The following is a 72,089-nucleotide window of genomic DNA, read 5'->3' as shown; positions in this document are numbered from 1 at the left end:
TATTAATCAAGAAATATGGTAGCAAAAGCAACACGTATAAAAGTCAAGACAAGCTCCAAAATTAATCAAGGTGGCTCCAAACACTTGGCAAGCAAATGACAAATTCTATTATGTCAAGGAAGCTTAGGCAATTATTGGTGTAGCAAAATATCTAGCAAACAAGTCGGTTTATGTATACTATAAATATAACTTATGAGATTAGCAATGTAATATACAAGTGAGGAAAAAGTAACGAGTGTGAGTAGAGAGAAAAAGAGTGAGTAACGAGTGAGAAAAAAATTAGAGAGAATTGTAAGAAAAGCTTAGCAAAGCTATAAGTATTTTGTGAACTAGCAGAAGCTAGTATTATAATATTGAGGTAGTGTCATTGTAAAATATTTTGTTTCGTATAAATAAAAAAGTTCGAGTTATAAATTATCGTGAGTCCATCCACGCTTCCAACATTTATTACTTTAGAATGATTTCTCAGGTCCATAGTCCGAGTGGCCCCACTTTTTATGACAATTTTCATGACAACTAGTACGTCTTCTCTAAATGTAGTATTTTTTTGTTTGTTTCACCTCAACATTTTGTAACTTACAGCTGGGATGTGAAAAAAGGATGTGGCTTGGCAGTGGAGGATCAATAATTACAGTCATTGTGATGGGGTACCATCTGTTACTAGAGTCTAGAGGTACAACTTCGATTTAACTTTTCCCTTTCTTCACCGGTAATTCAGTAAAGCTCACTTCGCTTTGAGTTTCAATGGGAGTGCTAAATTGCAGAATTTCCATACACAACCTTCTTTCTGTTCATGAATATATAAAAAGCCTTGCCTTAACAGTGATTCTGCAGTTTACCTTGATTTAGAGCTAGAATGACTCTTGTCTCATAATTTTCTTACACTGAATGGGAGAATCAAGTTGGATTTTTTCACTCAAAAGGAAACATAATGCAGGAAGAACAGCTAAGTGAGACCTGATTATCTTTGTCTAGAGGCTCTAAATTCAAACCATTAGGAAATAAAAGTTTTGTCTCGGTTGCAAGTGGTTAACTTGGCAGTTTGTAATTCGTATAGCATTCCTGTTATTTTTGTGTCAAAATCATGTTTTCATGACACAAAAATTCGTGTCATAGATTTCGGTACATTCATGTATGTCTTGTTTTATTTATGTTCTTTCTGTTTTCCTTCTAGCCAAATTAGCATCTCGGATTGCTTGTCGACCAAGAAAGTGATGATTGCAATATTAACCTTCAATTGAAAGATCCAACTTTCTGTTACGACTCTTTTCTTGTGAGCTTCTGTTTGTCTGCAGAAATTTTGGTGAAACACCAAGTTTTGATCCTTTCATTTTGATTTTTTCCTTTATTTTCATAGTATGTAAAAAAAAATGAACTTTTTGCTAGTTTTGCAATTTGCATGTACTGTTTTAGGATTGAATGTGGGGATCTATGCCATGGCATTGAGTGGAGATGAAAAGGAAAGAATTGAGTAAAAAAAATTAACAGAATTGCGACGTGATATTTTTTTTTAAATTTCCATAGTAACATGTCACTACCTTATGATAATATGTTAGCATCACCGTTAATCTATGTTTTGAAACAAAAAATAGTTGGGTGATTAAAATGAAATAAAAGTGATATATGGGTATTAAACATGTAGTTTACCCTAATTTTTAAAGGATGAATGCCCCGTTGATGGGATTGGTGGGTGAGAGTATGTCAATTCTGAAACAAAAACAAATAGAAAGGAGACGATACGGTAAGCAGGGTTTGTATTAGGAAAGACGGACTAATATATGATTAAGAAATATTGTGACCGAAAATTTAATAAGATACCTAATAAAGTCGGTTAAGCGCTACAGAAAATATTGACTAATAATAATGTTATAGGTGGAAAACATGTTAAAAATTTGGCAACCAACAAACTTTGTTTATCGGTAGGTATTGATACCTTGCACAGAAGTATCGATATATAGTAATATATAAGAAAGTGAAGAAAATCTGTTAAAAATAGACATGTATCGATACATTTATAAGTATATGTATAAAAATATCGACACTTTAGTAATTTAAAATAAGAGAAAATAACCTCAGTGACTAAAAATCCCATATAATATACAATTTTAACCAACTTTTTCCGGATTTGCCAAAATGACCAATAAAATCGCAATGTGATCTCCATTATCGCAAATCAGTTTCCAGATTCGCAACGCGATTATGACTATCGCAATGCGATTTTCCAATTTCGCGTTGCGATTTTCCCAATTCGCAATGCGAATAAGTAAATCGCAATGTGAATTTGGAAAATCGCAATGCGATACTGACGATCGCAATGCAATTTTCCTAATTCGCATTGCGATTTACGTATTTGCGTTGCGATTTTCATAATTCGCAATGCGAATACATAAATCGCAATGCGAATTAGGAAAATCGCAATGCGAATACGTAAATCGCAATGCGAATCTTACTATCGCAATGCGATTTACATAGCGCCATTCGTATTAACGCGTATTTTTTTTTCAAATTCCAAACACGAATTTTTTCTTAATATATCGAAAACTGAACCGTCCACAGTAATCACAGATCATAACCTCAAACCTAAAATCACAACACTCAGTCTCATCTCCATCTCTCACTCTCTACGGCGAAATCCGTCCCCATCGCCGGCGAAATCCCTCACAACCATTCACGGTCAGAAATCCCTCACAATCATTCAGAAATGGAAAATCAACCTCCGAGGGTTAGTTTTTTTAATTATTTTTATTTTGAAATTTTTGCATTATTTTAGGTTTTTCATATTGAAATTGATGATAAGTTTACTGGTAATTTCAATAATAGATTAATCATTTCACTTAGATTTCTTATTAAATTCATTCGATTGCTGCCAATACTGCTAAACTGTTTAGCCTGTGAAGTTAGTATTTGTCTTTGTTTTGTCTTTTGGTTGAAGTAATGCAGAAGAAAAATAGTTTCGAGAATGAAAATCGCAACGCGGAAATAACTATCGCAAAGAGAGAATCGCAACGCGAAATGAAAATCGCAACGAGATAATCGCATCGCGAAACCAAAATCGCATTGTGATTTTCATTTCGCGTTGCGATTCTCTCGTTGCGATTTTCATTTCGCGTTGCGATTCTCTCGTTGCGATAGTCATTTCGAGTTGCGATTCCTCGTTGCGATAGTCATTTCCCCGTTGCGATTTTCATTATCTCGTTGCGATTTTCATTTCAACCAAAAGACAAAACAGTGTTGCAAATTTTAGTTTCAAGAATAAACTACTATTTATGTTTATTGTTTTTGGTATATCTTCACAGTGTAGTTTGTGTAGTTTTTGGTATATCTAACTTGGTATGTTTATTGTTTTTGTAGAATTTTTTTTTCGGCTTCATTGACATTAAGGAATAAAGTTAGCCTAGCCACTACAATTGCTTCGAAGCTTTCACCTGCACAAAGAAAATTGTTTGAGGAAACCTGCTTTGGGCCATGGCTGAGAGTACAGCATCCGGGTGGAGATGCTAATTTGATCCATTTGTGGCTTCAGACCATGACAGTATACAACGTGGTGAGGAAGAGATATGATTTCATTTTTCACCGGCGTATACTTGTTTTGGGCGGAAGAAGTTCTGCTTAATCACTGGTCTACGATTCGGACACGATGATATAGGCCGGTACACTCGTCATATCACCTGCCCATCATGGTTATCCAGGGTTTTTCCTGATGAGTCAATAGAGAAGCCGAACTTACACGTCGACGACATGAAGAAATTGTTTAATAAGAAAGATGGTTTTACTCGGATGAATGACGTCGATGTTGTCTGAGTATGTCTTCTACTACTTTTGTATGCCAGCTTTTTAGGCAGAGAGGCCAGACAACCTATTCCTCAGGAGCTAATATTATTGGTAGATGACCTAAATGCATGGAATCTATTTCCGTGGGGTTCGTATATATGGAAAGCTACCTGGACTAAGTTGTCGTCTGCCTTTGATGACCGCAAAAGTTTGCGGGGCGATGGGTCGAAATACACTTTGTCAGGCTTTGTTTGGGCCTTTAAGGTAAGAATTTCTATATAATGTTTTCAAAATTATAATTAATTATTTAACAATTACTAATGTTTGTTATTATATTGTTTGTAGATTTGGATATTCGAGGCTTTCCCCAGCATACGGACATATGCATTAAAAACCTCAAATGATATTCCTAGGGCTATTTTCTGGAAGAGGAAACGTCTGTTGGATTGGGAATACTTAATACCATATGCGACAATAAATAATGTAAGTTAACACAAATACTATCATATATAAACAAGTTATTAATAGTAGACGTTTAACTTTGTTTGAGTTTTTATATTTTTAGGGGGCCAACATTCCATTAATGAGACTGACACCCACGGAGGCTGAGCTTGCCACTGATTGGTGGTAAGCTAGTCAGCGTTTTCTTGATGGCACGAATGATGAGCAGCCTCCACTTCCTCCACTTCGAGAGCCATCACCTCACCCAGAGCCATCACCTGATCGACCCGACTATACACCTCTACAACGAGAGCCATCACCTATCCCGTCACATCATCGAGCCTCTTCTCCACCATCACCTCATGATAGGCGACCGGCAAAGATGCCACGACTTCTATCTCCCTGTTCTCCACCTCCACGGGATGAGTCAAGGGAGTTACGTGATGAGGTCAATGCCTTACGTGAGGAGATCGGTACTCTACGCGATAACGATGGTGCATGGCGTGTGGAGGTGTCTACTTTACGTGGTGAGGTTGCTGCTCTACGTGAGATGGTAGTATCGTTGCAGAATGAGGTTCATACTCTACGCAACGAGGTAAGTTTAAGATTTTCCATATTTAACTTGATGATAAATTTACTCGCAATTTCACTTAAATTAACCATTTCACTTAGATTGCTTAGTAAATTTATTCGGTTGCTGCCAATACTGCTAAACTGTTTATTAACACTGTGAAGTTAGTATTTGTCTTTTGGTTGAAGTAAATTTATTCGGTTGCTGCCAATTCTGCTAAACTGTGTATTCTTTAACATTGTGAAGTTAGTATTTGTCTTTGTTTTGTCTTTTGGTTGAAAGTTTGAAATATATTTGTCTTTGTTTTCACTGTTTAAATATCATGTCTGTTTATTTACTGATATTTGTATTTAATTATTTAGCAGACCGATAAGGTGGATGCTTTACGTCGGGTTTTTCTTGCACGACAGAGTTCACGCATCAGACGGCGTGCACGTGCTATTAAGTCTCTGTACACCCCAATAGTGCGAAGACACCGCAAGAAGAAGCCCGACTCGCCTGTCATCCCTCAAGAGTCCACTCCTATTGTTGAAGAGGCCCCTATCATTCCTCGAGAGTCCCCTCCCACCGTTCAAGAGGCCACTGTCATCGTTGAAGAGGTCCCTCCCACCATTCAAGAGCCCGATTCACATGGCGTCATATGTACGATTCTTGAGAAACCCTCTGACGTGCCGGACATGATGGATTCAAGTTGGCTCTCGTATGAGTTATCGGCCAGTACCATACCGATATCTGAAGTGGAGAGGAAAACAACTACCGGACACAATTCTGGATAACACCCTTTGGGCTAAGACCGCAGTTTATTTTTATCTACATGAGCGGATCCAGGGGGTGTTTCACTGACATATGCAAGCTCAATGATGATATCTATTTGTTGCTTGATAGGTCTTGGTGGGGCGTATTATTAGGGGTCGAAGACAATGGCTATTTCGATGGAGGGGTAAGTCTTATATTTTTCTTATATTTTAATTTGATTATTTTTTTTTAAATTTATGTAAGTTACTAATATATGTCTTTTTTTGTAAAATAGCATATCGATGCGTGGGTGTCACGTCTTCTAATAATTAGGAAACTTAAGGAAAATAAAAGAAATACACGATATACAATTATGCCGACGTCTTTTAACGCCGTTCACTTGAAGAATCAACGAGATGAATCATTTGCGTTGGGCAATGGACAAGCTAAACTTTATCCTGCATGGTGGGAGGTCGATAAGGTTATTGTTTATTTTAGATTGAGTTTAAAGGTATTCATAAATAAGTGCGCAAATGAATGAATTATTACTTATGATTGCAGGTGTTTATCCCTGTTTTGGAACGTAAACATTGGCTTCTCGTCGAGCTTCAGATCCCATCCCTTAAGGCAATAGTATATGACAGCATGATAAATTACATATCATTGGCTGATTTAAGAGATATTATTAAGGGATGGAGCTCTCATTTGGCTAAATTCTTGGATGCGATAAATTATTGGACTCGTTCTGGAAACAAGAAGCCAAAGAAGCTCAATATTACAGTTAGCAGAGATGAGACCGCACCACAATAAACGAAAGGACCCAGAGGGGATTGTGGTCCTCTCGTATGCTTGGCGTTGGACAGTTTGATCACAGGAAGTATAAAGTATCTACCTCCCACCGATAGAGATAGAGCTGCAGTAGGCTTGTGGTTTCGGTATTATATGGCTAGATCGATATATACGAGACGCTGCCTACCTGCATCTGCGTTATAAAAATGTCCATAAATAATTGGTATGTTTATAGGCTTGTGGTTTGAAAATGTTTGGTTAAGTACCTAGAATTCAATAATTTGCTGTTTGTAGGTTTTAGATGTGTAGAAAGTGTTGTTTGAGCAAATGTTTGGTTTATGCAGGTTAATCTCAGAAGTGAGCTGCGTGAAAATGATGTATGGCTGCAAAAGTTGATTCAATAGTAGATGAGGAAATAAGAATTATTGCTTATTTTTTGATTGTTTAATTGATTTGTAAAATGTGATTTGTAAAAGTTGATTTGTTTAATTGATGTTAACATAATTCTTATTTGTGCTTGTTTAATTGATTGAAATGTAATGGTTGATTTTGTTGATTTCAATCTGCATTATGTTGAAGGCAAAAATTACTATCGCAATGCGAAATGAAAATCGCAACGAGATAATCGCAATGCGAAATGAAAATCGTAACTAGAGAATCACAATGCGAAATAAAAATCGCAACGACAAAATCGCAACGCGAAACTAAAATCGCAACGTGAAACTAAATTCGCGTTGCGATTTTCATTTCGCTTTGCGATTCCCTCGTTGCGATTTTCATTTCGCATTGCGATTCTCTCGTTGCGATTTTCATTTTGCATTGCGATTATCTCGTTGCGATTTTCATTTCGCATTGCGATAGTAATTTTCGTGTTGCGATAGACATTAAGATGATTGCGAATGTCATTTCCGTGTTGCGATAGTCAAATGATTGCCTAATAAGTGATAACAACTGAACAGATCATAGCAATTTTCAAACTCAAGTTACTAATACATGCCTAACTGAAAATGTTAAAAGTTCACACATAAAATCTACATAATACAACGTTTGCATTTAAAAATCACCTAAGTTAACAGTCCCAAAAGGTGAAGCCAGTTGTGATTGGGATTTTAAAGATGATTGCGATTTTGATTGCCTTTTTCTTGACATCATATGAGCTTTGGATTTTGATGATGATCCATATTTTGGTAGAGGAAAAGATGATTGTGATGGCACTGGTGATCCACATGTCAACCTTGTATGACCACTTTCCTTGCACCGACTACATGTCGATCTCTTCTTCTCTTCACCCTTAGACGGTATACGATCGTGACTTTTTGGTCGGCCAGGTAGCCTTCTGTCCATGGCTGGTGGCAAAACTGTTTGTAAGTCATCTGGTATGTCCCACTCAGAAGGATGTGGAATAGGGTAGACAATCTCGGCATAAGTCTGTCGATATACTTCTGTAGTGTAGCAATCCATAGCGTATGTGCTTGAATCATCTTGGTTTAGATGAAGAGCAACTTTTATAACATGGCCACACGGATAACCAGATGTTTGCCATTTCATACAACTACACGTCCTTGCATTTAGATCGACAAGCCCATTTAAGTTATCCAGTACTTCAAACAAAGTGTTTGAACATGGTTCAACTCTCCATGACGTTGACTTCACAACACGTTTCGTTATCTTTTTTTCAGTCCATGGTGTAACACGATGTTCCAATGTTCCTGTAAATTTAAATAAATAATACTTAGTAAAATATATGATAAGTTACGAATTCAAAGAAATAATACCTGCATGGTTTCTTTTCTTGTAGTACCACTGTTGAATAGAGGCTCGGAAAAACTCCATTAACATAGTAATGGGTAATTTCTGGGAATGACGACTTAGAGCGTTGATTGATTCTGCACTATTAGACGTCATGAAACCATATCTTGCTCCAAGTTGATGTACTCTTGACCATCTTTCAAACCCGACATCTTCTAGTGTTTGAGCACACTGAGGCAAAACACGTCTTAAACAGTTTATATGCATATTGAAATCCACTTCCCAATAAGCTTTTACAGCCTTCCAGTATGTCCATTTGTGCTTTTTTATACCAGCAGACCTTGATTTTAGATTTCTATACAAATGAACACCACAAAATCCATGAAAAGCATCTGGGAAACACCTTCTAACAGCGTTTTCAATTGAGTTTGCCCTATCGGATATGATTGTCAGATTGCTAATAGGACCTATGCAATCCCTAAGATGCCCCATAAACCATGTCCATGAATCAGAGGTTTCAGATTTGCCAACCCCGTAAGCTATTGGCAATATCCCATTGTTAGCATCCATGGCTACTGCTAATAAGTTTACTCCAAGGTATCGACCTTTCAAATGTGCTCCATCAACTATAATAACTGGGCGCATGCAAGTAATAAACGAACGAATCTACAAAATAATATACACAAGAAATATAATCATTTAAATGTGAAATGCATATAACTAACAAAAATGAGTCAACAGAATTATATTGATTTACTAACCGCAGCACCAATGGCGATAAACATCAACTCAAAGCGTACATCTCTATCTGTTTTGATATGAGTTACCGACCCAGGATTTTTCAGCTTTAAATTGTGACAATAAGCCGGCAGTTGGGCAAACGATGCTTCTGGCGACCCCCTCAACAATTCCAAGGCATAACATTTGGCTCTCCAAGCTTGAGAATATGATATACTAATCTTGAACCGAGCATTCATGTCAGTCATAATTTCATGTCCCCGATATACCCTGCCATTCAAAAACATTAACTCAGCCAGAAAACCACCCAACACCTTTTTGTTTGCCTGTCTATGGTGAGGAAAAACTTGGGTTCTTGAACATGTATGTTTATCAATAAAAGTCCTAACTTGAAATATTTTGCAATCTTTTATCCTCTTTGCAATCATACGCCACGTACAGTTTTTGTCAATCATACACCTTGTTTCGAAACGATCTTTGCTTGATTTGTTAACTTTTAGTTGATAGCCATCTTCCACACATTTCATATACAAAGCTATCTTCAAGTCTTCCTTTGTATCAAAACAATCATCTTTCTTGATACAAATAACTTTTGTGTAACAATCAACTGCTTTCTTTACCAACTCTTCTTCCGGTATCTGAAGTAATTCTGGCATATTCCAGTTATACTCCCGTGGCATTTTCTTTTCTTCGGGGACTTTTTCTTCTTCTTTTTCTTCTTCAGGATTATATGAATTACAGAATGGATGTTCAACATGTTCATTCACAGTCGTAACTTCCTCCTCATTATCATTAACAACATCTTCCTCGGCAACGGTTGTTTCATCATCAAAATTCGGGTATTGACCAATATCAAAATCATTACACGCAGGGTCTGTTTCTTCTTCTGAAACATCATCAAAATCCAAGTATTGACCAATATCAAAGTCCAGGTATTGACCAATATCAAATTTCAAATACTGACTAGTACTCACAATTTTTTCTGTTGGCTCATCATCATCTAATTGGTCAATACGAAAATCGGAATTTGGTGCTGAAAGTTGATTGGGATTTGGATTAGAGAAAGGTTGTGGGTTTTGAGAAAAACTTAGTTGATTACTACCCGCTACTGACCCAACAATACTACTTCTTGGTTCAACAACATACAATGTAACATCATCACTTGAAACACTAATGTAAGCAATGAATCGTTCAACATCTTCATTGTCGGTTAACAAATAAACTTTACCATTTCTCTGATAAGATAGCCTAAATCCACTTAGGGGCTCTAAATTCAATTTCTTTGAAACACGTAACATTAGAGTTTCATAAGTTAACTTTTTTAATGACATTTTAGTTGAAGATTCATGGGTAAAGGCATATATTGTAAAACACCATGAACATTCTCCCATGACCCTCCAAAACACAAATCTATCCAAACATGATCAACATTAGATGATTTCATGGTTGTAAATTAATTTACTAAACAAACGAGCTGCGAAACTAAGACCTGTTACCGGATGGGGAAGGATGTAGGAACGGATATAGGAACGGATGTCGCCGGAGAGAGTGATAGATGGAGATGGAATGAGTTGCGATTTAGGGATTTAGGTTATGAGTTGTTGCTGCTGCGTAGATATATACACAAAAAATTTGTGTTGCGAAACTAAAACCTATTGCGAACTTTGAAAATCGCATTGCGATTCTGTATTATCGCGTTGCGAAAGTAAGTATCGCGTTGCGATTTTCCCAATTCGCAATGCGAATAAGTAAATCGCAATGCGAATTTGGAAAATCGCAATGTGATACTGACTATCGCAACGAGATAATACAAAATCGCAACGCGATACTGACTTTCGCAATGCGATACTGACTTTCGCAACGCGATTCTGACTTTCGCAACGCGATTCTGACTTTCGCAACGAGATTCTGACTTTCGTAACGAGATTCTGAAAATCACAATCATCTTCAAAATCTCAATCACAACCGGCTTCACCTTTTGGGACTGTTAACTTAGGTGATTTTTAAATGCAAACGTTGTATTATGTGTATTTTATGTGTGCACTTTTAACATTTTCAGTTAGGCATGTATTAGTAACTTGAGTTTGAACATTGCTATGATTTGTTCAGTTGTTATCACTTATTAGACATTCATTTGACTATCGCAACGGGGAAATCGCAACGCGAAAATGGCTATCGCAATGCGAAATGAAAATCGAATTGCGATTTTCTCGTAACGATTTTCATTTCGCATTGTGATTTTCTCGTTGCGATAGTCAGTTTCGTGTTGCGATAGTCTGTTTTGCCTTCAACATAATGCAAATTGAAAATCAACAAATCACTATACATTTCAATCATTAAACAAGCATAAATAAGGATTATGTACACATCAATTAACAATCAACATTTACAAATCATTTTTTACAAATTTATCAATAATTCTTATTTCTCATTAATTATTGATCAATGAATCAACTTTTGCCCCGTACATCCATTTCACGCAGCTCACTTAAGGATTAACCTGCAGAACCAAACATTTGCTCAAACAAGACTTCCTACACTCTAAAACCTATATGTTAACAAAACTTGCATTTGACTTACCAATTAACAATGGATACTTTCATAACGCGGATGCAGGTAGGCAGCGTCTAGAATATATCGCTCTAGCCATATAATACCGAAACCACAAGCCTACTGCAGCTCTATCTCTATCGGTGGGAGGTAGAAACTCTGTGCTTCATGTCGTCAAACGCGCCAAGCACATGCATACGAGAGGACCACAATCCCCTCTGGCTCCCGGCGATTGTTGTGGCACAGTCTCGTCTCTGACAACTGTGACATTGAACTTCTTTGGCTTCTTGTGTCCAGAATGAGTCCAATAATTAATCCCATCCAAGAATTTAGCCAAATGAGAGCTCCATCCCTTGATAATATCTCTCAAATCAGACAGTGATATGTAATTTATCATGTTGTCATATACTATTATCTTCAGGGATAGGAGCTGAAGTTGGACGAGAAGTGAACTGCGTGAAAAGCCACCGGTATATGTATCGCAATTTTTTTTTATTTTTCCTAAGCTTCCTTATTATTAGAAGACGTGACACCCACGCATCGATATGATGTTTTACAAAAAAAAGACATATATTAGTGAATTACATTAATTTTAAAAAAAATTAATCAAAATAATATATAAGACAAATATAAGACTTACCTCCCCATCGAAATAGCCACTGTCTTTAACCCCTAATAATACACCCCACCAAGACCGATTAAGCAACAAATACATCTCATCGTTGAGTTTACTTATGTCAGTGTAACACCCTTGGCTCCGCTCATGTAGATAAAAATCAACTGCGGTCTTAGCCCAAAGGGTATTATCCAGAATTGTTTCCGGTAGTTGTCTCCTCTCCACTTCAGATACCGGAAGGGTACTAGCCGATAACTCATACGAGAGCCAATGTCAGTGTAACACCCTTGGCTCCGCTCATGTAGATAAAAATCAACTGCGGTCTTAGCCCAAAGGGTATTATCCAGAATTGTTTCCGGTAGTTGTCTCCTCTCCACTTCAGATACGGAAGGGTACTAGCCGATAACTCATACGAGAGCCAACTCTCATCCATCATGTCCGGCAACGGTGGGGGTTTCTCAATAATTCGATATATTACCCCATATGAATCGGGCTCTGGAATGGTGGGAGGGACCTCTTCAACGATGACAGTGGCCTCTTGAACGGTGGGGGGACTCTTGAGGGATAGGGGCCTCTGAAACGATTGGAGGGGACTCTTGAGGGATGACAGGTGAGTCGGGCTTCTCTTGCGGAGTCTTCGCACCATTGGGGTGAACGGAGACGTAATAGCACGTGCACGCCGTCTGATGCGTGAACTCCGTCGTGCAAGGAAAACCCGACGTTAAAGATCCACCTTATCGGGCCGCTAAAAAAATTAATACATAAATCAGTAAACAAACAGACATGATATTAAACAAAGACAATATGTTTCAAACTTGCATTGTATTCACCCAAGTCATTATTCTATAGTTCACAAAATGCATCAGATAACATTCCAGAAGTAAGCACTTATATAAACATTTAAAAGGACAACATATAAACATTCAAGAAGAAGAATAGTTTACTTTCGCAAAATGAAACTTACTTTCGCAACGCGAAAATGACTATCGCAACGCGGAAATGACTATCGCAACGCGGAAATGGCTATCGCAATGCGAAATGAAAATCGCAAAGACAAAATCGCAATGCGAAATGAAAATCGCAACGACAAAATCGCAACGCGAAACACAAATCGCAATTTTCATTTCACATTGTGATAGCCATTTCCGCGTTGCGATAGTCATTTTCGTGTTGCGAAAGTAAACTATTCTTCTTCTGCAAATTGAAACTTGAATGGATTGCATACTTCAACCAAAAGACAAACAAAAACCAAAAACAAATACTAACAAAATAGTTTAGCAGTATTGGCAGCAACCGAATAAATTTATTAAGCAATCTAAGTGAAATGGTTAATCTAAGTGAAATTACGAGTAAATTTATCATCAAGTTAAATATGAAAAATCTTAAACTTACCTCGTTGCGTAGAGTATGAACCTTATTCTGCAACGATGATACCATCTCACGTAGAGCGGCTACCTCACCGCGTAAAGTAGATGCCTCAACACGCAATGCACCATCGTCTTTGCGTAAAGTACCGACCTCCTCACGCAAGGCATTAACCTCATCACGTAACTCTCCTAACTCATCTCGTGGAGGTAGAGAATAGGGAGATAAACGTCGTGGCATCCTTTTCGGTCGCCTATCTTGCGGTGATGGTGGAGAAGAGGCTCGATAATGTGATAGAATAGGTGATGGCTGTCATTAAAGCTCAAACAAAGTTAAATGTGTACTAGTAATAACTTGTTTATAAACATATGGTAGTATTATGTTAACTTACATTATTATTGTCGTATACCGTAGTAAATCTTCCCATTGCAAGGTCCGTTTCCTCTTCCAGGAAATAGCCCTGGGAATATCATTTGAAGTTTTTATTGCATATGTCTTCATGGCGGGAAAGGCCTCAAGTATCCAAATCTACAAACAATATAATAACAAACATTAGTAATTGTTAAATAATTACTTATAATTTTGGAAACATTATATAAAAATTCTTACCTTAAAGGCCCAAATAAAGCCTGTCAAAGTGTATTTGGAACCATCGCCATGCAAACTTTTTCGATCATCCAAGGTAGACGATAACTTATTCCATGTAGCTTTCCATAAATACGAGCCCCACGGAAACAGGTTCCACGCATTTAGGTCTTCTACCAATTTGATTAGATCATTCGGAATAGGTTGTCTGGTCTCTCTGCCTAAAAAGCCGGCATGCAAAAGTATTAGAAGGCATACTCGGACAACATCGACGTGTCTAGTGTACCGACCTACATCATCGTGTCCGAAGCGTAGACCGGTGATTAAGCAAAACTCCCCGCCCAAAACACGTATACGCCGGTGGAAAATAAAACCATATCTCTTCATCATGACGTTGTATAGTATCTGGTAGATCCCTAGTCATGGTTTGAAGAAACAGGTGTGTCAACATCGCATCTCCACCGGGATGTTATACTTTCAGCCATGGCCCGAAGCAAGTATCCTCAAACATTTTTCTTTGTGCAGGTGAAAGCTTTAACGCAATTGTTTTGGCCAGGCTGACTTTATTTCTTAAGGTCAATTGAGCCCAAATAAAAGTTCTACAAAAACAATAAACATACTAAGTTAGATATACCAAAAACTACACTGTGAAGATATACCAAAAACAATAATAAACATAAAGAGTAGTAGTTTATTCTTTAAACTTAAATTTGCAACACTATGAATTCTTATTTGTCTTTGTTTTTGGTTGAAGTATGCAATTCATTCAAGTTTCAATTTGCAGAAGAAGAATAGTTTCTGAAAATGAAAATCGCAACACGAAAATGACAATCGCAACGCGAATTTGACTATCGCAACGAGAGAATAAAATCGCGTTGCGATTTTGTCGTTGCGATTTTCATTTCGCGTTGCGATTTTCGGTTGATTTAATAAGCAATCTAAGTGAAATTGTTAATCTATTATTGAAATTACCAGTAAACTTATCATCAATTTCAATATGAAAAACCTAATAATAATACAAAAATTTCAAAAAGAAAATAATTAAAAAAACTAACCCTCGGTGGTTGATTTGGTTGATTTTCCATTTCTGATTGTGAGGGTGGCTCTGAGAGATGGAGATAGACGGATTTCGCCGGAGATGGAGACGGATTTCGTCGGAGATGGGTGAGAGAGTGAGAGATGGAGATGGGACTGAGTTGTGATTTTAGGTTTTAGGTTATGAGTTGCGATTACGGGATATACTGTGGACGGTTCAGTGTTCTAATATATTAATATTCGTGTTTGGAATTTGAAAATAAAATACGCTTTGCGATACTAATGGCGCTTTGAAAATCGCATTGCGATTATGTATTATCTCGTTGCGAAAGTCAGTATTGCGTTGCGAAATTAAGTATCGAGTTGCGAAAGTTAGTATCGCGTTGCGATTTTCCAAATTCGCATTGCGATTTTCAAAATTCGCATTGCGATTTTCAAAATTCGCATTGCGATTTACTTATTCGCATTGCGAATTGGGAAAATTGCAACGCGAAATTGGAAAATCGCATTGCGATAGTCATAATCGCGTTACGAATCTGGAAACTAATTTGCGATAATGGAGCGCGTTGCGAATTAGCGATCGCATTGCGATTTTGTTGGTCATTTTGGCAAATCCGGAAAAAGTTGGTTAAAATCGTATATTATATGGGATTTTAGGTCACTGAGGTTATTTTCTCTTAAAAGAATTGCAATAAAAGCGCCTATAAAGTATTAGTACCTTACACACATGTATCGATACATGATAATATCCAAGTTGAAATTTGACAAATCCGGTTTCAAATTGACAAAAGAGGTAACGAATTTGACAAAATTGATTGGTAATTGGCAAAACCGGTTTAAATTTGACAAAACCAGTAAAGAGCTACTGGAATTGTTGACAGTATCGATACTTTTATAAGTATGTGTATCAAAGTATATATACTGTAGAATTTTAAAAGAATTGCAATAACAGCGGCTAAATAGTATTGATACCTTATACACATGTATCGATACATGACAATATAACATGTTGAAATTTGACAAAATCGGTTTCAATTTAACAGAATCGGTAAAGAGATACTGAAATTGTTGACAATATCGATATTTTTATAAGTATGCGTACCAAAGTATCAGTACTGTAGGAATTAAATGAACAATAGCGCCTATAAAGTATCGATATACATATATAAAGTATCGATACTGGTAATTTCGAAACCTATTACTTTAAAATAATAGTTAAATTTACAATGTAAATGGTAAAAGTCTACTGGTATAATGATAATAGGCATAAATTATAAGTATCGATACATTTTATATCGGTATCGATACTTTTATTTCAGTATGCTTCTCAAATAATTTGCACGCAAAACGTATTGATACACATATATAAAGTATTGATACTTATAATTTCGAAACTTATAATTTCGAAACATGTTAGTTTAAATTAATAGGTTAATTAACAATAAAAACAATCAAAGTCTACCGGTATAATGATAATAGGCATAAACATCAAGTATCGATACGTGAAATTTCGAAACCTATTATTTTAAAGTAATAGGTAAATTAATAATGTACACTGTAATATATTGATAATATTGAAAACAAATCAAGTAATTAACATATTTTGTTATCGTCAGATTTCTAAGGCTCCATCAACTTAAACTTTGGTAATATTTTAGACGCTACCTAATATGTTGATAATATTCATAACAAATCAAGTAATTATCATATTTTGTTATCGTCGAATTCTAAGGCTCCATCAACTTTAAACAAGCATTACTTATTACATTAAATAAGCGTTACTTGTTACGTTATTATGGTTGATAATGTTTATAGTAATTAACATATTTTGTTATCGTCTGATTTCTAAGGCTCCATCAACTTAAACTTTGGTAACATTTTAGGCGCTACCTAATATGTTGATAATATTGATAACAAATCAATTAATTAACATATTTTGTTATCATCAGATTTCTAAGGCCCATCAGCTTTAAACATGCGTTACTTATTACATTAAATAAGTGTTACTTGTTATGTTATTATGGTTGATAATATTCCAAGTAATTAACTTATTTTGTTATCGTCGGATTTTTAAGACTCCATCAGCTTAAACTTTAGTAACATTTTAGGCGCTACCTAATATGTTGATAAAATTGATAACAAATCAAATAATTAAACTATTTTGTTATCATCGTATTTCTAAGACTCCATCAGCTTTAAAAAGGAGTCACATATTACATTATATAAGCGCTCTCTATTATGTTATTATGGTTGATAATGTTTCGAGTAATTAATTGATTATATTAAAGTCAATATTTTTTTGGTACATTTTACATACGACGATAATATTATCGGTTATTATCATTATTATTACCAACACAAATAACATTTCTAATAACAATTTATTTAATCAGTCATTTATTTAACCAGACACGTCATTTATTTTAACTGTATATCAATCCGTCTCATATAATGTGATCAGCGACCAATGAAATTTAACAATTTTCCATTTGTTGTTTTCTCTGTATAAATCAGTTAAAGGATGGGAGCCGGAACATGTCCATGTACGTTGGATAATCCAACTCCCTTCAATGGGTCAATCCCACCTTTTTTACTATCTCTATGCCTTCTTAATATCGGGAAGTCTAATGTGGCAGCATAATATATGATTAAAAAAATATGTTAATGAAAATATTATTATTATTTTTTAATATTTTTGGTAAAAAATTATTTAAAAAAAATAATATTTTAAGTAATTTTTATTAAAAATATTAAAAACATAATAATATTTTTGATATCGTATTTCTTTAATCGCATATTAAGACTATCGTACTGCATAACTTCCATTAAAATCACCTCTTACCCTTTGTGTTCATCCATGATCCATGTGTGCTTAAAATATTTTTATTTAAGTAATAGTACTTCATTTTTTTTAGCAGAATAACTTTTTGACCTTTTAATTTTATTAATTGATCATTTTAATCATTGAATTTTATTGTCGTTTTTACGATGGTTATATTCTCTAAACCCCTGCCATGGCTAACTATGGGGAAAAAGAGCTTGAATTGAAGCTACAGGGGAATAGACTTCAGCACCCACCTTCACAAATCTAGATTAGGAAAGTTAGACAATAAAATTTGCTCCGTTGATGTTCTATCCACTTGAGAGAATAGAGAAAGATGAAGAGGACAATAAGATAAGGGAGGAGAAGAGAGGGATGGAAATGTTCATCTTTTCCTTGGTTTTAATTGCATATGCAAATTGAATGATATTCGGCCTTTTGAACTCTAAAGGGTAAAATTCAATATCGGTCCCTCCTCCTTTGCTCCCAATTCAAAAAAACCCTTTTAAGCTATTTGGGCTCCTTCTCATCCAATCAAGCCTGAACTTGGCCCAAGCACTCTAATGCCTCCAACGATTTGGTCCATAGATTTCTCAAGTCGACTTATACTCATCGACTCAAAATCTAGAGTATTCCATATAGTCCATTTTCGGATCAACTACTAAACTGGACAAAGAACATAAAATTGACCAATGTCATGGTTGGATGCTTGATCGCAAACTTATTGAATCATGATATGGTAATTTTGAGGGATTACATATCATGGTTTATACCTTATGAAAACACATCTATTGTAAAATGAGTAAGAGTCGGATCTATTCACTAAGAAAACGTATCTATCGATGCAACAACATCGTCCCCTAGCTATTCAGGGAAAAGCGAATCGTTTCGGCTCATCATCATCAGCAACACTCAGATCATCACAATAGACATCGTCAATGCCACCAATGTTTAGTTAATCTATGCATATGCAATATTCACCGAACATTGTCCCACCTCTCTCAAGCCCGAAACAATGTTAGTATATGTCATCAACACTATCAAATCTAATATTTTCTTTATCTCCATCATTATTAACTAGTGATGCTTTACCATTATCACCATATTCAATCTAACTAATAATGTTACATCCATCGATGGCATTCTAGATTTTTATTGTTTACCTTTAACTGTGAGATTATTAATTAAGCACATCTTCAATCGTTATTTTTCACAAGCCATCCATCATTGTGAATGAGATGAGTCAATGAATAAACTTGTTCGATCAACACATGGTAATATTGTCAATGTTAGAGATATTGTCGACAATATTGGAACAAGTGACAATGAAATTCCTATTGAAGAATGATTAGTATGGGAAAATATTGCGTGTCAACGACACTATTATGAAATTCATTCTCGTAGAGAACATCGGTGATACAATTTTTGAAATTTTATGATAATTTTTGTAAATTAAGATAATTTTTTTACCATATTGATTTTAAATTTTGATTTTAAAACTTCAAAAAGATATATTTGATTAATCACGCCTTTAATATAGATCTTTTGAAAAACATAATTAGCAACGTATACCTTTATTGTGCACAATATAAATGGATATTATTTTTGTAAATAATATTTAGAGAATCTTATTTGACTTAATATTAACATTAATTTATAACATTTATAAAAAATTTATTTTAGTATTTATTTTTTCAAAGTAATTTAACTTTTAACGTTTTATTTTACGACAAAAATATAATTCTAATGTTTGATAGGATAATTATTGGTGTCCTTTATTTTTATATTCTAAAACATTTAGACTTTTAATATTTCATTTTAAAATAAAAATATTTATTTTAAAGTGTTAAGCTTTTGTTAATTATAAATTTCCATATATAAAAGGGTATTTTTCCTAAAATAAAATATTAGATCAAAATACTCAAAAAATAACTGTTAAAATAACTATTTAATTAAATATTATAATATTTTTTAACATTATCATGCTATTTTTATAAAAATATTTAAATAATAAAGCAATGAGCGATAAATAACAAGAAATTTGAGAAAATAATAATTAAATTATTATAAAAATATATATATAAAAAATAAACTTACCAAATTATTTCAAAATAAAATAAATAGAATATATAATTTGTAAAGATTAAAATCATTTGTATACAATATTTCATCAACGTTTGGTTTTTAATTGTAACGAAATTTTAGTGAAATAATATATTTTATATGATTTATTTTACGCAAATAAATTTTATCAAGTTCGATCGGTCAAAAAATAAATAATGTGGCGTGTTAAAGCTTGGGTTAAGCTCACGAGAAAGGGGGCTTCAGCAGACCCTATCGATTTTCCCACCCAAATATTAATAATATTTTTTCTCATTTTTAAGGTCTCGAAATGTTCTAAGAAAAAATAGAAAATTACACATTTGGATTCAAAAGGCCCCATAAACGAGAATTGAACAATCCTAATATGTCCGGTAATACTTTCCTGACCAGACCATTGTGGTTGCTGATCGTCGGTGGCGTTCGTACCTCAACGTCAGCTTCTTCCGGCACTGGAAAATCTTCGGTCATTTCCACTACTTCAGCTGACTCTTCTCCAACATTCTTCTCCGTAGAAATGACGTCATCGGTGATAATCGGCGCTCCCTCGACGGAACCCTTCGAGTCAGGAACTTCTTGTTCGGACCGACCCGGAAGAGCAACGACCGGGCTATCGGGGATTCGAGTGACTGTTTCGCTGTTGGTATACCTTCTTTTGAGCCGCGCACTTTTCTTGGAAGGTTTCGGGGATTCCCCATTGGTTAAATGCTCTTCGAAAGATTCAATAGCTTGATGGATAAGCTCACGGTTGGGAGAAGAGTCCCACCGGAACCAGTAACTGGTGTAACAGTCGAAGCAATCGCAATCGAAAACCGGCGGCTTGTGGGCCGACTTGGTGGCGGCGGCGGGTGGCGGTGTTGGGTGTTTCTTGGAAGATCCTTTCTTGGAAGAAGAATCTCGAGAGATAAAAGAATGGTTGTTGTTGTTGGTGGTGGTTTTGAGGGACCTTGTAATCATGTAAGCCAGAACTTCTCGGTCGTCGAGAGAAAGAACAGAAATAAGAAGTAAACTGGCGGGGGGAAGAAGGTTTAAAATGGAAAGATGGTCTTGGCCGGAGGAGGAAGAAGGAGAAGGCGTAGGGTATACTTTACCTTTGTTTTTGAGCTTCATGGTTTGGTTTCAAGAAAGGGTTGCAGCAGAGCAGGTGATTAAAGTAGGAATTTTTATGAAACTAGGTTACATAGATGGACCATGGACCATTCCGGATCTCTTTCTTTCATGTATATCTTTACTCTGCATTTATCTGTACTATCGTTTGGTAAAATTATTAAAATATTCTCTTTTAAATAATAATTAGTATCTATAATAGGGTTAACTATAATGATAATTTATATAATGATTGATATTTTTTTATAAAAAAAAGAAAATAATTTCAACTATAATCTAAATTAAATATTATTTTTCAACATTATAACAAAGGTGTTTTTTCAAAAAATTATCGGTGATTGGTATATTTACCGATTTAACATCGGTCAGATTATATTTTTTGATCTAACACTCGTAGCAGTAAAGCGCGCCTCTGCCCCGCGTTATATGTTGATTTAGCGTCACGTGGGTATAGCGCGCCCCTGTACCGCGCTATACGTTGACATGGGTTACACGTGTGTATAGCGCGCCCCTTGATCCGTGCTATACGCCTACTGGAATTATATTTAACGCGGTCCCTGGTCCGCACTATATCTGAATAATTGCATATGCGCGGTGTAGGTACTGCGCCTTATATGGTTATAAATACCCTCTTATGTCGATTAAGTTTCTCACATCTCCTGACATCTCTTCTCTCAACTTATAAATTAATACAACAATTCTGTCAACGAGTAATAATTCAAGCAATTTTCTCATATTTAATTTAGAAGTTCGTACGATTTTTCGTTATAAGGTAATTTTGTTATAATTTTTTAATTATACTTATTGTTTATTATCATTATTTGAAAAAATATTATACTAATTATTTTCAATTAATTTTTATGTTTGTAAAATTGAAAAGCGGGAGCATACGTCGAAATAGTTTTGCGGTGCAGGTAATAATATAATATTATATTATTTAAATTATTTACATTGATGTGTAAAAAATTTATTGTGTTATATTTTCGTTCATATATAATTTATTTAATCATGTTTGTTTCAGTTATTTTTTTTGCAGATATAATATTACCGCACTTTTGAACTCAAAGAATGGCGCGACTTTCAACAATTATTTATTATGATGGTGAAATTCGAGAAGATGAAACCGGCTTTGTTTTCGTATCAAATGAGCGTGTTAAAATATCATTCAAGAGAAACATAACTCTTGAGGAGCTAATAACGAAGATTTCGAGGAAGATTCATGTTGGAAATAATAGAAGAATGTCGTCGTTGCAGTACAGATTTCCAACATCATTGTTGCCATTAACTTATACATTGTTCGAACTTTCGAACAATGATGATGTTCAAATAATGGTTGAAGCTCAAAGTAATTATTCAGAAGTCGCTATTGAGATGTATGCACATTTTGTTCAAGTGTGTGCTGTTCGGGGTCAATTATTAAGCTCCCACTATGGGCTGGCTGAACAAGTTGATCAAGTTGACAGCCCGACTACAGTAATGTGTAATGATTTTAATGCCATAATGGGGAAACATTCATCCGCAACTCCTTATGATATGTACCGAGGTGAGTCTACGAACAATCCGTATGGCAACATCGCGTCCAGTTCAAGGGGAAGACATCCATCTGCAAATTTCTTTAACCTTAATATAGAGATGTCATCGACGCAACAATCTGTGCAGTTTTCATTTGACACGATGGCTTCAAGCTCCAGGGGAGGCATTTGACTGCGAGCTTTTTCGATCTCAATGTCGATATGCCTTCTATTTCAAAGGGAAGTCATGCAAGTAGTAGGTTATTCGACCTAAATGTAGAGTGTATAGAGGAACCATCATGCAGTCCGACGAATGATCCGGCGAGACGAAAGTCGCTAAGATGTCGCAACCACATGCAGTGAACTAGGTTGCGCGATTTGTCCGGCATCAGCAACCCTCATATCAACTGCAATATGCATGCCCGTGCATACATCTTAACCTCATCCTCAAAGGCGTCTGCACTCAACTCCCGAAAATTAGCATCTAACCAATTTAACGGTATCCTACATCCGATAAAACGTTTTGGGACACGTCCTAGATTTTCCCGGCACAAAGTAATCCAAGAATCGGATGCTATCCCTGATATCACATCTCCATCCACCGGAAGCCCCAGGTGCATAGAAACATCCTCAAGCGTGATCATGCACTCTCCGCACGGAAGATGGAATGTGTGGGTCTCCGGCCTCCACCGCTCTACTAAGGCAGAAATAAGGTCTGGTTCTATTTTACAAGACCCTGATATCTACCTATGTAACCAAATCCAGCCTCTACTAAATACGACAATACACGAATAGGTATCACTAACTTAATATTCGTAATAAAAGGATCTAATACACGGTCTTTCTCCTAAAAATAAATAATTACAAAAATTAATTCTTAAATAACCATGCATTAAATAAATCAACTAATTATTACTAATAATTTAAATTAAATTAAAACGTTAAAATGTTACCGTATCAACAAAGTGTCGAGATATATGATTTCCATCAAAGCGAAGTAGACTGTCTTCCATTATATATCTGCAAAAAAATTATATTAGTAAAATATTAAATAAAGTAAAATACTTAAATAAATTAAATACATAATATTAAAAATATTATAAAATATACCTTAAACAGATAGAGTATTTGAAAGAAATTAAGAAAATTTGATAGAATTTGGTGTGATGAAAGTGATTGAGAATTGAGGTATTTATAGGGAGGATTATGGTGTAAACGGGTGGGTAATTAAAGGTATAGTGTGCCCCATGTACCGCGTTATACCCCACGTGTCAGATAACCAGGTATAGCGCGACCCCTGATCCGCATTATACCCCTACGTGGCTTATAGCGCGGATCAGGGGGCGCGCTATACACACGTGTAACCCATGTCAGTGTATAGCGCGGTACAGGGAGCACGCTATACCCAACGTGACGCCAAATCAGCATATAACACGGGACAGGAGGCACGCTTTACTGCTACGGGTGTTAGATCAAAAAATATAATCTGACCGGTGTTAGATCGATAAATATACCGATCACCGATGATTTTTCGAGAAAAATACCTATAATAAAAGCTTAGTTTGGTTTAGTGGTTAGGAATTATATCCACATGCTCTTTATTACACGTGACGGGTTATGAAATATCATATAATAATAACAAAGCCAACGAGAGAAGTAAAAATCAACGGTAACAAGCAATTCATCTTTCAACAAACTCCCATTTCCCTGCTTTACTGCTTTCATTTCCCTTCGTTTTATTTACTCCGTTCTATCGAATCCTTGCAATTGATGTTCGATCCCAAAGAGACGTCGTTTCTTTCCCTCACATGGATAGAAGTAAATAAACGAGAATTAATTCGAACTCGTTCTGTCTGTTTTTAACCCCAAATATCTACTAAGAAAATGGAAATATTACTTTGTTCTCAATACCAACTGTTTTGCAACGCATTGAACCGGCAACAGACGATAATGCGAGAGGATCAAAGGGATTCAATCCAGTTTCCTATCTATCGTCGGTCGAATCCTGTTTGCCGGTGAAGTGGCACGCTTATCCTCTGACATCTTCCTATGAAGCTCATCTGTGTCCCTGAAATAGCTCTCGAATGCACGAGGGAGGAATTGTGGGATCAAAAAGCATAACATATTGATGGAGAAATACAATAGGTTTGCAGCGGCCAGCCACCTCCCTAACCATTCCCATGCAACATCCTACACAAATTTCAACGTCACACTTTAGATTCATGCCCAAATTTATCATTTTGATCTTGTAGTATTTTCTATGCTATAAAATACAAAAAAAAAACATAGTTGCCTATACCTAGATTTTATGTAAAGAGACAAATCTACAAAGTTATATTAAAATTATTAGAAATTTAAGAGTGATATTGTATTTTTAAACATTTTAAATTTTCATATAGCTTAAACATATTTTTTTCTATTTTTCTTTTAATGATATGATTTTGTACTTTACGTAAAATTCTTCATCTATCCCTACTCTTAATCTTTTAATATAATTTTTTAAATTTAAATTCCTAACATAAAATTTTTCATCTGCTCATGTCCCTAAATTATTAATATAATTTCTTAAATCTGTATTTTTACAGAAAATTCTACCTATGTCCCTATATCTAAATTTTTAATAATATTTCTTAAGTTTACACTAAGAACATAAATTTTTTTGTCTGTTCATATCCCTAATTTTTTTAGTATAACCACTAGTTTTCGATTTATTAATTAATTAATCTAGATCAGATACTACAGAGACAAGGACGAATTTTTTATAGTATAACCACTAGTTTTCAATTTATTAATCGATTAATCCAGATCAAATACTACAGAGACAATGACGACTCTCACACCCCCATTTATTCCATTCGTAAACTTCAAGATTCGAACTCATGACCTTACTCAAGGGATCTAGTATTTCATCCCGACCAACTGTTGACCATATCCCTAAATTATTAATATAATATCCCTAAATTATTAATATAATTTATTAAGTTTACAATTCTTTTACATAAAAATCTATATTTGTCCATATCCCTAAATTTTTAATATAATTTCTGAAATTGCAGCCCTAACATAAGTTCTATCTCCATCCTGCTCAAGTCGACAAATTTGTTCCTTAGACTTATGTAGAAGTAAAGGATGAAATTTTGGTTTAAAGCGTTTACCTTGGATGGTGCATTCTTCGGCAGAGTTTTGTTGAGCCAAGCATCCTGCACCCAGTCAAGTATAACAAAGATTCTCCTACCAGTATATAGCAATGGCACCAGTGCTCTCACCGGTGGCGAAAACAACGACAGCCCACTTATTACATTTTCCGTTAGTATTTGAAATGAAAGCAAGAACAAGTGACGTGTCGCCGATCGAACGGCGTTCTCGTCGGCCCTCGCAAACCCACCCAAGACGTAGGCCAACGGCAACAGAAGCCCTATGGTGGTTCCCAGAATCACATAAAGCTTAAACATTTTGCTGCCATTGAAAATCTCTTGCGAGCCGTCGGTGGATAATCGGCCGAAGGACGGGAAGGCGAAGCGGGAAAGGGCGATGAGGTATACGGAGATGAAAGCCGGGAAGACTAAATCGAGGAGCGGCACTAGGCCGCTGACAGAGAAAACCATAATGAAAGCTACTAATTGGAGTTCGATCAAACGCAACGACCCCATTACACCACTCACCGCTAGTTGTTGCTGCTGCTGCAGGTGGTGGCGAAATTTTTGGTGGTCGGTTTTTTCGCCGCCGGGTGCCACGGTTCGATCTGGCTCGCTCCTAGGAGCCACCGCAAGAGATACACCAGACATTTGTGCTCTGTGTTTGTTGTTCAAAGTAAAACGCAGACTGACATGAAATTTACTAAATTATGAAATTTTGAGAAACGGAGAAGATTTTGCAGTTGAACTACAGAGAGAACATTATGAAATTGTTGAAGAACGGTGTATTTGGTTGTGGGTTTAATCGTAGTGATATGATGTGCTACCTTTCTTACACGTGGACTGTTGTTGCCTACGTGTTGCTTAACTGATAAAACAAAAATTTCTTTCATGACTCATCTGTATAGTGTATTTTTCAGTCAGTTCGATTTAATATAATAATAGTATATTATTTATTAAAATTTATTTCAATTTATGTTTAAGATGATTTTATTTAACTTAAAGTTCGACTCGTATTTTGATATAAAACCTATACTATACTTGATTTGACATAAATATATATATAATTTTTAATTTTATTTGATTAAATAGAGAATAAATTGAAAAAATAATATATAAAAATATATTAGTGTAATTGTCTCAAAATATATAAAAATATTATTTTTCAGGTTGAGTCAAATATTTTTCATCTTAAATTCGAATCTAAACTCGAACTTGTGTAATCTAGAAAACTCAATTTGACTATAATGATAATTTATATAATAATTGATATATTTTTATAAAAAAATGAAAATAATTTCAACTATAATCTAAATTAAATATTATTTTTTCAACATTATAACAAAAGCTTAGTTTGGTTTAGTGGTTAGGAATTATATCCACATGTTCTTTATTACACGTGACGGGTTATGAAATATCATATAATAATAACAAAGCCAACGAGAGAAGTAAAAATCAACGGTAACAAGCAATTCATCTTTCAACAAACTCCCATTTCCCTGCTTTACTACTTTCATTTCCCTTCGTTTTATTTACTCCGTTCTGTCGAATCGTTGCAATTGATGTTCGATCTCGAAGAGACGGCGTTTCTTTCCCCCCACGTGGATAGAAGTAGATAAACGGGAATTAATTCGAACTCGTTCTGTCTGCTTTTAACCCCAAATATCTACTAAGAAAATGGAAATATTACTTTGTTCTCAATATCAACTGTTTTTCAACACATTGAACCGGCAACAGACGATAATGCGAGAGGATCAAAGGGAGTCAATCCAGTTTCCTATCTATCGTCGGTCGAATCCTGTTTGCCGGTGCAGTGGCACGCTTATCCTCTGACGTCTTCCGATGAAGCTCATCAGTGTCCCTGAAATAGCTCTGGAATGCACGAGGGAGGAATTGTGGGATCAAAAAGCATAACATATTGATGGAGAAATACAATAGGTTTGCAGCGGCCAGCCACCTCCCGAACCATTCCCATGCAACATCCTGCACAACTTTCAACGCCACACTTTAGATTCATGCCCAAATTTATCATTTTGATCTTGTAGTATTTTATATGCTATAAAAAAAAACATAGTTGCCTATACCTAGATTTTATGTAAAGAGACAACTCTACAAAGTTATATTAAAATTATTAGAAATTTAAGAGTGATATTGCATTTTTAAACATTTTAAATTTTTATATAGCTTAAACATATTTTTTTCTATTTTTCTATTAATGATCTGATTTTGTATTTTACGTAAAATTCTTTATCTATCCCTACTCATAGGGTGCGTTTGGTTCACGGAATGTAAGATTACCAGTGAGAATAAAAGATTACCAGAGAATAGGATTACTGGAAATATTGTATTTTGTGTTTGGTTGGTTTAACAGGAATGTAAGATTACCGTGTTTGGTTAAAGGAATAAAAGATTATTGGAATGTATATTTGACCAAATTGTCCTTATTATATATTTGTATAATATTACAAATTGTAAAATATTTATATATTTTCTTTAAAAAATTAAATTCATAATATTTATATAATTTTTTTTACAAAATTAAAAATATAAAAAATGTTTAATGAAAGGGTAAATTTTTTTTAACCCCTGAACTTCATATAAAATTTTAATTATAAACTTTTTTTTTGTAAATCTCAAATAATTTAAGGATAAATTTGTAATTTAACATTCGTAGAATTTTTATTATTCAATGACAAAAAAATTATATTTTTGAAAAAAAATAAAAAATTAAGGGCATTTTAGTCCAAAACGCCGGTAATGTTACAATACCTAAGGGAATGAATGTAATGACATTCCAGGTAATATACCCCAAAAAATCTACTATTGGTAATAAAACATTACCGGGAATGAGATTCCTGACTAACTAAACATGAGATTCGCCTGGAGTTAGCGCTCCCCAGAAATATAGCCATCTCTACCCTCTCACGTCAATCCCACGAGCCTCTTATCCATTCTTATTCGATCACGGCGGGGGAGCAAGGCAAAATAGAAAAACTCACATTGGGTTTAGGGATAATCAGGTTCAAACTGATGACTTTCACCACGTGAAGGTGACACTCTACCGCTTAGTTATATCCCTTGAAAATCCCACAATCCTTGAACCAAACACACGTAGAAGTCGTACCAATTATGGAGAAGGAAAGAGTGAGCCTTCCATGGGAAATTTCCATCCACCCACCGCCACTTCATCTTCCTGCCCCCATAACACCTAACTGAAAGAGATCTTTTTTTATTCTGTTTCTATTAAATTCTAGAAGACAATAATACTCCACAGAAACTAAAAAAGAAAACATTTTTATTTTTGTTCCGGCGAAGCTGGGATAGGAAATTAAATATACTCCCCTATGTCTCAGGTATACTGGATTCTGATTTTGAACCTTTGGATCTTAAAAGCATCGTCGTTGCAACCGGGATCGTGGGCCCTACTTCGTGCGATTGGTGATAACGACAGCGGCGCTACTGATCTGAAGGACTACGCAGTTGAATTGAACGCCACGAATTTCGATGCAGTTCTCAGGGACACTCCTGCCACTTATGCTATTGTCGAATTCTTCGCTCATTGGTTAGTACTCTTTTTAAATTTTTCTTACGCAGCCTTTTTTCTTTAAAAAAAATTGAGCAACAAACATTAGTCTTTTATTTTGATTTAGTTATCGTTACGAGAATCGGAGTTTTTATTTGAGTTGATAAACAAAGATAATAGCTTCTTGAAGTGTACTAGTGGAAATATTGAACCTTTATCTGTTTCATTTCCATATAATTGTATGTGTTAGTGTTATTGCTTGCAATTTAAAAATTAGCGTGATGGCCCGAACCCTAGCCTCGGTGATAAAGTAATTGTTGATATTCTTTGAGCTTCCTAGTTCGAGCACCAGGAATGCCAGGGTACAAGAAGTCAATGTCAATTGGTTGGGAGTTATCTTTGAACATATACTACCTTGTATTTACCTCATGTTAACAACATAACGCACACACTTTTAGTGAACTTGTTTTGGTAAGAAATTAGATACCTTAGATGAGAATGAATAGAAGGGTATGACCATTCGAATTTTTGAAAAAATTGAGGAAGATTGAACACTCCCTTGATGGCATTTATCAGCTTCTGAAACTATACCTAATGAAAAGATATTAATGATATATCCAAAAAATAGTCTTTGGAGCTAGGGCGATTTTTCCTAGCTTAGCATTTTTCAGCGTGGTATTTTCTTTTCTTCCAAATGGCCTCTGGGTTGCAGCATGTTGTCAACCATTTGCATGGAATAATTATATTTTGTGCTTTGCCTTATAAGTTGGGGATTCTAAGATTTTAGGCTTTGCCTTACAAGTTGAAGATACAAAGATGTCTTCTTTTAAATGATTGACCACAATGACAATGGCTACCTAATGTTTAGAGCATAGTCACATGGATCGTGGTACGCTCAGGTACGGGAACGTGAAACGAAATCGCAATTCGCTAGGTCCCTAAAATTCAGTACGATAGGGTAGACTCATTTCGGATCGCTCTGGTACGATGTACCAGTTTCTTAGGTTGCTATTTTTCTACATCAAATTTTATAAGTAACTTCAAGACTTCAAATATCTTAGAGTAACTTCAATACTATAGATTTCATTCAGTAACTTCAATAGTTCAAAGTTCAAAACAAATTACCTAAACTCATAAAGTCATGAATAAACTTGAAACTTTAAAAGACATGATAAAACTAATAAAACAAAGTAGGAAAAGAAATAAAAAACAAAAGCTCAACCGACACAAACTCTTAATTACGTGACTTGGATCGTTTTACATAATAATAATAATAATAAAAACAAAATTCAATCTAATAAAATATAGTTTTAACATAAAAGTTACTTTTATACTAAAAAACAAACCAGGTTCTTCGTCTTTCCACTTCCATTTTCAATTTATCTCTTATTTTGCCATCTCTCTCTCTCTCTAAATCCCTTCATTTCTCCTTTCTGGTTTCTCTTCTCTCCATAATCGAAGATGCGTGAGATACTTCATATTCAAGGTGGCCAGTGCGGCAACCAAATTGGAGTCCAGTGAGATCCTTCATTTATCCTTTCTGTTTTCTCTTCTCTCTAGAACGGTGAATCGATAGCTTCAAATCGCGATTTGAACATCAATTGGGTCGATTGGATGGTCAACTTTGGATTGTAGAAGCTTTCGTACCGAATCGCGATTTTGGAACGACCCAGAACGCGTTCGTACCGCGTTTTGGATCGGAGCGTACAATACGTAGATCGTGGGAACTCTAGCGATTTATGTAACTATGATTTAGAGTAACAAATGACATTGTTTATCTCCTTTAGAGGGTGTATAGAACATAAAACAGTTTCATCAATGCCAGTTGATGTGTGCAATTGGATGTACTTTTGGTCAAAGCCCATTTTCGTGCTGATACAAGTGTTCCTTTTAATACAAAGATTCACAAACAATAAGTTTGCTTTCTCTTACGATATAGAAAGAAAAAATGTAGTATTAGCATATCCGTGACAATGTTTGGTTAAGCATATGATGTAAATGCATCTGTATGTCTCAAGTATTTGGAGTTGGCATGTCAAGGCCCTTTGTAGGGATGGCAAACGGGTGGGTCGGATGCGGATACCCCCTCCCCCATCTCCATACCCACCTAATATTTTTCAATCCACCACCCGCCCACCACCCATGATGGGTACAAATTTTCAAATCCACACCCGCCCACGCGGGTACATTTTCAAATCCATCCCCACACCCACTACCCACTAGCGACATACCCATCTAGACCCGCCTGACAGCAAACTAATGGGATGTTGGAGTTGGTTCCCAGACAGTTCGTGATGGGGTAGTAGCGCATGCTTCAATATGTCAGAGGAGTGGCTCTACAAATGTTATGGAGACATTGTAGGGAGCATGTAGTCACAGAGCTGGATTGTTGTGTTGCTTTCGATGTTAATGCTCATAGTGCATCTATTATGGGTTTTGAGGGGCTAAAGAACATGGAAACCACTGCTTTTGATGTTAATGCTTATAATACGGTTAATTTGTGTTTGGATGGGCAGCATGGGCTAAAGAACATGGAAAGTGACGTGGTTAGTGGGATTATGGGTTTAATCAAAGAGCCGAATATTTCCCTAATTAAAGACCAGATATCTTTAATATTTGGTTAAATTATATGTTATATATTATACAATATTAAAATTTATAAATTAGTCTCCAAAATTACACCTAAATTCATAATGGTCCAAAATTTAATAGATATTTAGCTGGGCGGGCGAATGTGGGGCGGATGCGGGGCGGGTAATGTCTCAAAACCATTACCCGCCCACCACCCACGACGGGTACCACTTTAAAAATCCACACCTGCCCACTACCCGCTAAAATTATACCCATCCCCGCTCCAATTGGAGCGGATGCGGTGCAGAATCTACGAAACTGTACCCGTTTGCCATCCCTAGCCCTTTGTTCTTCATGGTTACTTTTACCAGACTCTTGAATTCATTCGTTGGATTGTTGGAAAAGGGTTATCTAACCAATTATCGATCACAATTGTTCACAAATCACTGTAGAAAACAGACTGTGTAGAAAACAGACAAGTCTGTTATTTTTATTCTTGTGTACATTCAGTAGAACATATTACATATTTATATACAAATTATGCCTCTAAACTAGGAAAATCTAAGAAAAGAAACTAATCCTAGGAGATGTAATCCCTTGAAATAAGGGATTGAAAAACAGAAAATAATTACAGAATCTCTTAACTTAAGGGATTGACAACTCATTTCTATAATTCCTACACTCCCCCTCAAACTGGTGTATATATGTTGTATATACCCAGTTTGAATGACATCTCATCAAAAGTCACTCGTGGAAGGGCTTTGGTGAAGATATCTGCCAGATGTTTCTTCGTCGGAATGTATTGCAGTTTTGCAACTCTATTGTTGACCTTCTCGTAAATAAAATATATGTCTATCTCAATGTGTTTCGTTCTATCATGCTGCACTGGGTTTTTTGCTATACTCATAGCTGATTGACTGTCACTAAAAATCTCAAAATTCTTCTTGTCATCTAAGTCCAGTTCTGTGAGCAGTCTTTTAATCCACATTCCTTCACATATTCCGAGAGCCATTGCTCTAAACTCTGACTCAGCACTACTTCGAGAGACAACAACTTGTTTCTTACTTCTCCAAGTCACCAAATTACCCCAAACGTAGGTACAGTAGCCACTAACTGACCTTCTATCAATTAATTCACCTCCCCAGCTTGCATCCGTATAAACCTTTACTGTTTTGTGTTTATTTTTTTCTAAATATCAGTCCAACTCTTGGGGTAAATTTCAAGAACCTTAAAATTCTGTTAACAACTTCCAAATGTTCTTCTCGAGGATCACTCATATGTTGGCTGATTATGCTCACTGAGTATGCAATATCAGGCCTGGTCAGTGAAAGATAGATTAACTTCTCAACTAACCTTTGGTAGGTTTCCTTGTTTACTGGATTTCCAGTCATTTCCTTGCAAAATTTCAAGCCTGTCTCCATTGGAGTTTCAACTGGTTTGCAGTCGAGCATCCCAGTTTCTGCAAGAAGATCCAAAACATACTTACGCTGGTTTATGACCAGCCCTTCCTCGGACCTTGCAACTTCCATACCCAGAAAATACCTCATACTCCCTAAATCCTTGGTTTCAAACTCCTTTGCAAGATTCATCTTTAGCTTTTCTATTTTTTCTATATCACTGCCAGTTATAATCATATCATCTACATAGACAATTAGGAGGGTTATCTTAACACTCAGTGTAATTTTTCTGAATAATGTGTGATCCGCTTGGCTTTGTTTAAAACCATTCTGTGTCATAGCCTTAGCAAATCGATCAAACCAAGCCCTGGGAGACTGTTTTAAGCCATATAAGGATTTATTGAGCTTGCACACAGTTTTCTTAGTGACATTTCCTTCTAATCCGGGGGACCTCCATGTATACCTCTTCTTCAAGGTTCCCATTCAAAAAAGCATTCTTTATGTCCAGCTGATGCAATTTCCAGTCTATGTTAACAGCTACTGATAACAATATTCTGATGGTATTCAATTTTGCAACCAGTGCAAAAGCTTTAATCCGGGGACCTCCATGTACCTCTCTCAAGGTCCCATTCAAAAAGCATTCTTTATGTCCAGCTGATGCAATTTCCAGTCTATGTTAACAGCTACTGATAACAATATTCTGATGGTATTCAATTTTGCAACCAGTGCAAAAGTCTCCTGGTAGTCGATGCCATAGGACTAAGAAAAACCTTTAGCAACCAGCCTTGCCTTGTATCTTTCCACACTCCCATCCGAATGATATTTGACTGTGAATATCCACCTACATCCAATAGCTCTCTTCCCTTTTGGCAAATCTGTCAAACTCCATGTCTTATTCTTTTGCAACGCTTTTATCTCTTCTTCCACAACCTTTTTCCACTCAGGAGATTGCAATGCTTCTGTCACATTTCTTGGGATTTTCACAGTGTTAATGCTGGCAGTGAAAGCCCTGAAATTAGACTGTAATTTCCCATATGCAACATACTTATTTATGGGATGAGCAGGCATTTTCTTACCCCTTCCTAATAGCAATAGGAAATCATCAAGATCAACAGTAGTAGCCTCTTGGTAACCATCATTACTTCTGTTTCAACTGCAACAGGATCCGAATCTGGTTCTTGGCAATGCTAGGGACTGATTTCTCAGCACATCTTTCATTCTTCTTGAGTAAACACTGAGTTGTTTCGGTTGGGGTATGTTCAGGGTCATTGTTAGGTGCATTTTTTGTAGTGGTGGAAGGTGTTTTGCACGGACTAGAGTGCTGAGTTAAGGAGGAAGGTAATTCATCAGAGTTATTTAGGTTATTTCCATCACCCTCCCTAGGAACTGGGACAGTGTTAGTCGGCTTTGGAGAGACAGTAATAGGTAAGGAAATGATAGGCTGTAAAGAAATATCGGTTTGAACAGGTTGAAATTCCTTGTAACTAATAGGCTGTAAAGAAATATCGGTTTGAACAGGCTGAAATTCCTTGTAACTCTCCCCCTGAATTTATGTTCCTGAAAAATAAGGTTGGTTTTCAAAAAATGTAACATCAAAGGAGACATAGGTCTTTTTTGTGGAAGGTGAGTAACACTTGTAACCTTCTGACTCGAAGAATAGCCCAAGAACACACTTTATGGACTAGGATCTAATTTCCCTCTGTTGTGGATATGAACAAAGGCTGTACACCCAAACACCCGAGGAGAAAGACTTGAGTTTAAATGTTTAAAATGGGGATACATCTGAAACAGAACCTTAGTAGGAATTTTGAAATCTAATACTTGGCATTCTATTGATGAGGTAAGTGGCTATAAGAAGAGCTTCCCGCCAAAGATACTTAGGAGCATTAGCAGCAAACATAAGAGACCTAGTAACCTCTAGAAGATGTCTATTTTTCCTTTCTGCTACCCCGTTTTGTTGAAGTGTGTTGACACAAGAAGTAAGGTGAACAATGCCTCTTCCTTAAAGAAATACCCAAGGGTTTTATTCAAATACTCACTCCCATTGTCACTCCTTAGAATTTTGATTTTTGTGTCAATTAGGTTTCAACTTTTGATAAAAACTTTTAAAGAGAGACTCAACCTCAGATTTTTCTCTTATTAAGAAAACCCATGTTGTCCTAGAGTAATCATCTATAAAAGACACAAATCACTTATACCCAAAAATACTTTTGAAAGGAGAAAGGCCCCAAATGTCACTATAGATGATGGAAAAAGGTGTTGTTGGTTCAAATTTGGCTGGAATATATGGTTTTCTGGTGTGTTTGGCCATTTGAAAAATTTCACAGGAAAACAAAAATGGATCTTTATTAATGAATAAGTTCGGTAACATTTTGGAAATATAGAAAAAATTAGGATGACCTAATCTAGAGTACCATAACATAATTTTATTGGTTGAGATACATTGGTTTCCCAAGACCGAACCATGATTATGAGAGTACCAAACCAACATTACAACCAAATCTTTAATTAATTTGCTGACTGACAACAGATTGCATGCAAGTCTAGAAACATAGAGGACATTATGAAGTAGTAGATTTTTGTTTAATGTAACAGAACCACTCCCTTTGACTGTAGTGAGAGAGCCATCTGCTATTTTGATGGAAGCTGATAAGCTGCTTTCACTATATTCCTCCAAGAGATCAATATTTCCTGTCATATGATCTGATGCACCCGAGTCTATTATCCATTGTACCGAGGAAGCATATGGATTATTTCCATCAGTAGTAGTATAAGTCATATTTGTAGGCTTGGCTGTCATACTGCTCAAAATCTGCTGCAGTTCCTCTATCTGTTTCTTGCTAAAACTACTTGAGGAATCATCTTGAGAGGCAATATGAGGCTCCTTTTGAAACCTGGATCTTGTGGGCTGCCAATCGGCTGGTTTTCCGTACAGCTTCCAACATTGATCTATCATATGGCCTGGCTTCTTACAATGTTCACACCAAAGGCGATTTTTCCTCTATTGCTTTGAAAATTTGAAATTTGAAATCTGAAAATCAGATTGAGAGGGGCTGGTTTGGGAAGTGATTTCGGATGCTGAGGGATCCGGATTAGCCATGAAAAAAAATAGAGTTGAATAGGAATTGATTTAAAGAGAAGCAGAAATCAGATTGATCGCTCTAACCTGATACCATGTAGAAAACAGACTGTGTAGAAAACAGACTGTAGAAAACAGACAAGTCTGTTATTTTTATTCTTGTGTATATTCAGTAGAGCATATTACATATTTATATACAAATTATGCCTCTAAACTAGGAAACTCTAAGAAAGGAAACTAATCCTAGGAGATGTAATCCCTTGAAATAAGGGATTGAAAAACAGAAAATAATTACAGAATCTCTTAACTTAAGGGATTGACAACTCATTTCTATAATTCCTACAATCACAGCCTGATTGTGGTATTGTATTGATTTACTAATCAACATATCCAGGTACCATCAAAATAATTTGGTTCCTAGAAGTTGCCTGTCCTTGTTTGCTTGTTATTATGTAGCTTATGATTGCATAAGGTTTTCCCTTTTCATAAGAATGGCACCTTTCTACACATGGGTGTGTGCAAGCAGTGCACTTTCTTCTATATCCCTATAAAACTACATGCTTTCTTGGTTAAGTGTATGTAGCTAGTAGTTGAATTCCATGCACCATGCCTGTAATGATGTTATATGACATTTTATTACTTTTCAGGTGCCCTGCTTGCAGAAATTACAAGGTATCATATGGTCTATTTTTGCACTTAGAATTTTTCTTATCTTCACGTTCTTATATTTTTGCTGCTTTACATACTATTTTTTCAGCCCCATTATGAAAAAGTTGCAAGGCTTTTCAATGGACACAATGCTGTGCATCCTGGAATTGTATTGATGACTAGAGTTGACTGTGCATTAAAGGTATTTGTTGTCTTCTGAAAACTTGCAAAGTGCAGCTTCATGGAAATACTGCTGTAAAATACTTGTTTCTTCAATAACATATATTTTCCTTACTACCATAATGCTGGGATTTAAGATGAAGTTGAAATATTTCTGAACGTGTAGAATTTTGAAAATAAAGTTGGATTTTTTGGTGTTCAATAAATAGAACAAACACTTCGAATTTGTTCCTTCAGTGGTTTTGTTTAGTTATTGCCCCATTCAATAACATATATTTTCCTTACTACCATAATGCTGGGATTTAAGATGAAGTTGAAATATTTCTGAACGTGTAGAATTTTGAAAATAAAGTTGGATTTTTTGGTGTTCAATATCTAGAACAAACACTTCGAATTTGTTCCTTCAGTGGTTTTGTTTAGTTATTGCCCCATTCAATCATTTACCAATACTGCCACACATTAAAAGTATCTGTTAAAATTCTGCTTTTACATACTTGGGATTATATATCAAAATTACTTGTCTCGGCATAAGTGATGTTCGATGATTTTTCCCTATCTTAAAAATAAAGCTTGACTATACCTAAGTTGAGCATAGGGCCTCATAAATGACCGGTGTAAAGAGGAGAAAAGGTAAAATAGAAAGGAAAAAAGTTATCCCCATACTCCAAATTACTGGGGAGGCTCTATTAGTTTGAGTCCCTGGTTTATTTTTATCACATAAGTGATCACCATCCTTGTCCGCAGGCAACAAGAAATTTGAAATTGGTGTGAACTGAAGGTTCACTGGACAGAGTGGATTTTATTGAACGCTCCTCCAAATTTTCAAGGAATGAGAACCTTAGAAACGAAGACTTCTTTCAAATGATTTGTGATTGCTATTTTTTAGATAGATGTTGGGTATTACAATTACAAACATAAATTTCTGTTTTATTTTTGTTGACAAGAAACACAGAATTACAAATTCTGGAACAAGTGAAACCAATATAATCTGGATCAGAAATCCTAGAAGTTCAAATTTACATGATTTAGAAAATAATTGCCTTATGATGTTGTTAATGGGAGCATAAATTGATATTAGCATATTTTTTTCTATGGTTCGGGCCTTATCCAGTTCCAGAGTGAGGCCGTTAAAGTGGAAATTCAATAAAGTAGCACTTTTAATACTAGTAGCGACCTTTTTGGACTAGAATGTAGCCATCTGAGGTGGATGTTCTTTTTATTCCATGTATATAGGTTTACTACTTATTTAGCCTCGTTCTGTTAGCCAACCTCTGTATAAAAGATTGTGTTCCATTTGGAGCATTTTTTACTGATTTGGTTTCTAAAAATGTGTCTTGTTAATTTTACTTTGGTTGTTTGTCTTTGTTTGGCAGCACAGATAAATACCAAACTTTGTGATAAGTTTTCTGTGAGTCACTATCCTATGCTGTTTTGGGGTCCTCCTACAAAGTTTTCTTCTGGCTGGAGCTCTGATCAAACTAAAAGTAAATTACGTGTAATTGATGATGCACGGACCGCAGAACGCTTGCTTAATTGGATCAATAAGCAAATAGGCAGGTATGAGGGTGCTTCATCCATTACTCATTTAATACGGATCATCTTTATAATCCGAACCAGTTCTTTTTTAAATTTATGGATTTGTAATGGAAATTATGAGCAATTTACTGAAAGAAGCTATGGCTTTTTCATCAGGTGCCATTCTCGTGTTAACATATAGGAATTTCCCAATAATTTCCTCCACTGTTTGGTCTTTTTAACCCTACCTTGACTCGATTCTGCACCTGATTTCTAATAATTAAGAATTATAGTTTATGGGGAAAATACAAAATGAAAGTTGAGCCTTTAGACATTATATAAATCATTCTGTTAGTTCTAGAAATTGCGCTGGGGTACTGGATTGGAAGTTTAGACATTTTGAACTAGGCATGGAAACCATGAGCATGGGGGAGGTTTTGTGGTATAATGAAATCTGTTTCTGTTCTGACATTGTAGTTATAAAAAATTTGGTGTTTGATTGATATTGTACTTCAAAGTTAGTGCCAAATATTTGCACTTTCTATGAAATTTTGACCTTTAGCTTTTGTTCTCATTTGATTTCTGCTGGTTATACTCCCTTTCAGTCATATGGCCTGGATGATGAAAATTTTGAAAACGAGCATCTTTCATCGAATATATCGGATCCTGGACAGGTTTCTATGTGCATTTCCATTTTGATTTCTTGAATAATGCATGTTTGAGATTTGGTCAATATGCTTAGGATTTTATCTTCATTGTTTTGATAAAATTTTGAAAGATTGCTCGAGCTGTGTACGATGTGGAGGAGGCAACCGCAACTGCCTTTGACATCATTCTAGAACATAAGGTTGGAATTTCACTCTCTTGTGTAAATTTCCCTCTATTCTCTCAATTTTGTATGCATATAGGCTAGGAATTTTTTGTTGTTGTCGTACTAAAGTTGCTGGAGGTGATGTCCTGCAGATGATTAAATCTGGAACTCGAGCTTCACTAATCAAATTCCTTCAGCTTTTAGTCGCTCATCATCCTTCGAGGAGGTAAGATCTAACCTTTCAAGTATGTGTCTTGGCTTGGCTTCATGTTACTAGAATGCTTGTAACTTAATAACACCACTGACAAAAAGGAAATACTGCATAAGGAAAAAAATAACTCTTAATGGCTACTGATATGACCTTGAATGCAAAGGGGGCATTTTATTGATCTTTGGTGAGCTCTTAATTGCCAATACAATATGTTATGATACCATCTTCATCAAACGTGTCCAGAAAAGGAGCATATGATAGGTTCATCAGTTGAGTTTTGAAATAATTGCTCAAAAGTTATGCAACTAGGAATAATTTGTTTTCCAAGTAAAAGATCGCGAGTGATACGTAAAAGGCAGAACAATGTCATTTCTAGGATGCATGGGGAAGGTAGTATTGGAAATAACTGACATGAGACAGTGTATCTCATTATTGAACAACTACACCAAAAGAATGTACTAGATGATTCAATAACTTAATTTAAATCAGCTTTGGTCAAGGGGAAGTTTCTAAACAACTTTGAAATTGATTAATGATGACCCAATACGAGGAAAAACAATTATATCTCTTCTCCTACATGACATAAAGTGAGTGGAAGTGGTATCAAAGTGGCAGCAAGCCACATTAAGAAAAAGCGTGATGTAGAGAGAAGTAAATAAGTAGTGAAAGGTGAAAAACGGAAGCATTTGTAGAAGAATGAAATTATCAAACAAAAACCAATACCTTGTCTGCAAGATGAAAGTAATTCTTAAATTTGACATCTTCTCCTTGGCTTTGTACTAGGTGTCGGAAGGGAAGTGCAGAAATACTCGTCAATTTTGATGACTTGTGCCCATTTGATATTTGGTCATCAGCCAAGCATGATGTTGATACTACTAACATGATAGGGGTGCTACGCAATTTCCATATTTGTGGAAAGGATGTTCCCCGTGGATATTGGGTAGGCACTAAAAGACAATTTGGCTTTTTAGTTTCTTTCCATTTGTATATTTGAAGCTATTGATATTAGGAAGCGCCATCCAGGCTTTTAATTTTTCTTTCTTCGCGTATATTTGAAGCTTGATTCAACTGGAATGCTTTAATACTATAGTTGATGATTGTTAGTTACCTATAAGTAGTTACGACACCCATTTTATGTGATCCATTGCCTCTCTCTCTATATATATATCACTAATTTATGACTGGTTTTTCAGCTGTGAGATTGCCAAATTGATTAAACCATATAAATATTTATTCATTTTTATTTTCGCCAAGATAAAACATATTCTTTTGAAATTTTTACATTGATTTTCTTTTAATGGTTGCTTTATGCCACATTTGGATCTTTTTTGCAGATGTTTTGTCGAGGCAGCAGAAATGATACCCGGGGCTTTAGGTAATGATTTAAACTCCTTAAATTTTTAGCTCATGCAATTTTGGAAGAACTTTCTGAACTTCTCCAATTTGATGTCTTTCACTCTCTTTAGGCATTGGTTTCAAATTATTTCACTTCTCTATGAATCAACAAAGTAGTAGCACTAGCACCCTTTCCATAGGGGTCAGGACATGAGGGATTGCTGGGGTTGCAAGTAGGCTTTTTACAGATTTGAATGTAATTATTATTACTTATGTTCTTTAATTCATGTTTATATTGTGACATATTGCATTGAACCTGATATGCTGATGCATTAAAAAGAGGGTTAGTTGCAACTGATAATATTACTAGGAGATGTTCATTTGGTTTTTAGCAGATTAGCTCAAGATAACCGTCAACCGTGTGCAATTATTTTAACAAGCTTAGTTTATACTGGTTAGTGTTAATTTCGTATTTTAGCCATAGAACAAATACAATAAATTAAGCCATTTTGCAATGTATGATGTAAAAAAATGAGATTTTTGTCATAAAAAATTGTTGTACTCCTATATGACTAGTCTTCTTCCATAGTTATTTGTTCCTATATTTCTTTTTCAACAATTCTCAGCCTTGCATATGATGACAATCATAATAGAGTTCCCTTCAGCTGTAATTGATTTTATAGCTGTCAATAATCATACATATTTTGTATCCAGTTGTGGCTTGTGGGTTTTAATGCATTCACTCTCTGTGAGGATTGAGGATGGAGAGAGCCAATCTGCATTTACATCTATATGTGATTTTATTCACAATTTTTTTATTTGCGAGGAGTGTCGTCAACTTTTTTATGAGATGTGTTCAAGGTAAATTTGATTCCAAAGCAAGTTATTTCCTTATAAATATTCAAGTTAATTTCATCTAACTGCAAATGTTCAATTTGCAGTGTTAAAAGTCCTTTCGAAACAGCTCGTGGCTTTGCCCTTTGGTTGTGGAGTGCACATAATCAAGTCAATGAGAGGTTAATGAAGGAAGAAGCATCTCTAAAAACTGGAGATCCTAAATTCCCAAAGATTATTTGGCCTCCAAAACAGCTTTGTCCTTCATGTCAACATTCCCGAGGTCCCAAAGATAAAGGAAGCAGTCAGATAGGGTGGAACCAGGATGAAGTGTTTAAGTTCTTAATAAGTTATTATGGAAATACGCTTGTATCTTTCTATAGGGTCTTCTAGCTGAAGATGGAACCGGCGTTATTCTGGATGATTCCTCAACTAGTGCAGTTGTGGTGCCGGTTGGGGCTGCATTCGCTATTGCTCTTGCCAGCTGTGCATTCGGAGCGCTCGCTTGCTACTGTCGTTCTCAGCAGAAGAGTCGGAAGTATTTCCATCAACTACACTCTTTAAAGAACATATGATAGTTCTGAGGACATGAATTCTTTCAAATAGGAAAAGGGGGCGGGGGAGAGTTGTAGAGAGAGAGAGAGAGAGAGACAACTTTTGATATTTAAGATGCAACTTTCTCATCTGATTTCCTTCCACCACTTTTCAGGCGGAGGAGAAGCTGGAGTTAATATTACTAGAACAACAGAAAAGTCGCACACAATCCTTAAGATGATGACCCTGTCGGAATTCGGATGACATCAAGCTCCAAGTAGAAATCGAGATTCCAGCCCTTATACCGACACACTTGACGTCCGATTCATTTATCAGTTTTCTATCAAGACCATCCTGAATTTTGGGTTCCTAGAGATTTGACACCCCTAATTTTATCTGCTTTCTTAATGTCCCATTCAAATTTGACATGCTGCATGAATACTTTAGAATGAGTTTTGTGAATGAATGTCTGATACAAGTGTCTGTAAAGTTCCTCCTCTCCACTTGAATTTGTTCTTCATATGATTAAACATTGAAGGACTGTAGTATAACTTGTATGTGAGAATACTGTGGACCTGTTTTAGTAGTTATTAAAAAAAAACGTATTTTCATTCTTGCATTGGCATTCAACAAGAATTATATCCTTCTGATCATCTTGCTTGGGACAATTTTAGGTTGCAGTGAAAGCTTTCGGCATTCATCGTTCCTATGATGGCATATATTGATTTTTCGTATCTCTTTCGGTCCACTTATGCTCTTAGTCCCTGTACTCCTCATATATTCAAAATTTATTCCATCTACTTTTAATTCTAGGAACTCAAGACATTTTAAAAATAAAAGTTCTTTTAACTGATACAAGTACTTAGTTTTATCAAATAAATAAAGAGGGGTTATAATAAAATCACAATTTTTTTCTAAGAACCTATAAAAACTAAAATGGATTAGTTATATTAACTGTTCATTTTCTTTATGATCTTCAAAGAACACAAAACTAATGAAAATTGGATCATATAAAGAAAGGCAAAAAAAACTTACACTAATAATTCGGGGGAAATAGAAGTTTCAAACGAATAATTTATGAAAAATTGAAGATACGAATAAATATCACAGTTATCAGTGAATTATAAATATTAATGATTATGAATATTAATATAAAAATATATAACGATTGATTTTAAGATTTTGGATTCTGAATTTGTCTCTACATTGCTCGAAAACTAAAACAACTGATTCATTCTTTGAACAATGCAGTAAGAGATCGATTATCAATCTAAGAACACACACACACATGTAACTAAAACATTTTGAATGTCATTTTTCACAGACAGGATGTCACAGAAAGCCTTTTTTCCTCCCAAAATCACAACAAAATGAAATAAAATAAAAATATATTCATTTATATTGCTGCTTTCTTTTATATATTGTACAATGGTTCATATACACAGGTACATTCTTTGTATCTCTTTCCTTCAATGTGCATTTTCTTCAAATATATACAATTGGGATCATCCCCAGAGTTGGTCTGTACAGTTTTTTTAAAGACATGTAATCAAATCATCTGAGAGACCAACACACCTTCAACTTTTCTACCCAAAGATGACCTAATAATGAAATTAATATTCATTTATCCTACATACCAACTTCTTGTAATGACTTTTAGTGCATCTGTTGGCACTTGGCATTCAAGGAATGTTGACTATGTGATGCTGAGTTTGCATGATAGACTGCTCAGTTTCTTCATCTGATTGAGTAAACAATGAATTTGGGAACTCCTAATGGTTAACCAAAAAACCCACTCAGCAAAATTTGTTTTCAAACTAATAGGTGATAGGAATTATGAGTTGATTCAAAGAGAACCTCTCACCTGCTGTTGCCGGCGGTGACGGAGGGCAGTCATTGATTTCACCATGACATAGATTGGCAGGATAATCCCAACAGTGGGAAGTAATAACAACTGTACAATGTAAGATGATACTAGATTATATAGTCTGAAAGTCGATATGTTCGAAATAAAAGAAGAAAACTTACCATGAACAACAGGAAAGTGTAGTCATTGGTTCTGGTAAGTATGATAGGAAGAGTATGTCGTAAAATCAAAAGAAGGATGAACTGCAGATGAAAAGAATAAGAAATCAGCAATGAAAGCAATCGATAAATTAACACTTAAGTGTTACTACAAGAGCTTTAAAGTAGATGTTTTACACATTGATGTCCACAAATTTCAGCATAAATTTAAAACTTAAAAGTTTAGCTGCCATTGAAAGAATCATAACTGCTTTTAGTATTGTAGTTAGCTATGTCTGTCAAAAGGAAGCATACTTGGCATGGTGCGTCTATCAGAATGTTGAAGCTTTTTAAATTAGAAAATCTCATATATTCCTCTGCATTATTCTAGTTTTTAGGACAGTGAAGGTTTAGAGAGTGAAAGTTACCACTATTGCAAATGTTCGGTAACATATTGAGCTTCTTGTAGTCGAAACTGAATATTCATCATAATGGTGATCAGTTGATACTACTGCTATAAGGCGAGAATTGTTTAACTCCCTCCTAGAGATCTCCCAGTTTGCCCTGACAAAAAGCATAAAACTTAAATGAAGCAATGTTAACCAGATGAGCGGTTGCTAGTTAACACTTTAACATGCAAGAGTTACCTCAAATTCATTGGAAAACGGCCGATTTGGAACAAAGGAGGTGGCGCAGTATAGCCCGGCTCGAATTGCTGAAATGCAGAAGATTAATGATCAGATAAGTTTAGTATAACCTGTCAGAGATAAAACTATACAACAAACAACTCAAACTGTATATCACTCGAAGAAAATGAAATTGAAAGGGAACAAAATGCTTTAGTTAGAACATGGCTCATGAAATGTAAAATAAATAACCTGATGGCATATTTCACAGGTAGTGTTGCCTTTCTCATTGCACCATCTTTGTACACATCTTCGATGAGCATACTGTAACAAAATAGAGGCGTTGCACAATTAGCTCCAAACAGAAGTTTACAGGATACATGAATATTTTGTTGCATTGAAATGGATGTTTAGAAGTAAAAAGATGAGAATATTGATTGAGATAGGCCTCTTAGGTACAATCACTTGAACTGATGAAACTTTAACCCTTTACATTGCTTGAGAACGGAAAGAATAACCAGAAGGTCCGCATTCTTTAAAAGACAAACTTAAAATGAAAGCATATTGAAAGGTATAAGAGTGAAATTGATCTAGTTACTAGATAACATTTATATCCTTGGAACTCAAGTGCAAGAAATAGTAAGACACTATATTTGAAGAAGAATGTGAGAGATGTTTTCTCATTAGCCACACTCAGAAATGTGCAGTTTCACAGCAACTAGGCTTAGTGAACCAAAATTTTGGGTCAGACTTGTACTAAAAGATGATGCTATTCACCAAATATGGAGGAGCTACTGATGATTCTCAGAGCAGGTATGATAGATTATAAGGACAAGCATTTTGCAACAAGATTGCAGTGAAATGTTTCAAGAAAAGCTAACATACGAACAAGAACCAAGGTATTATAAATTTGTACCATGGAAATGGTGTTGGTGTCAACTTGGTATAGGAACCCAACATACAGGGCTACATCCTCCTTGTTCATGGAGGATAAAGAGAATTGTTCCACAAAATAGTTTTGCCCCTCAAATTTATTTGATAACTTAAAACAACTAGCCGACTAATACTGACGACATCTTTTAAGGCAGAAACTATAAAAGATATTCATTACATCATTTGCCAAAAATTGGAAACAAAACATGCATGGTGAAAGAATTCGGGGGTTATCTCTCATAAATTGAACATGAAAAAATATGCATAAAAAAACAGATTGAAGAAACTTAAAAGCGCGAATTTAATATTTTTGAACTGAAAACTGCCACTCAAATAAGCCTCAACCTAACCTCCAAGCTGCCACAACAAGAGCAAGGGGTCTCCATGTTTGAATCTTCATCCTCATCTTGGCATATCCTGCATTCTACAATTTTCCTTGGGGACAACAAATCCACCTTCGGAGAAGAACTGAATACTTCCTTGTCATCAACTGCTAATGTAGTGGCCTGCAAAGAGCGGTTTCGGCTTTCGATAGCGGCTTCCAGTGTGGATTCTGTCAACAACCGATCCACTAGCAATACAAAATGATCCCCCATATTCGGAAATACTAGAACTCAACAATCAGATGCAATAACCCAAAGCCGGAAACCAGTTGATCTACTTCTCTTGTTTACTTTTTATCCTGTGTAGAAAAGTACAATTGATTAGAAACAACCTTGAAAGCTTTTAAGTTAGGTGTTGACAAATACATTTAACTTTTTAACTGAAATTAGGAACTGGGGACCCCTACAAATGCATGTAATAAGGATGGATAAAGCCCTCTCATAGAGCTGACAAGAATTTGGCTCTAACCATCAAACCAAAAGGAAATATCTGAAGAAAAATTGAACAGGAATGAATGGTACAGCTTCAAAAGCTCAATAGATTGTAGCAAAGACAATGAATTTTTTTTTCAACAACGAACACACTTAATTACACAACTGCATACCAAAAAGAAGAGCCGGGAAAAAAACAAATGAATTGGCATAAACCCATTGAAGAAAATACTTCCAAAACTTTATAAAATAAACATAAAGGAAAAAGGGAAAATACCCAGAAAAGTAAAAGATGAATGAAATAAAATAAATGCATCTCCAGATGCCAACAACAACAACAAAAAGAGGGAGTGCTTTACCCAATCCTGTGCAAAAGCATAAAACCATATCACGAAAAGGGTTATAACAGAAAGGGTATAAGAAAAGAAGAAGAAACTTACAAGAAAGGGATCATTTTTCTTGAAGCAAAGGAACCTTCTTTCCTTTTATCTCTCGTAGTTTTAGTGCAAAATTAAAGCTTATGGTTTTGAGGTGAAGCAAGAGATTGAGTGCAAAACTTATAGCAATTTCAAATTGTTGCCCTCTTTTGGTGTTTCTTTTTCTTTCCTCTATTTGGTATCGTAGGTTTGAATCTTGGGGGCGTTTGTTTCTGGTTTTGGCTTCGGTGTTTAAAGGTCAAAGCGAAGTCGATGGAAGTGAAAGGAAAGATTCATGAGCGTCAGCCCGCGTTTTCAATTTACATAAAACGGTTGTATGGTTAAAACTATTGTGCTCTCTTTATTAAGCAAATTTGGTTAATTATTGATTCATGACCAGATTTCTTTGGATACTTTCCTTTTAAGTAAAAGCTAATATAGTTGATGTGAAGTGACTGACAATATAAATAGAAGTTTACAAGATAATGATAATTATAATACAGGTAATCTATTCAGATGTTATTCGATTTTATGTGGTCTATAGTTTATATTATTTAACTTTTAAGTATTTTTTCTATACTATAAATTTTTAATTTTAATTATGTCACTATATTATTAAAATTCAAATCGTGTGATGACATAAACAAAACAATATCATTTAATGTGATTCTTGGTGTCTAAAACGATGATCTTACGTGTGATTTGATTTTTTTATTAAACTTTTAAATATTTCGCTTTGGATATTGTATTTTTCTGACTACCACCAGTCATATTTCGTAATAAAATTAGTATCAAAATTTCTTATCTTATAATTGATTTTTCACGAAATTTGTAAAAATCTATGAAATTAAATACAAAAATACATCACTTTTAAGGGTTTGTGGGTTTTCTCAAATATGAGAGAATTGAGATGGTTGTTTGAAAATTTAAACAGTGAGAAACATTATTTTAAGAAGATGAACAACATACTTAAAAAATAACCTCATTTAACGACCATAAGAGAATATCATAGTAGCAACACATCAACTTTTAGATGGATTTGCATCGATTCTGAGTGTGTTTTGCAGAAAACTAATCCTAGAAGAAGAAAGATGAGTGAAATGTGAACTTTTATATGGGTTTTCATCGATTTTGAGTGTGTTTTGTGGAAAACTAATCCTAGAAGAAGAAAGATGAGTGAAATGTGAACATTTTGATACCGATCTTCCCACAAAAGATAACTGATAACAAGAGAGGATTGGTTACCAGTGACTTCCGAAAAGGTTTAGTGCTTAAAAATGAACTTTTTAAAAATCTAGTGTCAAAATTGAAACACCGCTAAAAGTTCATTTTCTAAAACGACGTTGTTTTGAGTATCAAGATATGCGCCAAAACAGTGTTGTTTTATCCACATCATCATAGTGATAAAAAGATTCATTCACATCATCATATCATTAAAATTTAACAACACAATTGTCGCGACCGTCTTTCTGTTGGGCCCAAAATTGGGCTTCGACGTGAATAAATGGATTGGAGTCGCTACCGATCACTTTAGGTGAATCGAACACCATCTTACCTGATCTGTGTTTTACCATAAATGTGTCGAGTTCGGGAGTCGGTTACGGTCAATGAAGGATTAGCACCCTTGAACCGCCCTTTTGGTACCAATTAATTTGTCGATTGTCTTTATTTGCAAAAATTTGAAATTTAAATTTAAAAAATTCGATTTGAATCGCTTACCTTTGATCGATTGAAAATTCTCTATAAATTAAAAAAAATGTTAGAGGGAATAAATAAATAAATAAATCAAAAGAAAGAAAGGAAAAAAAGGGAAAAATAAATCAAGGGAAAAAATAAACCAAATATATATATAAGATAAAATAAAATAAAAGGAAAAAGAATAAGAAGTAAATAATTAATAATAATAATAAATGTACATATATATAAAAAATAATATATATATATATATATACGAAATTAAAATAAAATATCAGAAATAAATAAAACATGAAAATAAGAAAAGGGACCATTTTAAAAGAAAATAAAATTGGGAAATAAAATTAAAAGAGAAATCAGAGCTAAATTTGAATTATGGGCCAAAATGAATCCTTACAAGCTCGAGGGAACAAAAAGGGAATTTACCTTTTTTATCTCAAAAATGCGCGGACCCTAGACATAGGTCGGGTCACGCGCGGGTCGGTGTTCACATGTTGTATAAAGCCCAGAAATACGCATTCCCCCTCATTTCACCTATTTCTCTTCTCTCTCTAAGGGGGAGAGAACTCAAATTCTTTATGCCCTCTCTCTAGCAGGTTCCCATTGATGGGAAGTCGGTCGCCACCACCGCCATTGTCCGCCGCTCCAGTTGTCGCCTCTGGTGGCCGGAAAAAACCAAACTAGCCCAATAAGTTCTCCCGACCTTCCCGATACCAAATCCGGTCTCTGAATCGCCAAAATAGACCCAACACTCGTAGATCTAAAAAAGAAACTTCAGTTCTCACCCTTTTTCGCGATGACCTTTCGATTTTCCAGTTGTTTTCTCCTCTCCGGGCTTAGATCGGGGTTGTCTTTGTGTTTTTTTGTTTTTTTTGTGTGTTTTTTGGTTTTTTACTGAGGGGCTTCGGCCTTTGGCTTGTATATGTAGATGTTATGATTTTGTACTATTGATGTCGTTGGTTTTGTTCCCGGTGTTTATGGTTCTTTTGTTGGCAGTGTGTTGTTCGATGTCTGTTCTCTGGTGTTTGTGGTTTGGTTTTTATGATCCCTCGGTGTACCATCCGTTGGTATTTATATACCCCCCACGGGGCTGTTCCGGTGATGACGAGGTCGTTCCCATACCTTTCGGGCCTAACGTTGTTTCACGTGGCCGGGAATCCTGGGATGGTGTAGTCCCGACTTTACCGGTCGGTCGGTTCTCCCTTTGACTGTATAACTCCCCCGTGCGGTGCTATTGATTGATTGTGGAACCCTAGTATGCTACGGGTCCTTGGTTTACCCGATTTACACGTTGGGTGCCCAGTTTTGGCCTGCTAGGTCAGGCAGGTCAGAACCTGGATCTGGGCTCGTGCCCATTTGGACCCTTGTTGGACTTGGACTTGGAGATATTGGACTTGAACAAAACAAAAAAATAAAACAAATTAAATTAAATTAAATGAATAAAATAATAATAATAATAATAATAATAATAATAATAATATAAACTATATAATATATATTTCAAAAATATTTTTTAAACTATATATTATATTTTAAAAAAATCAAAACTATAAAGTATATAATTTTTTCAAAAATGTTTTTTAAAATTATATATTATATAAGTTTTTTCAAAAATGTTTTAATAATTATATATTATATAATTTTTCAAAAAATGTTTTAAAAATTAAATATTATATATATATTTTCAAAATGATTTCAAAACTATATATTATATATTTTCAAAAGCATTTTCAAAAACTATACATTATATATGTTTTCAAAAAAATTCAAAACTATATAATATATTTTTTTTTGAAATGTTTTCGAAACTATATAATATATATATTTTAGAAAACTGTTTTTCTGAAAATTATATTTTTACAAAAAACATTTTCAAAAATTATATTATATTACTATAAAAAATAATATATAAAAAATAAATCCAGACGAAAATAAGTGTCTACAGCTGCCACTCTTTGTCCTTTTCCGTGGAACAAAAAATAGGACAAAGATAAAAAGACACAAATTTTCGTTCGGTGGAGTTGAAGAATAACTTCCTGTCGAATTAAGTTACGAATGACTCTTCCGTCGCGAAGTCGAGTCCATCTTGAAATGATGTGGAATTGAAGCCGTAGTTCGGAATTTGAATTGGAATGGTCTTCTTATTGCCAAATTATAGTCCACTTCGGTCTTCTTCTCGATTTAAAGACCTTGGTTTAAAAATTCAACTGGAAAGTAATTCCTTGACTCTACCATGTGGTTGACAGGCCCTCGAGCTGAATAAAATCGAACTCCAAAAGTCTTCGTTGAAAAATAGCTTTTCTCGACTTAAGCTATGCTACTGAAAAACAGTTTCTTGTCACTAAGACACGACTAACATAGGTCTTCTTCTCGACTTGAAAACCTCGACTGCAACCGAACAGTAGTATGATTGATGTGTCATCTAGCTGAATGAAATCGAACTCGAAGGTCTTGTGGTTACAGATAGTTCTTCTCGCCTTGAGTTATGTTGTAAATGATGCGTCTTTGAGCTAAGTGTAATCAAACTCGAAGGTCTTTGGTTGGCAGATAACTCTTCTAGCCTTGAGTTATACTGCAAATGATATGCCTTTGAGCTGAGCGTAGTCGAACTCGAAGGTCTTTTATTGGCAAATAGCTCTTCTTGCCTTGAGCTATATTGCAAATAATGTGCCTTGGAGCTAAGCGTAGTCAAACTCGAAGGTTTTTGGTCGGTAGATAACCCTTATAGCCTTGAGTTATGCTGCAAATGATATGCCTTGGAGTTGAGTGTAATCGAACTTGAAGGTCTTTTGGTGGAACATAGTCATTCTAGCCTTGAGCTATGCTGCAAATGATGTGCCTTGGAGTTGAGCGTAGTCTAACTCGAAGGTATTTGGTTGGTAGATAACCTTTCTAGCCTTGTGTTATGTTGCAAATGATATGCCTTGGAGCTGAGCGTAGTCGAAATCGAAGGTATTTTGGTGGCATATAGCCCTTCTAGCCTTGAGTTATGCTGCAAATGATGTGCCTTAGAGCTGAGCGTAGTCGAACTCGAAGGTCTTTGGTTGGCAGATAACCCTTCTAGCCTTGAGTTATGTTGCAAATGATATGCCTTGGAGCTGAGCGTAGTCGAACTCGAAGGTCTTTGGTTGGCAGATAACCCTTCTAGCCTTGAGTTATGCTATAAATGATATGCCTTGGAGCTGAGCGTAGTCAAATTCGAAGGTCTTTTGTTGGCAGATAGCCCTTATCGCCTTGAGCTATGCTGCCAATAGTTTCTTTAAAAAAATGACTTCCCTTCACGGGTCTAAGCCAATCATAATTCTTTAGGTGGTTCCTTTGAGTGGGTTCGAACCAAGTAATATGATTTTTAGATAAGTCCCCTTCATGGGAAAGCTCACTGATAAATTCTGTCAGTTGGATATCTTTCATCGTGGAATTGAAATCTGGCTTAAAAATGTTAACTGAAAACCTGCTACTCGTTATTGAGTTAAGCTGATCTGGATTCGTTCTGAATTGGCTCTCGAACCCATCTGAAATTGATTCTGAGATCTGTAGATATGTCAAGTCGGTTGAGGTGTAGCTTCTCACTGTTGAGTCAAGCAACCACCATTGATCTTTAAAGGAGATTTCGAATCGAGTATGAAGTCGAAACTTGACTCTTAAAGCTGCAAAAAATTATGCATATGAAAAATGATAAATGTAATGCACTTAAGTATGTCTAAGATGCATGCAACATGAGTCAGTCTTGGACGGAGTCTCGTTCTGTCTGCCAATCTGGTCCTTGGAATCGATCGTGCCCCATTTTCTTCTTGGGCTTCGGCTTTAAAGACTTTTCATATTTGAAATTGTCCTGTTCGAAAGTGTTTTTTCTCCTTTCTCTTATTTTAGGAGAGAAACAGATGAAAATGTAATAATTCTATAAAATATTACCCCTTAATCTAGGCTCGCAATCGAATACAATCATAAATGTGAGTTCAAAGAATATCAAAAGAATCAATAGCTCTTTTATTGCTTTCAGAGTTATAGCTCTTTGACAAATATTCAAGTGGATGAGTTGGCTTTAGGTTGACCTAAGGTTTCAACCATAAAAAATGTCATTTTTCGGTTATTGTAACATGATTTTTCTTTGGCTTGGTATTTTAATCGGATGCTAACAAAATGACGCAACTAGCATAATCAATTACTAGACCTTCTATTTCGGTCCTCTGAAATCTTCCATTTGTTCAAGCTTTGTAGGCTCCTCTAACAAAGGTAGTGCAAAAATATCGGTCTAAAAATGAAATCATTGAGTGCTCGTATGAAATTGACTATAACAGGTGTTCCTTAACTCTCTTAGTCCATTTTTACCGAAACTCCTTATTTAAAATTGCCATTGTTTGGCTAGCTAAATCCATAAAGCTGGGCCGATTAACCAATTGCTCTAGAGGGACAGCTTAATATAGATATTATAATCACCTTTATCAGGCTAGCTGAATATTATCTATAAAGCCGGGGGCGTTTAACCAATTGCTCTAGAAGGACAATTCAAGCTTTATTGTATATTATAATCTCCTATTTCAGGCTAGTTAAATCTTATCCATAAAGTCGGGGCGTTTAACCAATTGCTTTAGAGGGACAGCTCAAGCTTTATTGTATATTTATAATATTAGAATTTGGGTATATGGGTCCAATTTCTTAAGTTTGTCAAGAAGAACCTATTATAGTCTAGGTGTTTTTGAAAGTCAAGGAATCTCATCTTTAGAGTTCAATTTCTAAGCAACTGACCTAAACTAGATTCACCTACTCGACTATTCCATTTGTAAAGATCATGATCATCACTGAACGTCTTAAACAAAAAGTATAGTAATTATCATATGCAAACGATTCCCCATGTTGTTCGCACATATGCATATCTAAATACCAAGGCTTATGAAGAGAGAAGGCCACATTGGTTATTTGCAAGATAAGGGTACGGTGCTTGAGTGCATATTCTAGGTAAGGTCAAAAGTCATTGTTTTATCAGTTTTTGATCATGTTACCTCGTCAAAGATCTGTAACTCTGAAGCATTCACAGAATTTTTTTAATTCAATTGATATTCGAAGAATTGCAAGTTTGCAAATGTGATTCATTGCTCACCATCTTTAAAATAACACAAATTTATTTAAATGTTCTTACAAAACTTTGAGAAAATATGAAAAAAAAACACAAATTCAAACAAAAAGCCTCGAATGATGAAATGATCTTCCTCACTTGGATGCCTCCAAGTTGTTGAAGTCAATCCAGTTCTGATTACGCATCTTTTACACGGCTCTCTTGAATGCATAACAATTCTCAATTGTGTGCCCTGGGACACCGCTGTGATATTCACAATGAGCATTCTCATCATACTACTTGGGGTATGGGGGCTTCATAGGTTTCACCTGATATGGTGACACTACGTGGGTGTCAAGAAGTTGCCGGTAAAGGTCCTTATAAGTCATGAGAATAGGGTCAAAATGTTCCCTTTCTTTCCTGGGTTCTCTGGAATCTTGTTTATAAGTACCTGACAATACAACTGCATTTGCTTTTGGTTTGGACCTTTACTGACATGGTTGATATTGTTAATCTCTCCATCCCTCTCTCGCATAGGAGTTTTCCTACTGGCATTCCCATCCTTAATTTTACCTTGTTTTATGGTCGACTCGATCATTTCTCCGGCCATAACCAAGTCTGAAAAGCTTTCTGATGTGATCGCAACCAAGTGTCCGAAGTATGGAGTCTTTAGGGTATGTATGAAAAGCTTCCGGGTTTCATTTTCATCCAAAGATGGATGAACTTGCACAGCCAAGTCCCTCCATCTTTGTGTGTATTGCCTGAAACTCTTGTTATGCTTCTTTTTCATGCTTTGTATCATAACTCAATTTGGCCTTATGTCATTGACATGCTTGTATTGTTCCAGAAATGACTTGGCCAGGTCCTTCCAGGTCTTGATATTTGATTGACTTAGCTGGTTGTATCATCGGATGGCTAAGCCCGACAGACTCTCCTGGAAGCAGTGGATCAGGAGTTAGTTATTTTCTCCATATTCTGTCATCTCTCGACAGAACATGGATATGTGAGCGGATGGACAATTGTTCCCATCAAATTTCTAGAATTCCGGGGACTTGAATTTCGGAGGAAGAATTAAGTCTAGGACTAGACTGAGTTTTGCGACATCGACTTCATGGTAGTCATGGTCTCCTTTGACTACCTTCATTTGGTCCTCTAACTGTTTGTTTTTTTCCTCCATCTTCTTCTCTTTGACCTTTTCGTCCAAATCCGATACATGGTAATAACCCGAATTGTTCTTAGGGTTAAATACAGCAGTCTGTATCTCAGCAGTATATGGGGTCTTTGCTTTTGCAGTGGATAAGTCCCTTTGAAGTTCCGGTAAGATTTCAGGTGTGATAATCACTTGTGGGGTATGTGATATATTTACCCCTTCCGATGAACCTGCCCCAGGTGCACTCGCTTGCTGTAGACTGGATAACTTGGCCATAATTTGAATGACCAATGACTCTTGGCTTTTCATGATTGTATCCATAGTACTCAGACTACTCTGGTTTATCTTATCTTCAAGTTCTTTATGCAATTTTGCCATGTTCTTCTCGATTTTCTCGATTCTTGCTTCCATCTTCTTCTTTTTCAGGCAGGTGTTATGCGGATAGGGTGTGTCCAATTCTTGAGGTAGTGTATCCAACATGTGTTCCTTTCGATGAGACATGTTTCTGTTAGTTAATACGAATGTAAAGAAAAATAACAAAATGCAAAATATGTCTAAATGCATGATGTATGAAATGTTCGAGGCATTGATCCAAAAACGTGTTTGTTACTATAAACAATCCTCATTGGGTACAAAAGTGTTACATCTGAAGAGACAAAAAACATTTTGATGGTATAGATCCCGAACAACCTCTGACAGGTTGATTCTTCTTCCGTATTTTTTCTGTCACCGGTTAAGTATCCTATCGAATCATTCCGGCTCATTTGGCTAAACTGTGCAAGTGATGAGCTGCTTGCCCCAAAAATGTCTTGAATGACTGCATCTCTGACTTTCACTCTCTTCTGAGTACATTCCTAATGAAAGCACCATTGGAGTCCTCCATCGATAGGAACTATCCGAAGCTTGCTTTTTAAACTTGTCAATAGTGGCATCCAGCTCAACTAGGGTTTTACCATCTTGTTCTCGTAATCTTTAAAAGGACTCTCTGGTTCAGTAACCTTTTTCTTGTCCTGCCCCTGTAACTTTCGCCATCCCATTTTGGAAAAGTTGACTTTTGACAAGCTTGGTGGAAACCTGGTCCATTCCGAGTCGTTTCTGACCATAGCTGGACTTATGAGCTTTTCATATCTTGTATTATAACTCTTTGTCCATTAATGCAGATTATTTATGTTTAACAAACACGTTTTTGGTGGATCAATACCTCTTTTGAATTAATGATGCAAAAGATGAAAATAAAAGAAAAGAAAAGAAAAATGAAAAGGTTAGTGAGGTGAAAATAATAAAAAATAATCATGAAAATAAAAGTCCTACCCCATATGCTTATTGTTCTTACCCGGACATGATCTCTATCTCGCATGCTAATTTCAAACAAATCCTAACCGCATATTTGTCTAGTTCGCATGCTTTAAACAAAAAGTAAAGCAGGAAATAAAATCAAAGCAACCTAGGGTTTGGAATGAGGTTTTGGGGTGGGCTCTAATTCCCTGTACTCTCACGGTTTAGGTTCTAAAATGGTACCCGAGTTCTCTTTGCTGGTGCCCCCTTGGGCTTGCCAAACTCTTAGTCCTAAGCCCATTACAAGCTTATGTGGACTAAGTTAAACTTGAGAGGATACATTCTCTTATGCCCATACGGAGAATAAATTCACACGAAGACATAAGGTATATGAATCCCGAAGGTTACTTGCTAGGCTCATACGGAGAATAAATTCCCACGAAGGCGTCACTTTTGCCCCCACTTAAAAGGGTTCAGAGCTCGAATATAGAGCTAGAGATGACAATTTTGAAAAATCTGAAATCATTAAAAAAAACGCAAGTACAACTATTTACTTGAAAAATAATCAAAGATAAATAATTGGAATCGAATAAATAAATTTAAATTTACTATTTTCACAAAAAAAGACAATTGAAAAATAATTTCGACCTGACTCACTTACCTGTCTCCAGCAGAGTCGCCAAACTGTCGCGAACGTCTTTCAGTTGGGCCCGGAATTGGACTTCGACGTGAACAAATGGATTGAAGTCACCACCGATCACTTTAGGTGGATCGGATACCATCTTACCTGATCTGCATTTTACCAGAAATGTGTCGGGTCCGGGAGTCGGTTACGGTCAAAGAAGGATTAGCACTCTTGAACCGCCCTTTCAATACTAATTAATTTGTCAGTTGTCTTTATTTGCAAAAATTTGAAATTAAAATTTAAAACATTCGATTTGAATCGCTTACCTTTGATCGATTGAAATTTCTCTATAAAGTAAAAAAAATGTTTGAGGGAATAAATAAATAAATAAATCAAAAGAAAAAAAGGAAAAATAAATCCAAATAAATCATGGGAAAAATAAAATAAAAATAAAATAATAAAAATATTAAATAAACCAAATATATATATAAGATAAAATAAAATAAAAGGGAAAAGAATAAGAAGTAAATAATTAATAATAATAAATGTATATATATATATAATAATAATAAATATATATATATATATATATATATAATACGAAATTAAAATAAAATATAAGAAATAAATAAAACATGAAAATAAGAAAAGGTTCCATTTTAACAGAAAATAAAATTGGGGAACAAAATTAAAAGAGAAATCAGAGCTAAATTCGAATTATGGGCCAAAATGAATCCTTACAAAGCTCGAGGGACCAAAAAGGAATTTACACTTTTTATCTCAGAAACGCACGAACCCTAGATGCGGGTCGGTGCTCACGGGTTGTATAAAGCCCCCAAATACCCATTGCCCCCTCATTTTACCTATTTCTCTTCTCTCTCTAAGGGGGAGAGAACTCAAATTCTCTTTGCCCTCTCTCTAGCAGGTTCCCACTGATGGGAAGTCGGTCGGAAAAAACCAAACTAGCCCAATAAGTTATCCCGACCATCCCGATACCAAATTCGATGTCCGAATCACCAAAATAGACCCCAACACTCGTAGATCTAAAAAAGAAACTTCGGTTCTCACCCTTTTTCACAATGACCTTTCGGTTTTCCGACCGATTTCTCCTCTCTGGTCTTAGATCGGGGTTGCCTTTGTGTTTTTTGGTTTTTTGTGTGCTTTTTGGTTTGTTTACTGAGACGCTTCGGCCTTTGGCTTGTATTTGTGGATGTTATGATTTTGTACTGTTGATGTCGTTGGTTGTGTTCCCAATGTTGATGGTTCTTTTGTTGGCAGTGTGTTGTTCGATGTCTGTTCTCTGGTGTTTGTGGTTTGGCTTTTATGATCCCCCGGTGTACCCTCTGTTTGTATTTATATAGCCCTCCACCGGGGTTGTTTCCTGTGGTTACGGGGTCATTCCCGTATCTTTCGGGCCTAACGTTGTTTCACGTGGCCGGGAATCCCGGGATGGTGCAGTCCCGATTTTCCCGGTCGGCCGGTTCTCCCTTTGACTGTATAACTCCCCCGTGCGGCGTTATTGATTGATTGTAGAACCCTAGTATGCTTCGGGTCCTTGGTTTACCCAATTTACACGTTGGGTGCCCGGTTTTGGCCTGCTGGATCAGGCAGGTCAGTACCTGGATCTGGGCCCGTGCCCATTTGGACCCCTGTTGGACTTGGACTTGAAGATATTGGATCTGGACCAAAAAAACAAAACAAATTAAATTAAATTAAATGAATAAAATAAAATAAAATAAAATAAAAATGATAATAATAATAATAATATAATATAAACTATATAATCTATATTTCAAAAATATTTTTAAACTATATATTATATTTTTAAAAAAAGTTTTCAAAACTAGATATTATATAGTTTTCAAAAATGATTTTAAAAATATTATATAAGTTTTTGAAAAATGTTTTTAAAACTATATATTATAAATTTTTTCAAATTGTTTTTTTAAATTATATATTATATAAGTTTTTTCAAAAATATTTTAAAAAGTATATATTATATAATTTTTCAAAAAATGTTTTAAAAACTATATATTATATATATTTTTTCAAAATGATTTCAAAACTATATATTATATATTTTCAAAAGCATTTTCAAAAACTATACATTATATATGTTTTCAATATTTTTCAAAACTATATAATATATATATTTCCGAAATATTTTCGATACTATATAATATATATATTTTAGAAAACCGTTTTCTAAAAATTATATTTTTTCAAAAGACATTTTCAAAAATTATATTATATTACTATAAAAAAATAATATATAAAAAAAGTAAATCCAGACGAAAATAAGTGTCTACAACAATAATATAATTGAAGTCCAAACCAAAACTTAACGTTATTATTGAAATAACTAAAAATTCAATAAAACAAACGATACATCATCTAATGTTCAATAATATTTGGTGTAGTTTACCCTAATAACAAAATGATAAAAAAAATGTAAAGTTAATGCGTTGACATCTTACGCAAGAGAAAGCTAGAAACACAAGTTATATAGAAATGGGCTTTTGGCCTTTAAAGCAATAATATTGGGTTTATCAAGATTTATTGATCAATCGCCAAAAGTATCAATTGATGTCACTCTTTATCACTAAATTTTATTTGCTATTATTTCATTTTTTATATAATGACATTTTTTAAATTAAAAAATAAATATAAAGACTCTAATAATCTTTGGTTACATAATCTTGTAACGTATAAGCTAAGTGAATATATATATATATATATATATATATATATATATATATTAGTAGAGAATGCGAAATTTAATATGATAAGCTTCTTCACTCTATTACTATTAGACTCAATATTGTTAAAACTTTTTAATCGAACCCATATGAACCGATTCAATGTGAAGTATCAGACAAAGCGAACGGTTTCTTCAACCTATCCGGTTTTCTTTTCGCACAACATTACTTGTTAGCAAAGGAGTGAAAAAGTAGAAATAATTTTATTTTAAAATTATTTGATCCAAACCAAAAGGCCCGGCTAAACCGTTGAATCTAAAAAGCGGTTCTCCAATCCCGGAGCCAATATATAAAAAAAGGAAAAACCGAACCCGATTCACATTTACCACTAATCAACCGCGTGATGAACGGCGGCGATCATAGCATCCTTGACCGACTAAGTTGCTTTTCACGGCGTCGCCATGGTTCGTCAGCAGGCGGGACCCCTTCCCGCTTTCTTTAGTCACGTGTCTCGTTTATCAACACGCGCCCTACCGATTATTATAATAGATTATCAAAAAATCCTCTACACACGAAATCTACGCGTATATGCTTGAGTCATATCAGACCGTTGTATCTAACCATCAGATCCTATCAAAGTTTGTGGACGGGTCCCCACTAACGTCTTTACAAGTGTAACAGATTCGTAGGATCATGATGCTGCGGTGCACCTAATCACAACGGAACCACCATTCGACAGAGATTGTGTTTACATCAAAGTTTTAAATATCAATTAAAATTAAGAAAATGATTACATAAATAGGTGAGTTAATACCATATTTTGTATTTTGCCCATTCGATGCTATTTTCTAAGACATAATTATGATAAAAATATTATAATAATTAATTTAACAATAAGTTTTTTTTTTGTTTTAATATTTTATCTTAAAATAAAAAGATCTTTAATAGTTAGATAACAAATACTCAGCGTTTCCAAAACTGTATATTTTTATCTTAAAATAAAATATTAAGACTCGAGACACTAAAAAAATGTTAAAGTGTTTATTTAGGTAACCGCTAGAGTTTTTTTATCACAAATAAAACATTAAGGGTTTAAATACTCTAAAAAAGAATAGATGTCAAAATCATTATATAATATTGCGATATTTTTTGCCATTAAATTTTTTTATTAATATGTCAATTGATTAATCTTAATTTCTTATTCGTATTATAGAAGTTTAATTATAGAGATGTTTTTCTAATTTGATTTACTTTACTCATAATATATTGGATCTTGTCTAAACATAATAATATCTTGTTTCACTATATTAATTAATTGTTAATAGTATTAATTTTTATTAAAAATTAAAAAGAATGTTAAAGTTTTAACTTTTTTTTTATGATTTAATCCATAACTTGTATAAAGGAGGGCATTAAAACATTAACTATTTTAAATTCACTTAACGGGGTATAATAACTAAAAACAAAATAATACTTAATTAATGTTGATAAACTCAACCAAATAAAATTAAAAAGTATTTAATACGGTATTATCGTAATTAATTAAAGTTAAAAGAGAGTTTGAAAGCACTAGTGTTATAAAGTAGTTAGAAAACATGAAGGGTGAATGATATATCACGCCAAAAGTAAAAGTAGGAAAGGACAAAACAAGTGGGTAGAAAGCAGCAAATGGAAACCCATTTGCAGCTGATTTTGACACTGTAATTTGTTAAATGTTATTCTTTTGCTTAATCCACTTGAAAAAAAGGGATATTTATACGAAGAAACCCGCTGTTTAGCTTATATAAGCTTGGCAAAGGTTTAAGCTTGAAGCTTTTAAAGAGAGTTTTAAGCAAAGGGTACATGAAAAGATTGGTTAAGAAGTAATACTGTTCCCACCCGCCTTTTCAGTCTCCTCCTTTCCATGTGACTCTGTCTCCAAATCAATCCCCTCCATTAAATATATTTCTTTATAATACTGTATCAACTCATTAAACCTGAAATCTCTTGAGTTTCTTCTTCTGTTTCTTTTCACACTGCCACTGCTGGTTTGGGTTGTGGTTTTTTGATCCTGGGAATGTCCCTAAGATTTGGGTTTTTCTGGGTTTTTTGTCTTGGGATGATAAGTATGAGTTTCCATTGAAGTTCTGCTTAAAGCCCGGAAATGGAGAGGATTTTGTTTGGACATTTCGTTTTATTGCTTCTCGTTTGCTTGGGCTGTTTATTCTCTGTTCCAGTTTCGGGTCGAGACGGACCAATCACGGATCATACCAAGTTCATTTTTGGTTTGTGTTTTTTTTAACATCTCTTTTGCTTTGGGACGTTATTGTTTAATCTCCAACGTTACTGGATTTTTTATTCATATATGTTTCTGTTGTGATTTGCTGTTTATTTTTATATTTGGTTGCTGGAAGAGAAATGGAATTTTGGGTGCTTGGATTATTTTGTTTTTCCTGGTGAACTATATCTCAAATGATTATTTTGATCTTTAAGTTCTTATCCTATGTAATCAAGACAAAGGATTGATCTTTATTGATGTTTGATATCTCAATTTTGTTTTTGGTTTCTTGTGAATGCAGGAGGGGTGAATTTAGGTCCATGGAAGAATGGAATATCTGAGTTGGCACAAGCACCAGCTCCCACAAATGATGAGCCTCCAAATACGCTGGTTTTGGCAGCCAAAAGGACAAATAGGCCGGACATTCTTCTCCATTTCAAGCATTATCTCGGTGGGTGGGATATTACCAACCGGCACTACTGGGCGGTAAAGTCTTGGCTCTACCCTGCATTCTCTCGTTAGTCTTTGGATTGGTTTGTTGAATCTAATTGCTTTAAGAGTTGGTTTATCCTCAGTATTGTTGAAATGCTAATATCACAATAGACTTTGTAAAGACTGTATCTCTGAAGTTAGAATCTATGTCAAATGAGACTGGAATCTTAATATCGACAGATATGGTGGAGGGAAACTGATAGAATTTGAAATGGTTAGTGTTGTTGTTTGGGACTTAAATGCTAGAGAAATTGTATGACAATAGTCAGCACCTTTTTTATTAATCTTTTAGAAGAAGAACTGTATTATGTTTCTTCTGGATTTTTCAATGAATTAAGGTAGGAGGATTATGGCTATTCTAAAAGTAAATACGGTTGGGCTGGTAGCAGATTTTCTTAGATGAACTATGAGCATTTGCTAACAAGGCCATTTTTTTTATCTATGACGCACTCACAGTGCTTTTAAAGCTACAATTTGCATGAATTAAGGTAGGAGGATTATGGCTATTCTAAAAGTAAATACGGTTGAGCTGGTAGCAGATTTTCTTAGATGAACTATGAGCATTTGCTAACAAGGCCATTTTTTTATCTATGACGCACTCACAGTGCTTTTAAAGCTACAATTTGCATGAATTATTGAGATTTCATTACACTAAGATGTTTCAACTTACCTCTAATCGGCATTTTTGACTGTGGTATCTGCAGTCTGTTGGATTTACAGGTGCTGTTGGATTCATTTTCGCTGTCTTATGGTTTGTTTCTTTTGGCTTGGTTCTTGTGGTATATCATTGTTGTGGATGGAGACTAAACATCGAAGGAAAAAGATCAGATCGCTCCCAAAGGATTTGTCTTATAATGCTGGTTTTGTTCACCAGTGTTGTAGCGTAATAATCCAAACTTGAAACCTTTTAGGATTAAGATCTTTGTCGAGCTTTTTATTTATGTGCATTTTTTTTCTTGTAAGCAATATATTAACCTCTTTTAGGCTAGTTTTTTCTGACCCCGAATCTCTTACTGAGCAGGACGGGATGTATTCTTCTTTCTGTTGGGCAAGATGAATTTCATGATGAAGTGTTGCATACTTTGAAATATGTTGTAAACCAGTCAGACTACACTGTGCAGATATTAAAAAATGTTACACAGTACCTATCTCTAGCAAAAACCATTAGTGTGGCTCAGGTGTTCCTTCCTTCTGATGTTATGACCAATATTGACAAGTTGAACATAGATCTAAACACAGCAGCTGATACACTTACCGAGAAGACCAGTGAAAATGCTGTCACAATAAGAAGAGTCTTCAATGTTGTGTATGGTCCCCACCTCTTCACTTTAGAACTAATTCGCATATCGACACGTTAATACTTAGTTGGCCAATTTTAAATTTGTTTTCAGGCGATCAGCACTGATCACAGTGGCAGCTCTGATGTTAGTTTTGGCTCTGCTTGGTCTTGGTAAGTATCGACAGAAGATTTTGATGACTTTTATCTCGTTGTTCTTTATCGTTTACATGGCTGAAGCAAATCTGAAATTTGTGCCTTATTTTGTTGCAGTGCTGTCTGTTCTAGGGCACCAACACGCCATTCACATGTAAGTTCTTTTGGGGCCAGTGTAGTTTTAGTGGAAAAACATGTTCTGAAACTAAACAGCTCCTGTGGTCCTTGGCGAATTCTCTTCTTTCAATTCTACTACAACTTCACATGTTTTTTTTCTGACACTACCAATCACTTGTTGCAGATTCATTGTCAGCGGATGGTTACTCGTAGCTGTTACATTCATTCTTTATGGAGTTTTTGTAATCATGAACAAGTAAGATATCGGATCAGTGAAAGATTTCCAAAGTTGTACATTTTTGCTTACTTGTAAAAGAATCTAAAACCTGGTTTGGCATCCATCATACCTGTTGTTTGTTTATATACAAAATGCTTTGGCTCCCCTGTGTACTATTCTTCAAAGTTGCTTGCTGAAACAATTTTGACAATATTTCATCTTTGACATCTGCAGTTTGTCCGAACAAATTAATTCCTCCATGTCATTGCTGTTCCTTTGTTTCCTCCCTTAACGTCATATACGATTGTTTGGCTACATTTTATCTGATGGATGTATGATCTCTTCTGTGTTTCAGTACAATTTCTGACACTTGTATGGCCATGGAAGAATGGGTGGAAAATCCCCAGGCGGAGACCGCTCTTAGCAATATCCTTCCTTGTGTTGATCCTCGAACGACAAACCATACACTCACTCAAAGCAAACAAGTCATCACTAGTATAGTAAATGTTGTCAATACATACATTTACTCCATTGCCAATGCAGATCTTTCCCCAGATGACGATCGTTACTACAATCAGTCTGGGCCTCCCATGCTTCCTTTATGTTACCCATTTGACTCTCAGCTCCAAGATCGGCAGTGTGGGTCTTACGAGGTTTCTATGGCAAATGCTTCTCTGGTATGTCTGTCAACTTCGATAATACCGTTTCTGGATAAACCTTCATCCTGCAATAAAAACAGCTCTTATATTCTTGCATGCAAGAAAAACTCGACCGCATTTGGTTTCAATCATTTTTATCTTTCAGGTATGGCAGAACTACACGTGCATGGTATCAGAATCTGGTGTATGCAACACCACTGGAAGGATTACGCCGGACAGATTCACACAGCTGGTGGCAGCGGTCAATGAGAGTTATGCTCTTGAGCACTATACCCCACCATTACTGTGCCTGCAAAATTGCGATTTTGTCCGGGAGACATTTCAGAATATCACTTTGAATTACTGCCGTCCATTGGAGCATCACCTCAAGATAGTAAATGCAGGATTGGGGTTAATCTCCGTCGGAGTTTTGCTCTGTCTAGTTCTTTGGATACTCTATGCAAACCGCCCCCGAAGGGAGGAAGTGTTTGTGAAGACGCTGTTGCCGAAGATGCTATTGTCGATGAAACGAGTGAGCTGCAAAAACATTTTCAGCACAAACGGCAGGAACAACACAACATCGTCGAGCACAAATGTATCTAAAATTATAGCAGCAAATTAGGTTGAAGTAAATTCTTTTTCTTCGGGATAGAAACCAAGATGGGGAAAAGCCTCGTTTTTGAGTTGGAAGGGTGATCTCCTGTCGTCGTCTTATATATATATATCTATATATATATATATATAGATATATTATATGAAAATGGAAAGTAATTGATTGGTAGCCATCTCAGCTTTAATATGATCCGTTAATTTAGTAGAAAATGCAATTTGCAGGGACATTGGAGCCTACTGTAACAAGGGAGGTTAAATTATATTGATTTCTTTCAGAAGTGGAAGCAAAACAAATCCTGCTCCCACAATGAGCCTTCAGCCAAAGTACATAATGCCTTAACATCATAATCTATAACTTGAATCATTGTTCTGTCTTACAATGATATTGAAATTGATTTATGTTATTTTCTATTTTTTATAAAATATGATCTTTCCATCATTAGAATTTACCAATCTAAGTCTTTACTATGGTTACTGTTACTGATTAATAAATTAAATACCGATGATTATAAAAAATAATAAATAAAAGATTAAAATAGGAAAAATAAAGAAGAAAAAACGTGGAAGTTTTGGGGCATTACGTAATGTGACTAATTCATGAACAGCATTATTAGCCGTAGATATGGAACGCGGGAAGAATCTTGGAAAAATGGAAAGCCAGTACCCACAACCCCATTAAAATAATAATAATAATATTTTAGTTAACAATACGTTGGAGTTAAGGTTCAGCGTTCAAAGACAGGGATCTAAATATTTCCTGGTACCAAATAATAATAAATATTATTTTAATTAAAAGTATACTTCAACTTTTTATACATTTAAAATTTAATTTTCTTACTACATGCACAGTTGCATTGCATGTCTTTATCGATCAAAATACGGCATGCCCCACGCCTTGATTCTTTTCTTCCAAAACATACGGTGGACAAAAGTCGACAAATTATTAAAATAATACTCATTTTAATAATTATTTATCAAATATACATCAAGCAAAATATTAATTTCTAAAATGGTACTTATTTATATCACATAAAATCAAGGTGTTGTTATGAAGATGCATCTTGTCTTGTGTGACGGTTCGGGTGACGAATTTCTTTTAACTATTATATCACTCGATGAATTCAAACAATTTATAAACATTAATAACAAAACATACATACACATTTATCAGAAAATAAGAAAAATGGTAGAGGTTTCCACAAAATGCTTGCAAGATATATATATATATATATATATATATATATATATATGGATGGATTATTAAGGCGTTTTTCTCGAAATATCACCCTAATCTTATATATTTCCCTATCAAGTATCGTTCAGACTATATTTCCTGATCTAACACCCTTTGCAAGAAGGCGTCCTCTGCACCGCGCTTTACGCCACGTGGTCGAAGGCACACCCCTGCACCGCTCCTTACCTAATGTATAAAAAATCTGAGTGTTAGTTTTGTAAATATTCTTAAAGGAGGTGCCAATTTTATAATTAATATCTATTATGGTGATATTTGTGTAAAAATATCAGCATTATTTATCCTTCGTTTTGAATTGTGCATAACCCTCGCCACTTGTGCCATTTGTAAGTTTTTTTTTTTTGTCCTTTTTCAGCCTCAAACTCGAATTTATATTATTTATATTATACTACCTGAATATTTTACAAGTAATTAAATCTTAGTTTATTTCATCAAGTTTCTTTTTTTTATTATAATAGAAGTATGTCAAGTTATTTGCCCACCTTATAATTTGATTTAAATAATATCTAATTAAAATGAAATTTCAATAATTCAAAGGGTAAATTCTAAAATTTTGGAGGATAACAACTTATAAAATTTTAGGAGACGAAAATAGTTTATCAATTAAAAATACAAAAAAAAATATCTAAAATATTAGTTCAGGAATATAGAGCCCAAGCTAATAAAAGAATGTTCTAGAATTGGTTCAGGGTCAAAATTTTTAAACTTTGACTCATTATTATTAAAATTTTATTATTGATAAAAACATAAAAATATATTTAAGAAACCTTTAATCAATGTAATTTTGAAATATATATTTTATACAATTTACTTTTTTAATTTTTTTAATATAATCATTTCCAAAGTTTAATTTTTTTTTACTTTTAAAAAGCCAATAATGAACATATTTAGTGGAATTAGGTAATATTATGCGTTTTTTCCAAAAAATCACTGGTGACCAGTATATTTATCGATAAGGCACCGGTCAGACTATATTTCCCGATCTAACACCTTTTGCAGTAAGGTACGCCCCCTGCAGCGCGCTATACGCTGATTTGGCGTCACGTGGGGTAAGACCCGCCCCCTGCGACGCGCCTTATGCTGACATGGATACACGTGTGAACGAGCGAGGGCAAGTTGGTAATTAAGGGTATGGCGGGCGCAGGGGCCGCGCCTTACCTGTGATTCTGACACGCGTCAGAAAGGCGCGGGCCCTGTCCCGGGCTATACCCTTAATTACCAAATTACCCCCGCACGTTCACACTCATCACTCTCTATAAATACCCTCATTCTCAATCACTTTCATCACATCAAATCCTCTCAACTTCTCTCAAATACTCTTATGTTCTATTATTAAGGTATATTTTATTATATTTAGTATTTTTTAGTAATTTATTTAATTATTTTAATTGTTTAATATTTTATTTAATTAATTTTTTTTGCAGATATAAAATGGAAGGCGGTCTACTTTGGTTGGATGTAAATCATATATCTCGACACTTTGTTGATACGGTAACATTTTAACGTTTTAATTTAATTAATTAATTTATTTAATGCATGATTATTAGTTTAAAAATTAATTTGTGTAATTATTTATTTTTTAGGAGAGAGACCGTATATTATATCCTTTTATTAGGAACCTTAACTTAGTTATACCTACTCGTGTAATGTCGTATTTAGTAGAGGTTGGATTCGGTCACCTAGGTAGATATCAGGGTCACTATAAGATAGAACCAGACCTTATTTCTACCTTAGTACAGCTGTGGAGGCTGGAGACCCACACATTCCATCTTCCGTGCGGAGAGTGCAGGATCACACTTGAGGATGTTTCTATGCACCTGGGGCTTCCGGTGGATGGAGGTGTGATATCAGGGATAGCTTCCGGTTCTTGGACTACTTTGTGTCGGGTTAGTCTAAGATGTGTCCCGGAAAATTTTAACGGTGGACGGATACCGTTAAATTGGTTAGATGCCAATTTTCGGGAGTTGAGCGAGGACGCGTCTGACAATGAAGTTAAACAGTATGCATGGGCATGCATACTGGTGCTGATGCCGGACAAATCGTGCAACCAAGTTCACTGTATGTGGTTGCAACATCTTGGCGACTTTCATATAGCCAGATCACTCAGTTGGAGCACGGTAGTTTTGGCTTGCCTGTACAGGGATATGTGTCGAGCCATTGACTACAGGTGTAATGCTATCGGCGGATGTCTCCTGCTGCTACAGTCTTATGCATGGTATCGATTACCCTTTTTATGTCATGTTGTCAAGAATCCATTCGTATTTCCGCTACTCCTGAGATAATTATAAAACTGATTTTGTATATTAATAATTTTATACAGTGAATAAGAAATTATTTTTCTTGAATAGGTGGTCTACTGATAGGAAAAATCATCAGGAGCTACCTGATGATTTAGAAAAAATTAGGGTGTTAATCGATCAGAATGTTGGCACACATGTATGAATTTTAATGTTTAAAAATCGATTTTAGATTATAGTTATATAATTAGATTATTATTTTGATAAAAATTATATATATTTGTTTTAGTTTGAATGGGTGCCATATTCTACTGATGATGTGAGGGCGGTGATCCCACATGAGTTGAGGGGCCCATCAGATGTTTGGATGGCAATGATCCCCTTGATTTGTTATGCGACCGTCGAGTGGCACTCCACTAATCTCGTGCTCCGGTAATTTGGTTGTTTTCAACCAATTCCAGAAGCACCTCGCAATATGGACGAGTTGCATAGCACAGATAGACGTGATAAGACAGATACAGATTGGCTAGTGAGGCATCATACGTGGGTTGTGTTGTGGAAGGATGTTGGGATTTTCGGAAGCTCGATCGACAACCGGAACGATTTGCAAAGAGGGGTCGGAACAGTTTTTGAGTTTAGGGAGTAAGGAGATTGAAAGATAGAGAATTGCACAGCGATTTATAGTGGTTCGACTTTCTCAACCAAAGTCTACGTCCACTACCTTAGCTCCTCACCAAGGATTTTCTAACAAATTCACTAATTTGTTCTTTCTTTTGAGGACAAAGAGATAACCTTACAACTCCCTAGTTTTTCCGGGCTAAACTAGAACCTTTCCCTAGCTTTTACACGAGATAAGCTAGAACCTTTGCCCTTTACAAAAAGATAAAATAAGTAAACAATAAAACCTCTCTAAGGTAGGTGTTTACAAGATTGAGCTCACAAGAACAAAATATTTACAAGAGAAAGATTAAATAATAATGAAAAACTCTTCTCTTGTGTTTGATTGCTTGGATAGTTGTTCTCTTGCTTCTTCAAGTGTCCTTAGCTTGTATTTATAGCTTGGAATGTGTTTGATGTTGTATATAGTCGTTGGGGATGTTTTGGATCCGTTTGGGGATGATTTTTCTACTCAAAAAGGCTGCCCATAACATGGTGCATCGGTGCACTATCATGGTGCATCGATACCCCTTCATTAAATTCAAATAAACTAGCCGTTACTAGCCGTTGCAGCCTTCGTGCATGGATGCACAGAATGATGCATCGATGCACTAATTGCATTCAGTGTTTGAGTGCATGGATGCACTGCATGATGCATAGATGCACTAGTGCAGGTGCATGGATGCACTGCAGGGACACATGGATGCACTGCAGGGGTGCATGGATGCACTTTGACACCCTTTAGCATTTTGGCTCAAATATGAATTTAATGGACTTTGAATTATTTTTGAAACCTTTTAAAACTTTGAATAAATTCAATTAAGTCCAAAAACATTTTGTAAATTCAATTCAAGTCCAAAAACCATTTTGCCTTAAATTTGTTATATCGAAAACAATTCAACAGAGGATCGACATCGACGCCTTCCCCACAGAGAGCCCATTTTACTTGACCTCTTGATGGTTGCTGACGGTTATTACAAGTGGTTCAACAGTAACGACAAACTGTTTATGCTTCCTGAGGATGCACGAGGGTAGACCCTTTCGCGACGTCGACAGAGATGTTCACCGACACAACACCATCGTCCCCCAACTCGTGAACGGAGAGCAGGTGTATCCGGTTCATCCTCAGTTGCACCAGTAGGACCTTCACAACAGTCAATATATCCAGCGACTTACATACCACAACCATATATGATGCCGCCACCGCCTTTCCATTACCAGATGTCGCCGCCGCCTTCACCTGCTTTTATGACCCCACCTCCGCCACCATCACAGATGACCCCTCCTGGAGGCTATTATGGATCTATGTTTGTAGATCCGACTTGGGGTTCATATATTAGATATTTGGCGGGTTCAGCCTCATCTCCCATGGCCGCAGCACAGACACCTCCTGTACAGTTTTCACACTCAGCGATGTCTGGGTTTTATGAGTTTTCCCAGTTTTCGCAGACCTGTGGGATAGTCAGTCATACCCTCCAGGTCCTTATTCTATGGAAATGCTTCATCTTCATCAGCTCCTCATCAACCTAATGTACCTACTCAGGACGACGACGACGATGATGGTGGTGATGATGAAAACAGTGAGGAGTCACAACCAATGATACAAAGAAATCCTCCTCGAGACCGACAGTCACCGCCCAGCGGAACACATTCGTGTCACAGACATCGATAGATTTTATTTTTTTATTATATTTGTATTTAGTTTATTGGACTTTTTAATTGTAATTTTTTATTATTTCTCATTTAATACTTACTTTATTTTGTTAAATTTGTTTGACTTTTTTTAATGTATTTAAGTTAATTTTGTTTATTACCATTTAATATCAGTTATTGTAATTTGATTATCATTTACCATTTAATACTTATTGTAAGTTTGTTGTATTTAAAATTATTTTAAAATACCAAATTGTTCGATAACTTTCTTAAGTTTGTCACTTATTATCTCTTTTATTATAATCACATATAACGCAAACGTCCAATCTCGTATTATTGTATCGTTTTTTTAATCTTCATCAGCGATTATCGAATGACATTAACTTGAAGCAAATGCAAATCAAAGTACAAGAATTATTATTTGATAAACAAATACATCATTTCCTCATCAATTGTTACTTGATGGCAACAGAAGTGGACATGTTTTTCTAGTGTGTCTTGGGTTTCTACAATGCTCACATCTTCTGTCTTGTCTAGATCTTTCTCGAATATCCATATCGCAATGAATTCGATTGGATTTTGGATGACCACGCTCCCTCAATAAACTCGGATTTGGTACAATCGAAAGCTAATCTTGAACCTCATCAGGGTCTTTGTCATTACCTATGGGGGAAACTCAAATTCGTATACCTTAAAAACTTCATATAGTAGGTATACAGGATCCACCAAATGGTTATAGTCTTGACGTGTATGCGAGCAAGCTGCTATCACATGAGAGCATGGATACTTAAGAGCTTGAAAAAACCCACAGTCGCACGTTTTGTCCCTTAGATTTACTCTTAACGACACAGTTTCAATCCCTTGAAGAGGTCGCGGCAACTCTGTGACACGAAACATTTCATGCCTTCTAGAGAAACTTGTTACAGACTTTCCATTTGATGCAACAATTTTTTTCTATAGATCTGCAATTAATCTAGG

The 72,089-nt window shown here is 35.3% G+C and overlaps 4 protein-coding genes and 1 pseudogene across 7 annotated transcripts; 2 read left to right on the top strand and 3 right to left on the bottom strand.

The window, feature by feature from the left end:
- Window positions 1-20,151: 20,151 nt before the first annotated feature.
- On the bottom strand, window positions 20,152-21,005 carry LOC120170329. The gene has a single exon (XM_039178292.1). It carries the CDS (start codon window positions 20,974-20,976, stop codon window positions 20,182-20,184), a length of 795 nt encoding a protein of 264 aa, XP_039034223.1. The 5' UTR covers window positions 20,977-21,005; the 3' UTR covers window positions 20,152-20,181.
- Window positions 21,006-24,190: 3,185 nt separating this feature from the next.
- Window positions 24,191-26,293, bottom strand: LOC120170293. The gene is made up of 2 exons (XM_039178261.1): window positions 25,640-26,293; window positions 24,191-24,674 (listed from the first exon to the last, which is right to left on the bottom strand). The coding sequence occupies exons 1-2, from the start codon at window positions 26,267-26,269 to the stop codon at window positions 24,456-24,458; spliced, it is 849 nt and encodes a 282-aa protein (XP_039034192.1). The 5' UTR covers window positions 26,270-26,293; the 3' UTR covers window positions 24,191-24,455.
- LOC120170304 lies at window positions 25,007-47,326 on the bottom strand. 2 transcript variants are annotated; one of them, XM_039178276.1, is made up of 9 exons: window positions 47,075-47,326; window positions 46,170-46,501; window positions 45,139-45,210; window positions 44,908-44,975; window positions 44,689-44,824; window positions 44,285-44,365; window positions 44,121-44,210; window positions 43,932-44,028; window positions 25,007-25,019 (listed from the first exon to the last, which is right to left on the bottom strand). In XM_039178276.1, exons 2-8 carry the CDS (start codon window positions 46,413-46,415, stop codon window positions 43,939-43,941), a joined length of 783 nt encoding a protein of 260 aa, XP_039034207.1. In that variant the 5' UTR covers window positions 46,416-46,501; window positions 47,075-47,326; the 3' UTR covers window positions 25,007-25,019; window positions 43,932-43,938. The 2 variants fall into 2 exon arrangements, with proteins under 2 accessions (XP_039034207.1, XP_039034200.1); XM_039178269.1 differs by lacking the exon at window positions 47,075-47,326 and adding an exon at window positions 46,912-46,948.
- On the top strand, window positions 28,963-42,725 carry LOC120170319 (annotated as a pseudogene).
- A 14,029-nt stretch (window positions 47,327-61,355) lies between the features above and the next one.
- Window positions 61,356-65,418, top strand: LOC120170268. 3 transcript variants are annotated; one of them, XM_039178252.1, is made up of 9 exons: window positions 61,356-61,811; window positions 62,106-62,255; window positions 63,001-63,179; window positions 63,318-63,602; window positions 63,688-63,746; window positions 63,846-63,882; window positions 64,030-64,101; window positions 64,418-64,739; window positions 64,867-65,418. In XM_039178252.1, exons 2-9 carry the CDS (start codon window positions 62,133-62,135, stop codon window positions 65,320-65,322), a joined length of 1,533 nt encoding a protein of 510 aa, XP_039034183.1. In that variant the 5' UTR covers window positions 61,356-61,811; window positions 62,106-62,132; the 3' UTR covers window positions 65,323-65,418. The 3 variants fall into 3 exon arrangements, with proteins under 3 accessions (XP_039034183.1, XP_039034179.1, XP_039034189.1); XM_039178248.1 differs by having other exon boundaries at window positions 61,358-61,811; window positions 62,106-62,290; window positions 64,867-65,416; XM_039178258.1 differs by lacking the exon at window positions 63,001-63,179 and having other exon boundaries at window positions 61,359-61,811; window positions 62,106-62,290; window positions 64,867-65,416.
- The last annotated feature ends 6,671 nt before the right edge of the window (window positions 65,419-72,089 follow it).

Source organism: Hibiscus syriacus, unplaced genomic scaffold (genome assembly GCF_006381635.1).
Source record: "Hibiscus syriacus cultivar Baekdansim isolate YM2019G1 unplaced genomic scaffold, ASM638163v2 tig00003041_pilon, whole genome shotgun sequence".
Lineage (NCBI taxonomy): Eukaryota > Viridiplantae > Streptophyta > Magnoliopsida > Malvales > Malvaceae > Hibiscus > Hibiscus syriacus.
The sequence above is the reverse complement of the archived record's forward strand: the minus strand, read 5'-3'. Positions and strand labels throughout refer to the sequence as shown.

Excerpts from the sequence above, each read along its gene's own strand:
- LOC120170329 (XM_039178292.1), bottom strand. The coding sequence starts at position 20,976 with ATGAAGCTCAAAAACAAAGGTAAAGTATACCCTACGCCTTCTCCTTCT.
- LOC120170293 (XM_039178261.1), bottom strand. The coding sequence starts at position 26,269 with ATGTCTGGTGTATCTCTTGCGGTGGCTCCTAGGAGCGAGCCAGATCGA. Across the intron at positions 24,675-25,639 it reads CGAAGAATGCACCATCCAAG|GATGTTGCATGGGAATGGTT; the intron begins GTAAACGCTTTA and ends AAATTTGTGTAG.
- LOC120170304 (XM_039178276.1), bottom strand. The coding sequence starts at position 46,415 with ATGGGGGATCATTTTGTATTGCTAGTGGATCGGTTGTTGACAGAATCC. Across the intron at positions 45,211-46,169 it reads CTTGTTGTGGCAGCTTGGAG|TATGCTCATCGAAGATGTGT; the intron begins GTTAGGTTGAGG and ends ATTTTGTTACAG. Across the intron at positions 44,976-45,138 it reads CCTGTGAAATATGCCATCAG|CAATTCGAGCCGGGCTATAC; the intron begins GTTATTTATTTT and ends TCTGCATTTCAG.
- LOC120170268 (XM_039178248.1), top strand. The coding sequence starts at position 61,691 with ATGGAGAGGATTTTGTTTGGACATTTCGTTTTATTGCTTCTCGTTTGC. Across the intron at positions 62,291-63,000 it reads CCAACCGGCACTACTGGGCG|TCTGTTGGATTTACAGGTGC; the intron begins GTAAAGTCTTGG and ends TGGTATCTGCAG. Across the intron at positions 64,102-64,417 it reads GTTTTTGTAATCATGAACAA|TACAATTTCTGACACTTGTA; the intron begins GTAAGATATCGG and ends TCTGTGTTTCAG.